Raw genomic sequence first — 70,812 nt, 5'->3', positions numbered from 1 at the left:
TGGATTGAATGCCCCAACCAAAAGGCAAAGACTGGCCGATTGGATACAAAAACAAGAACCCTCTATATGCTGCTTACAAGAGACCCACCTCAAAACAAGGGACACATACAGACTGAAAGTGAAGGGTTGGAAAAAGATATTCCATGCAAATAGAGACCAAAAGAAAGCAGGAGTGGCAATACTCATATCCGATAAAATAGACTTTAAAACAAAGGCTGTGAAAAGAGACAAAGAAGGCCACTACATAATGATCAAAGGATCAATCCAAGAAGAAGATATAACAATTATAAATATATATGCACCCAATATAGGAGCACCGCAATATGTAGGACAAATGCTAACAAGTATGAAAGGGGAAATTAACAACAACACAATAATAGTGGGAGACTTTAATACCCCACTCACACATATGGACAGATCAACTAAACAGAAAATTAACAAAGAAACGCAAACTTTAAATGATACATTAGACCAGTTAGACCTAATTGATATCTATAGGACATTTCACCCCAAAACAATGAATTTCACCTTTTTCTCAAGTGCTCATGGAACTTTCTCCAGGATAGATCACATCCTGGGCCATAAATATAACCTTGATAAATTCAAAAAAATCGAAATCATTCCAAGCATCTTTTCTGACCATAATGCACTAAGATTAGATCTCAATTACAGGAGGAAACCTATTAAAAATTCCAACATATGGAGGCTGAACAACACGCTTCTGAATAACCAACAAATCACAGAAGAAATCAAAAAAGAAATCAAAATATGCATAGAAACGAATGAAAATGAAAACACAACAACCCAAAACCTGTGGGACACTATAAAAGCAGTGCTAAGAGGAAAGTTCATAGCAATACAGGCATACCTCAAGAAACAAGAAAAAAGTCAAATAAATAACCTAACTCTACACCTTAAAGCAACTAGAAAAGGAAGAATTAGAGAACCCCAGAGTTAGCAGAAGGAAAGAAATCTTAAAAATTAGGACAGAAATAAATGCAAAAGAAACAAAAGAGACCATAGCAAAAATCAACAAAGCCAAAAGCTGGTTCTTTGAAAGGATAAATAAAATTGACAGACCATTAGCCAGACTCATCAAGAAGCAAAGAGAGAAAAATCAAATCAATAAAATTAGAAATGAAAATGGAGAGATCACAACAGACAACACAGAAATACAAAGGATCATAAGAGACTACTATCAGCAATTATATGCCAATAAAATGGACAACCTGGAAGAAATGGACAAATTCTTAGAAAAATACAATTTTCCAAAACTAAACCAGGAAGAAATAGACAATCTTAACAGACCCATCACAAGCACGGAAATTGAAACTGTAATCAGAAATCTTCCAGCAAACAAAAGCCCAGGTCCAGACAGCTTCACAGCTGAATTCTACCAAAAATTTCGAGAAGAGTTAACACCTATCCTACTCAAACTCTTCCAGAAAATTGCAGAGGAAGGGAAACTTCCAAACTCATTCTATGAGGCCACCATCACCCTAATACCAAAACCTGACAAAGATACTACAAAAAAGGAAAACTACAGGCCAATATCACTGATGAACATAGATGCAAAAATCCTCAACAAAATTCTAGCAATCAGAATCCAACAACACATTAAAAAGATCGTACACCATGACCAAGTGGGCTTTATCCCAGGGATGCAAGGATTCTTCAACATCCGCAAATCAATCAATGTAATTCACCACATTAACAAATTGAAAAATAAAAACCATATGATTATCTCAATAGATGCAGAGAAGGCCTTTGACAAAATTCAACATCCATTTATGATAAAAACTCTCCAGAAAGCAGGAATAGAAGGAACATACCTCAATATAATAAAAGCTATATATGACAAACCTACAGCAAACATTATCCTCAATGGTGAAAAATTGAAAGCATTTCCCCTTAAGTCAGGAACAAGACAAGGGTGCCCACTTTCACCACTACTATTCAACATAGTTCTGGAAGTTTTAGCCACAGCAATCAGAGCAGAAAAAGAAATAAAAGGAATCCAAATTGGAAAAGAAGAAGTAAAACTCTCACTGTTTGCAGATGACATGATCCTCTACATAGAAAACACTAAAGACTCTACCAGAAAATTACTAGAGCTAATTAATGAATATAGTAAAGTTGCAGGATATAAAATCAACACACAGAAATCCCTTGCATTCCTATACACTAATAATGAGAAAGTAGAAGAAGAAATTAAGGAAACAATTCCATTCACCATTGCAACAAAAAGAATAAAATACTTAGGAATATATCTACCTAAAGAAACTAAAGACCTATATACAGAAAACTATAAAACACTGATGAAAGAAATCAAAGAGGACACTAATAGATGGAGAAATATACCATGCTCATGGATCGGAAGAATCAATATAGTGAAAATGAGTATATTACCCAAAGCAATTTACAAATTCAATGCAATCCCTATCAAGATACCGGCGATATTTTTCACAGAACTAGAACAAATAATTTCAAGATTTGTATGGAAATACAAAAAACCACGAATAGCCAAAGCAATCTTGAGAAAGAAGAATGGAACTGGAGGAATCAATTTGCCTGACTTCAGGCTCTACTACAAAGCCACAGTCATCAAGACAGTATGGTATTGGCACAAAGACAGACATATAGATCAATGGAACAAAATAGAAAGCCCAGAGATAAATCCACATACATATGGACACCTTATCTTTGACAAAGGAGGCAAGAATATACAATGGAGTAAAGACAATCTCTTTAACAAGTGGTGCTGGGAAAACTGGTCAACCACTTGTAAAAGAATGAAACTAGATCACTTTCTAACACCACACACAAAGATAAACTCAAAATGGATTAAAGATCTAAATGTAAGACCAGAAACTATAAAACTCTTAGAGGAGAACATAGGCAAAACACTCTCTGACATAAACCACAGCAGGATCCTCTATGATCCACCTCCCAGAATTCTGGAAATAAAAGCAAAAATAAACAAATGGGATCTAATTAAAATTAAAAGCTTCTGCACAACAAAGGAAAACATAAGCAAAGTGAAAAGACAGCCTTCCGAATGGGAGAAAATAATAGCAAATGAAGCAACTGACAAACAACTAATCTCAAAAATATACAAGCAACTCCTGCAGCTCAATTCCAGAAAAATAAACGACCCAATAAAAAAATGGGCCAAAGAACTAAATAGACATTTCTCCAAAGAAGACATACGGATGGCCAACAAACACATGAAAAGATGCTCAACATCACTCATTATTAGAGAAATGCAAATCAAAACCACAATGAGGTACCACTTCACACCAGTCAGAATGTCTGCGATCCAAAAATCTGCAAGCAATAAATGCTGGAGAGGATGTGGAGAGAAGGGAACCCTCCTACACTGTTGGTGGGAATGCAAACTAGTACAGCCACTATGGAGAACAGTGTGGAGATTCCTTAAAAAATTGCAAATAGAAATGCCTTATGACCCAGCAATCCCACTGTTGGGCATACACACAGAGGAAACCAGAATTGAAAGAGACACATGTACCCCAATGTTCATTGCAGCACTGTTTATAATAGCCAGGACATGGAAACAACCTAGATGTCCATCAGTAGATGAATGGATAAGAAAGCTGTGGTACATACACACAATGGAGTATTACTCAGCCATTAAAAAGAATACATTTGAATCAGTTCTGCTGAGATGGATGAAACTGGAGCCGATTATACAGAGTGAAGTGAGCCAGAAAGAAAAACACCAATACAGTATACTAACACATATATATGGAATTTAGGAAGATGGCAATGATGACCCTGTATGCAGGACAGCAAAAAAGACACAGATGTGTATAGCGGACTTTTGGACTCAGAGGGAGAGGGAGAGGGTGTGATGATTTGGGAGAATGGCATTGAAACATGTATAATATCATGTAAGAATCGAAATGCCAGTCTATGTCTGATGCAGGATATGACACGCTTGGGGCTGACGCGCGGGGATGACTCAGAGAGATGTTGTGGGGAGGGGGGCGGGAGGGGGGCTCATGTTTGGGAACGCATGTACACCTGTGGTGGATTCATGTCAATCTATGCCAAAACCAATACAGAATTGTAAAGTAAAAGTTAAAAATAAATAAATAAATTAAAAAAAAATAAAGAAGATTACAAGAGATATGGCAAGACAGTACATAATGATCAAGGGGTCAATCCAAGAGAGGGACATAACAATTGTAAATATCTATGAACCCAACATAGGAGCACCTTAATACATAAGACAAACACTCACAGATATAAAAGGAGAAATTGATAGTAATGAAATAACAGTAGGAGACTTTAACACCTCACTCACACCAATGGACAGATCATCAAAACAGAAAATTAATAAGGAAACACAAGGCTTAAATGATACACTAGATGAGATGGATTTCATTTATATCTTCAGGACATTCTGTCCAAATGCAGAAGAATAGTGCCTCTTCTGAAGGGCACATGGAACATTATCCAGGATAGACCACATTTTGGGTCACAAATCAAACCTCAGTAAATTTAAGAAAATTGAAATTGTATCAAGCACCTTCTCCAACCACAATGCTATGAGACTAGATATCAATTACAAGAGAAAAAAAAAAAACCTGTAGAAACACAAACACATGGAGGTTAAACAACACAATTCTAAATAGCCGACAGGTTACTGAAGAAATCAAAAGGGAAATCAAAAAATTTCTAGAAACAAATGACAATGAAAACATGACAATTCAAAACCTATGGGAAGCAGTAAATGCAGTTCTAAGAGGGAAGTTGCTAGCAATACCATCCTACCTCGAGAAACAAGGAAAACATCTAATAGACAACCCAACTTTATACCTAAAGCAACTGGAAAAGCCAAAACAAAAAACCCCAAAATTAGTAGAAGGAAAGAAATCATAAAGATCCAAGCAGAAATAAATGAAAAAAATGAAAGAAAGAATATTAAAGATGAATAAAACTAAAAGCTGGTTCTTTAAGAAGATAAACAAAGCTGACAAACCTTTAGCCAGACTCATCAAGACAAAAAGAGAGAAGAATCAAATCAACAAAATTAGAAATGAAAAAGGAGAGGTTACAACAGACAGTGCAGAAATACAAAGGATTATAAGAGACTATTATGAATGACTATATGGCAATAAATGGATAAAATTTTATTTTATCCATTATCTAGAAGAAATGGACAGATTCTTAGAAAAGCTCAATCTCCAAGACTGAACCAGGAAGAAATAGAAATTATGAACAACCCAGTTATAAGCACTTAAATTGAAGCTATGATCAAAAATCTTCCAAAAAAACAAAAGCCCAGGACCAGACAGCTTCATGGGAGAATTCTATCAAACATTTAGAGAAAAGCTAATGCCTATCCTTCTAAAACTCTTTCAAAAAATCACAGAAGAAGGAACACTTCCAAACTCATTCTATGAGGCCACCATCACCCTAATACCAAAACCAAAGACAACATACAAAAAAAGAAAACTATAGGCCAATATCACTGATGAACATAGATGCAAAAACCCTCGACAAAATTTTAGCAAACAAATTCAGCAACACATAAAAAAGCTCATACACCATGATCAACTTGGGTTTATTCCAAGAATGCAAGGATTCTTCAATATATGCAAATCAATCAATGTGATATACCACATTAACAAATTGAAATATAAAAACCATATGATAATCTCAATAGATGCAGAAAAAGCTTTTGACAAAATTCAGCACCCATTTATGATTAAAACTCTTCAAAAAATGGGCATAGAAGGAATCTACCTTAACACAGTAACATAAAGCCATATATAAGTCTGCAGCAAACATTATTCTCAATGGTGAAAAACGAAAGCATTCTCCCTACGATCAGGAACAAGACAAGGGTGTGCACTTTCACCACTATTATTCAACATAGTCCTGGAAGTCCTCGCTTCAGCAATCAGAGAAGAAAAAGAAATAAAAGGAATCCAGATTGGAAAAGAAGAAGTAAAGCTCTCACTGTTTGCAGATGACATGATACTGTACATAGAAAACCCTAGATAGTATCAGAAAATTACTAAAGCTAATCAGTGAATTTAGCAAAGTTGCAGGATACAAAAGCAATACACAGAAGTCACTTGCATTTCTCTATACTAACAATGAAAAATCAGAAAGAGAAATTAAGGAATCAATCCCATTCACAATTGCAACAAAAAGAATTAAATGTCTAGGAATAAACTTACCTAAGGAGACAAAAGAACTGTACACAGAAAATTATAAGACACTGATGAAAGAAATCAAAGATGACACAAACAGATGGAGAGATATTCCATGTTCCTGGGTAGGAAGAATCAATATTGTGAAAATGACTGTACAACCAAATGCAATCTACAGATTCAGTGCAATCCCTATCAAATTACCAATAGCATTTTTTCACAGAAATAGAACAAAAATTTTCACAATTCATATGGAAACACAAAGACCCCAAATAGCCAAGAAAGTCTTGAGAAAGAAGAATGGAGCTAGAGGAATCAACCTTCCTGACTTCAGATTATACTACAAAGCTACAGTCATCAAGACAGTATGGTACTGGCACAAAAACAGAAATATAGACCAATGGAACAAGACAGAAAGCCCAGAAATAAACCCATGCACCTTTGGGTACCTTATTTTTTACAAAGGAGGCAAGAATATACAATGGGGCAAAGACAGCCTCTTCATTAAATGGTGCTGGGAAAACTGGACAACCACATGTAAAAGAATGAAATTAGAACACTTCCTAACACCATACACAAAGATAAACTCAAAATGGATTAAAGACCTAAATGTTAAGACCAGAAACTATAAAACCCTTAGAGGAAAACATAGGCAAAACTCAATGACATAAATCAAAGCAAGATCCTCTATGACCCACCTCCTAGAGTAACAGAAATAAAAACAAAAGTAAACAAGTGGGACCTGATTAAACTTGAAAGCTTTTGCACAGCAAAGGAAACTAAGCAAAGTGAAAAGACAATCTTCAGAATGGGAGAAAAGAATAGCAAATGAAACAACTGACCAAGGATTTACATCCAAAATGTACAAGTAGCATATACAACTCAATGCCAGAAAAACAAACAACCCAATCAAAAAGTAGGAAAAATATCTAAACAGACATTTCTCCTAGGAAGACATACAGATGGCTAACAAACACGTGAAAAGATGCTCAACATTGCTCATTATTAGAGAAATGCAAATCAAAACCACAATGAGATATCACCTCACACTGTTCAGAATGGCCATCATCAAAAAGTCTACAAACAATAAATGCTGGAAAGGGTTTGGAGAAAAGGGAACATTCTTGCATTGTTGGTGGAAATGAAAATTGATACAGCCACTATGGAAGATGGTATGGAGATTCCTTAAAAAACTAGGAATAAAACCACTGTGTGACCCAGCAATCCCCCTCCTAGGCACATACCCTAAGGAAGCCAAAATTGAAAAAGACACATGTATCCCATTGTTCACTGCAGCCCTATTTACAACAGCTAGAATATGGAAGCAACCTAGTCGTCCATCGATAGATGAATGGATAAAGTAATTGTGGTACATATACAGAATGGAATATTACTCAGCCATGAAAAGGAATGCATTTGAGTCAGTTCTGAAGAGGTGCATGAACCTAGAACCTATTACACAGAGTGAAGTAAGTCAGAAAGAGAAAAATAAATACCGTATTCTAATTCACATATATGGAATCTAGAAAATTTCTAGATTTTTAGAATAAAAATTTCTTCAGTAAAAAAGAAGAAATTATTTACAAGGCAGCAATGAAGAAACAGACATAGAGAATAGATTATGGACATGGGGAGAGGGGAGGAGAGGGTGAGATGTATGGATAGAGTAACATGGAAACTTACATTACCATATGTAAAATAGATAGCCAACAGGAATTTGCTATATGGCTCAGGAAACTCAAACAGGGGTCTGTATCAACCTAGAGGGATGGGATGGGGAGGGAGGTGGGAGGGAGGTTCAAAAAGGAGGGGATATATGTATACCTATGGCTGATCCAGGTTAAGGCTTGACAGAGAACAACAAAATTCTGTAAAGCAATTATCCTTCAATTAAAACATAAATTAAAAAGAAAAAAAAAGAAAGTGAGAAGGTAACTAGAGTACAAGCACTATGCTAAGCAGTTTACATGCAACATGTGTGAAAGTTGTATGGGAACTACTGAAGTCTGGAAATCATCACTTGGCATTCTTCTTATATTCCTGCTACTGCTTTGGATGAGTGAAGAATCATCACACTGCAGCCAGACAGGTCTCAAGGGGTTTTGTTGGGAATTTGCTTTTCTTCCTAGATAACTGTCCTTAACTTGGAACCTTCATTCTTTCCCATCCCAATAGAAGGAATTCAAGTCAAAAAGCCCAGGGTACACCATACAGAGACCTCTAGGACACAGCAGCACACAAGCCAATTATTGTGCAAACTCTTCTCTAGAATGTGTTTTTTGTATGGGTTAAGATCCTTGATGAAGATTGGGGGGAAGTTTCAGGGATGATATAGAAAAATATAATACCCAATACCTCATTGTGGAGGTATCAAAAATGGAAGATAATTAAATATGATGAGAAGATACCCCATTTTTCATTCTGGATCTGGTTCTCCTCTTACTCCTTAGCATTTCTTGATTTCTAGGAATTAGTGACTGGTAGCTTCCTGCCTTGTGTACAATGTACTCAGTGGGTATGAGTTCAATTAAGGACAATATAGGCACTTTCCATGGCTGCATCCTTAGGAGCTGCTCTGCTATATTTTACCTCCATTGACACTTTTGGTCATAACTAGAGGAAGACTAGTGCTACTTGTAACTTTAAGCCAGGGATGTTGATGAATATCCTACAATGTGCAGGCTAACACCCCACAGCAATTATCTGGCTCACACTATCAACAGTGCCAGAGTGGAGAAACTGCATTCTACTCGTTATCTTCATATCAGAAAACTTTCAAATGAAAAAGACACAGAACCTACTTTAGGAGTGACAATTTGCTAAAGAAGAAACAGCATCCTAGGATGCCATCCAGATGCATTGTATAGGTGCAGACTCTTGCTATAATCTAGCTAGAGGTTCATTCTCACTTAGATTCACCTCTCCTGGGTACTCTGCTGTGTCACATTTATTATGACAATTCTTGCTCCAAGAATCCATTTCTTGGATATTTCAGAATTTCCTATGCTCCTTGTAATCATCCCTTAATTTGGTAGAATTCAGAGTTCTCTCCTATGGAGAAAAATTCAATGAGCAATCAAATTAAGGGGGGGAAAGGGGGATTTTACACAACCCAAGCTGAGGATTACAACCAGTGAGACAGACTGTAAGAAGCTTTGAAGACTGTTCCGCCTGTTAGACATCAAAAGCACAGATATATACATTTTCGAGTCCCAGGATCATACACTGAAATGACATGGTGATAGCTTACGTAAAGTTTACCAAGGATACACAGTCCAGGTAAGCATGTACAAAGCAAGAAGCAAGACATCGTGACCCCTACAGAGCTGGGAAAAAACAAAACTTTTAAGAAGTTATATTGCTACCTTCAGAAGAAATGGAAAAAAAGAACTTTACTGTCTTGCAACCACTCCATTTTTGAGGAGCTATGAAAAGCAGAAGCACACTGCACATTAGGAGGAAAGGAAGAAGTGCAAAGTGACACAAAGAGAATGTTAAATTGTTTAATTTTTGCTGTCCTGCCTTAAAGTACGTTATTTCATCATTCCTCTGTTATGTGTATGGCATTATGTGGAAAGCATGGGCTCTGAGGTGAGGCTTGCTGTGTTTGAATCCTGTATGGATCACCTCACAGAACTGAAAATTTGTGGAAAAAATCTTAGCTTCTCTAAGTACAACTTCTCCATCTATAAAAATGGCAAAACTTAGAGCACAGCACTCACAAAGTTGTTTGTAAGGACTGAATGAGCTGATCCGGTCCACAGTGTTTGATACATTATAAGCACTCAATAAAGTCCCATTGTCTTTTCACTGGCCAAGAATTCTGTAACATTTCAGCCTCCAGATTTTGGTGAACTGACTAGGGAAGTGTTACATAGTGGTTGAGAGCATAGACACTGAAGCCAGATTTCCAAGGCTGGAATCCTGACTCTACCATGGACTTGCCTTGTGATTTTAGCATGGTCCCTTGTGTTTTTGTGAGCCTTCAGTTTTCTCATCTGTGACATAGGAATCATAAGAGGGATCTTATAGGTTTGTCTAGAGATTTACTGATTTGACATAGGCTAAGTATTTAGAATATACCTATTAAACAGTAAGCTCAGATAAGTATAAATTGGGCTCACTTTCTCTTTTCTATTTTGAACTATTGTGGTTTTGAATAAAATTTTTGTTCTTTTCTTAGGGCAACAAGTGTTCCTATTAATAACAAAACATTAACACGGGTATACAAGGCCATTGCTACCACAAGACAGATGATATAATTGTGAAACAGGCAATATTAATTAAACATCAAGGGTGTAGCTCTCAAGATAGTCCTCAGGGTAAAAGTTCACACTTGAGACAACCGAGGACCTAAATTTTTTGTCTGGGAATCAAGCCACCTGTAGCCCTGTTGTGTGATCTTTCCCCAACTTACTTTTTATTTAGGGGAGCAGCGTCCACCAGGTGGACTCATTTCTTCCATTCCCATAACCTTCTGGAAAAGTGGACACAGGCGGATGTTTAATTTGGATGCTGACTTATCTTCAGTGTGGCATGGAATTGAATTCTAAATTTGGATTTGTGATTTTCCAGGGAAATCACATTTCTGGCACCTGTGGCCATGGGTGTCAATGAAAAACCTGGACATATAACTAGCTGTGGATGGAAACCCTGCAACCTAGTCCCTAGTCCAGAACCGTTGAGCAACCATGAAGACCTTCGTCTTTCTGGCTCTCTTGGGAGCCGCTGGTGAGTCTTAACAAATAAGTGATCAGCAGGGGTCTATGACTTTTTTAAGGTTGTATTTTGTACTCTGGAAGCCAATAGTGAATGCCAAATATAATCTCTGTACTCAAGAGGCTTAAGATGTTGAAACAACAGTGTATAGTACACATATCTGTAGACAACTAAATCGCATTTGTTGGAGATTACGGAGAGTTGGGGTGATCAGTGTAGAAAGCATCAGGAGGAAGAATCTGCCCTGAATTTCAGGTACAGTCTACGAAGAGTGAAAAAGAAAAGATAGTCAACATTAAGGAAATGTTTTGATCTTTCAAAGAATTTGTAGCTAACAATTGGAACAAACGACTACTCGAGCACCTTGAGGCTGTGAGTATCTCACCTGAGTCTCCTCTATACTAAAAAGCTTCTTAAGAGGGGGCTTAACAGGCAAAGACACTCTATTTCTTATGAATAAAATCTTTAGGCTGGGTTTTACCACATCTTCACTAATGAAATTTTGGAGTAATGCAAAAACTATTCAGTTTTTATACTATTCAATACAGTTGTATTCTTCAAACTTATTACAAAGTTTCCTCAAATTTGATTATTATAAATGAATTCAATAGGCCTACTTATATATCAAAATTGTCTATCTCAAAGTTAGTTCAGAAAATATGAACAATGGGGCATATAGCATATGATCCCAGATATTTAAAGTCTTTAGGAATCATAGTAAGTCAGTGGTCCAAAATTTACAGTGCTGAATAAATTTAAAATGTTGGAAACATGATTGGGATGAGGAGAAAGATTGGAGAGAGAAACTTTATAATGTTCTATGAGATTATTTAGTGAATATTTTAGGTGAGAACCAAGAAGAAATTGGGGGAACAAAAGTACAAAACTCCTTATTCTTTTACAGGTCAGAACAACTCAGGTGGCATTTAAGAGTTTCCTTTCTGTTACCTCTTGTGGTATTTATGCTGTACTGAACTCTACAAATAAACACAATGACGGTGACGGCAAAGCTTCACTGAACACATACTTAAATGTCTCCTTTGTGCCAAAAATATTCTTTATATTCTCAGGTAGTGGGCTTCAAGGTGTATATTGTGTAAGGAGTCTCTGCTATGAGTGTGTGTATCACATACATTAAAAAAAAGAAATCCATATATTGATCAAATGTAAAGCATGCATTAAACATTAATAGTTATAATAGCATAAATATTTAGCCTATGTGTCAAGTGTATAGAACAATAAGATTTTGAAAATAATAATGCTAAAATCACAGTTTCTTGATTATGCCTGATAAGAAAATAGGACCTATTTTTTTATCTGGTTCATCTGCAAAACCTTGCTATTGAGTAGAAATTCCACAGTGGGTCAGCTCTTCAGATAGTTTCCAACTTTCCTCTGTCAGTTGCTTTCCCCGTGGACGATGATGACAAGATCGTGGGCGGCTACACCTGTGGGGCAAATACTGTCCCCTACCAAGTGTCCCTGAACTCTGGCTATCACTTTTGCGGGGGCTCCCTCATCAACAGCCGGTGGGTGGTGTCTGCGGCTCACTGCTACAAGTCGTAAGTAACCAATACTCGCAGCCCTGTTCTCTGAGGTCAGGGCATCCTCAACCATGCCACAGACAATCAGGGTGAACAGAGTCATGCTTGAGGGGGAGCATTCAGATTCCAAGACCTCATTATACACCCCCACCAGACATTGTATGCATTGAGGCCTTCCAAATGAAGGCAGTAAAGACACAGGAAGGAAAATAGTGAGTGGTTGAATATATCTAGAGTATTCTAACATAGCTCTTTCCCAGGAGGCTCAGTGGTAAAGAATCACTCTACCGATGCAGGGGACGCAGGAGATGAGTGTCTGTGTGTGCGTGTGTGTGTGTGTGCGCGTGTGCGTGCACATGCGTGCACCGCAAGGGCCCTCTGTCTGTGCTTATGCTCAAGACTGGGCTCCACGGGGAGGGCGAGGCCCTCACACTGGAGACTTAGAGAACTTGTCATCTTTTGACCCAGCGGAATCCAGGTGCGTCTGGGGGAAGACAACATTAACGTCGCTGAGGGCAATGAGCAGTTCATCAGCGCATCCAAGACCATCGTCCATCCCAGCTACAACTCAAACACCTTAAACAACGACATCATGCTGATTAAACTGAAGTCAGCTGCCAGTCTCAACAGCCGAGTAGCCTCTGTCTCTCTGCCAACATCCTGCGCCTCTGCTGGCACCCAGTGTCTCATCTCTGGCTGGGGCAACACCAAGAGCAGTGGCAGTAAGTCTCACGAGAACGCGGTCACCAGGTCTGAGAATCCTGGAGGTGAAAACCATGCTCAGGGTCAGGTAGCCCTCTGTCACCCAAGGCAGCGTTCCCAGAGGAGACTGGCATTCTGTGGAATCTTGGGGTATATAACGGAAGTATGTAGGCTCCCTCTGCTTGACAACACAGAAAGAAAGGACTATGCTAACGCTGCCAGGCATGCAGCTAAAATATGAATGGTGATTTGCAGAGAAGCCAAGAATGAGGAGGTACACAGAATAGAGGCTGAGGTTAGAGCTGCTCAAAGTATAGCCCTGCTTCAGAAATAAAGTCTCCAGGTTGAAGATATGTGGTCACTGACACCAGTATTAGGGAGAGAACAGTTTGCTGACTAAACCATTTGGAAGACCCTCCAGATAATGGTTGTTCTTCCAAAATAGAAGCTACCTGCAATTGGAGGGAAGGAATGGGAATATTGGGAAGATGGGGAGAGGTACTGAGAAAGCTATTTCCCAGAATGTATGGGTAATCCTCTTCTCTTTTCAATCTTGTCCCCAACAGCCAGCTACCCTGATGTCCTGCAGTGTCTGAAGGCCCCCATCCTATCTGACAGCTCTTGCAAAAGTGCCTACCCAGGCCAGATCACCAGCAACATGTTCTGTGCGGGCTACCTGGAGGGCGGAAAGGACTCCTGCCAGGTGAGCTGCTTCGCGCTTCTTGTTCTTCAGCTCAGCCTCACGTATCTCCACTGCATTCCCCAGTTCCTGAAACTCAGAACATTGAAAAGCGGTCTCTGGGACTGATCATGAGGGCTCAGGATAGGCTGGGGAAAAATAACAAGTTTTTTTTAAAAAAATTTTTTATTTTTACTTTATCTTACTTTACAATACTGTATTCATTTTGCCATACATTGACATGAATCCACCACAGGTGTACATGTATTCCCAAACATGAACCCCCCTCCCGCCTCCCTCCCATAACATCTCTCTGGGTCCTCCCCGTGCACCAGCCCCAAGCATCCTGTATCCTGCATCAGATAGACTGGCGATTTGTTTCTTACATGATAGTATACATGTTTCAATGCCATTCTCCCAAATCATCCCATCCTCTCCCTCTCCCTCAGAGTCCAAAAGTCTGCTCTACACATCTGTGTCTCTTTTGCTGTCTCGCATACAGGGTCATCATTGCCATCTTTCTAAATTCCATATATATGTGTTAGTATACTGTATTGGTGTTTTTTCTTCTGGCTTACTTCACTCTGTATAATTGGCTCCAGTTTCATCCATCTCATTAGAACTGATTCAAATGTATTATTTTTAATGGCTGAGTAATACTCTATTGTGTATATGTACCACAGCTTTCTTATCCATTCATCTGCTGATGGGCATCTAGGTTGTTTCCATGTCCTAGCTATTATAAACAGTGCTGCGATGAACATTGGGGTACATGTGTCTCTTTCAATTCTGGTTTCCTCGGTGTGTAGGCCCAGCAGTGGAATTGCTGGGTCATAAGGCAGTTCTATTTGCAATTTTTTAAGGACTCTCCACACTGTTCTCCATAGTGGCTGTACCAGTACAAGTTTTCTTTTTGCCGTATTAATGGTTAAGTTTCAGGCGAAAAGATACACAGATCGTGTGCAAGCAGTACATCCAGGTGCCCTTCTGAGGAAGTATATAGTGGTGGTGAACTCTGAAAAGAGCCTGGCTGGGCGGGCAGCACTGAACTACCCATTCCTTTCTGGCCTTACAGACCTGCAGCTGAGGAAAGAAGGGATCTAGATGGAAGGAGGAGAAGAAAAGGGGCATGGCTTGGAGAACGAGGGTGGGCTTTCCAGGGAAAGAGACGGGCTTCGTGGAGGATCAGCACTTGGAAACATGGTCCTCGGGGAAAGGAGGAACACCTTTGAGCCTTTCTCCCCTCTGGGCAGAGCTGTGGATTCTAACTGGCTCTTCCTTCTCGCCCAGGGTGACTCTGGCGGCCCTGTGGTCTGCAGTGGAAAGCTCCAGGGCATTGTCTCCTGGGGTTATGGCTGCGCTCAGAAAAACAAGCCTGGTGTCTACACCAAGGTCTGCAACTACGTGAGCTGGATTCAGCAGACCATCGCTTCCAACTAAACAGCTTCATCTCTTCATGACCCTCCCTGTTAGCCAGCTTCACCTTCCTCCCATCCTGAGAACACTACTGAAATAAAATCATTTATAAAACCAAATATGTTCAAGTGAAATAAGTTGTTTTTTATGTACTTTCTCTTCAGTCTGGCTGCTGAGAAAGCAGTGGACATAGAGTTGAACTATTATGTGAAGATGGAATGTAGATAAGTTTGTGGAAAATTGATCTATTACCCTGAGGTCATAAAAGTCTAGGCTACAAGGGTGGTGTTCTCTGTTCTTTTCAGTCTTATCCCAAGAGGAAGCACAGACACCTCCTTTAGCCCTTTAACACTGTTCCCTGGATCATTTAGAGAATGACTAGGAGTACAGGTCCCAACACATGATTCCTATGTGTATTTGATATGAATCAAGAAAAAAGGTGCCTCCCAGGTAGCGCTAGTGGTAAAGAATCTGCCTGCCAATGCAGGAGACATAAGAAATGTGGGTTGGATCTCTGGGTCAGGAAGATCCCCTGGAGGAGGGCATGGCAACCACTCCAGTGCTCTTGCCTTGAGCTCTCATGGACAGAGGAGCTTGGGAGGCTACGGTCCCTAGGATCGCAAAGAGTTGGGCCAGACAGAAGCAACTTAGCACACACACACAGGAAAAAAGATACAATATGGTGTAAACATAAAAGCATTGGAACAGGAGGAGGTGGTCTGAAAGGTAAAAATGTTTGTAATCCCCAGTAGGATCACACGATGGGTGGGTGATGGATGGGTGTTATCTTAGTTGGTGTCCATAACCAGAAAACCACAGATTGGGTGGCTTAAGTAACAGACATTAATTACAGTGTTTGAGGCTGGAAAGTCCAAGATCAAGGTGACAGAGGAGGGGGCCCAGTTTCTGGCTTGTAGATAGCTGCCTTTTTGTATCCTCACATACGTGAGAGAGCTGACTCTGGTATTTTAATAGGGGCGAGTGAAGTGCAACCAATAGCACACAGCTGTTACCCTGTTACCAAGCAACCGTTACTACCAGATCATTAGAAGGAGACCTTTCACCTGGTGGGTGGAAGTTGCCCTTGGCCGATGGTTGGCTGTGTTGTGGTCCTCCCAGAGGAGAGTATAGTAAGGGGTAAGTGGAGGCCTTCTCCTCGAGCCCCTGCAAGGCCTTCCCACCTTGAGCAGGCAGGTAAGCTGGGTGGGCTGGGGGGACAGACTGGGGGCTGTGTCCTGCAGAGTGCCAAGTCCTCACTGCGGCCACCCCCTGGCTGAAAGAGTCTGTCTCCCATCACTTCCTCTGCAACCTAATGGCTGGGCTGTCTGCATGGGTCCATGGTACACACCCCAACCCCCAACTTTGGGTGGCCTGAGGAGCCTGGGGGCCAGCTGGGTCCTGGGCACCTGACACCCTCAGTGATGTCAGCTGGGCAGCGTCTGGGGACCTGATCCTGAGGGAGCCAGGTGGGATCTGTCTCATCAGCTGGGCCTAGGCACTAGCGGGGAGATGCAGATTGGATGCTGGTTGAATGCTGCAGGTAACCGACCTGGGCAGACACCCCTTTCTCTTAGCCAGGGCCTGGATCTTGGCAGGCAAAAGTAGAGCCTTGGGACCTTTCCCTTTCTTGTCAGAACAGAGAATAACATTTGTTTTGGTGGAGATTTACGGCAACGTGGTGACTGGCCATGATCCTACCTTAAGAACAAAGGCTCTGACACCAAGATGTTTGTAACAACTAACCACACCTCATCCCTCACCTTTCTTATAAAAGGGCTTTGCTGACAGCTTTCAGGGAGCTTGGGGTTTAAGCCAAACTCCATGTCTAAGCCACCTGTTTCCTTGCATGGCCCTGCAATAAACTTTTCTCTTCTCCAAACTCCAATGTTTTGGTATTGTTCGGCTTCATTGTGTGTTGGGCATAGGGACTTGTGTTCGGTGACAGTATCGCCTTCTTGTAAGACCACTAATTCCATGATGGGGGCTCCACCTTTATGACCTCATCTAAGCCTTCCTTCCCTCTTAAAGAGATGGGAATACCAATTCACCTTACCTGCCTCCTGAGACATCTGTATGCAGGTCAAGAAGCAACAATTATAACTGGACATGGAACACAGACTGGTGCAAAATTGGGAAAGTACATCAAGTCTGTATGTTGTCACCCTGCTTATTTAACTTATATGCAGAGTACATCATGCAAAATGCCAGGCTGCATGAAGCACAAGCTGGAATCATGATTGCTGGGAGAAATATCAATAACTTCAGATATGCAGATGGCACCACCCTAATGGTAGAAAGTGAAGAGGAACTGAAGAGTCTCTTGATGAAGGTGAAAGAGGAGAGTGAAATAGCTGGCCTAAAACTCAACATTCAAAAAACTAAGATCATGGCATCTGGTCCCATCACTTTGTGGCAAATAAATGGGGAAACAATAGAAACAGTGACAGACTTTATTTTCTTGGGCTTCAAAATCACTGTGGACAGTGACTGCAGCCATGAAATTAAAGGATGCTCCTTGGAAGAAGAGCAATGACAAACCTAGACAGCATATCAAAAAGCAGAGACATTACTTTGCCTACAAAGGTCCCTATGGTCAAAGCTATGGTTTTTCCAGTAGTCAGGTACAGATGTGAGAGCTGGATGATAAAATAGGCTGAGTGCCAAAGAATTGATGCTTTTGAACTGTGGTGCTGGAGAAGACTCTTAAGAGTCCCTTGGACAGCAAGGAGGTCAAACCAGTCAGTCCTATAGAAAATCAACCCTGAAATTTCAGTGGAAGGACTGATGTTGAAGCTGAAACTCCAAAACTTTGGCCACCTGATGTGAAGAGCCAACTCACTGAAAAAGACCCTGATGCTGGGAAAGATCGAAGGCGGGAAGAGAAGGGGGCGACAGAGGATGAGATGGTTGGATGGCATCACTGACTCAATGCACATGAGTCTGAGCAAACTCCAGGAGATGCTGATGGACAGGGAAGCCTGGCATGCTGCAGTCCATGGGGTCACAAAGAGTCAGACAGGACTGAGCAACTGAACAATAACAAAGCCAAAGGCTCTACCTTCTTGCTCCTTGGGCGTTAGACTTTGAATATATGAATTTTGGTGGTGAGGAATACAAATATGCAGTCCTTAACAGGTATCTTAGAAGAGGAAGGTATGGCAAGATACATATTACTTTTACCAATTTTCTATGCCTTTGTGTACCTCTGGATGGAAACTTTGTACCAAGAAGTCCTGAAGTCTTAATATTGCCTTATCATGCCTCTAGGATGGAGCCCTTATAACTAACCTGCCTCCTGTGTTTCCTTAGTTGTTATTGAATTGCCTTTATGTTTACTTATGGCCTAAAATAATGACACATGTAACTTTTTTTTAATGCTACCTTATGTCTTATATAAAGATATCAGGCTTCCCTACAGAAACAAATGAATTTCAAGATTCTCTTGTACTCTGTGAAATGTCTTTCTATCCCACCCATCACCACCACCAGTATACACCTATTCATCTAATCATCTCAGCCCCCTTGCCTGTATCTAGGGAGAAAGCAGCTTTTTCCTCAGAAGTCCCTGTCAAATATTGTATGTGTCTCCTTATGTAAATTTGGTCACTTGCACATAATTGAGCCAATCACTGAAGGAGATTATACTGTTGAAACTTATAATCAAGTTACATGGCACACCATCCAAGCAAGGAGTAGACTTTTCATTTGTCAATAAACATGGTCTACTTGGTATATATTTGGTTAGGGCCTCTTGATGAAAGCGAAAGAGGAGAGTGGAAAAGTTGGCTTAAAGCTCAACATTCAGAAAACCAAGATCATGGCATCCGGTCCCATCACTTCATGGCAAATCGATGGCAAAACAGTGGCAGAATTTATTTTGGGGGGCTTTAAAATCACTGCAGATGGTGACTGCAGCTATGAAATTAAAAGATGCTTGCTCCTTAGAAGAAAAGTTATGACCAACCTAGACAGCATACTTTGCCAACAAAGATCTGTCTAGTCAAAGCTATGGTCTTTCCAGTAGTCGTGTATGGATGTGAGAGTAGGACTATAAACTCAATGGACATGAGTTTGAGTAAACTCCAGGAGTTGGCGATGGACAGAGAGGCCTGGTGTCCTGCAGTCCATGGGGTTGCAAAGAGTCAGACATGACTGAGCATCTGAACTGAACTGAGTAATTCTAAGGTTAGCTCTCAAAAAAGTGGAGGAGTGGATGTTAAGGAGGCAGCCATAATCTCCGCTGGAGTAACCACGGATGCTTATTGATGTATTTTTCTACATAACCCTGAAAATCTGGAAATAACTCAAATACTCATTAATAGAAGATTAAATAAACTTGGTATGTTGTACAGTGGAGACAATATATCTTCATTTATCTAACCACTTAACTTATTGAGGGTCTATTACGTGCCTAACAGTGTATTATCCACTAAAGATACATACAGCAGGAACAAAAGTTAAAACCCTGCCTTCACGGTGTATTCATTCTCACTGGGTAAACAACAAATAGAGACTACAGAATATAATGCTAATCAATGCAAATGCCACAGGGAAGGAGCACTGGATCAAAGAATGGACAGATGGAAAACAAAGGTCTGCTTCCAAAGTGTAATAATAATAAAAAAAAAAACCATCAAAAGGCCTATGAAAGGATACTACAATTTAAAATAAAAATCCATATTGTAGGGTCAGAAGAGGTATCTCTCACCCAGCTATGTTTACAACAAACAGATACCTAATTCACGATTCAATAAAATCCAGAAAGACATGATATTTCATAGCAAAACTAAGGCAATGTACAACAACAAAGAGGTAACCGTCTGAGATTAGGAAAAGTTTTTTTGCTTGCTGTGTCTCATTACAGTAACAGATACATTTATTTTACTTATCACTTGCTCTGAAAACTAAGTTGGCTCTCAACTGCCAACTTCATGGTTAGGACCTTCAATAGCTATGTAAAAGTAATCTTTGCACTTGAAAGTTTAGCTTCTTAATGTAAATGTATTTCATATGGGATATATAAGCAGGGTAAAAGTAAATTCGCTCCAAATTGGCACACTCCATAAGCTATTGGTTTTCCCATTAACAAGCAAATAATTTCAAGGGATACTCAAGATGAATTTATCTAAGAATATTTGTTTTAATAAAATAAATAGAAGCCTCTTTTCCCCTAGAAGTTTAATTCTTTATTTAAATGAAAATGATTATAATTATTTTATTTTATGGCAAGTAACTTTAGTTTCAAAATCAATTTTTAAATGACCTTTAAAAATATATGATATTTACTATCTTGGTTATGATATTAGTCTTCTCTTTAAAAGTCAAGAAAGAATGTCTACCTTGTTGAAAAAATGCAAATACAAAAGTATTTAGTCTCAAAAATACTCATTGAGTCTTAAAAATACTCATTTATTAAAAGCCTAATCACTTTTTAAAATTTGTACTCCATCTAAGCTGTGGAAACCTTCTAAACATATTTTTATCATATGATCCAGTGATCACACTCCTTGCTATTCACTCAAAGGAGTTGAAAATGTGTCCCCACACAAAAACCTGCCCATGGATGTATATAGCAGCTTTATTTATAACCACTAAAGCTTGGGAGCAACCAAGATGCCCATCCTATGATGTACGTACTAATATTCCTCCTGTTTTATAGATCAGAACACTGAGGCTTAAAGAGGCTGGATGCTTTTATCATGACAAGACAGCTGCTGCTGCTGCTAAGTAGCTTCAGTCGTGTCTGACTCTGTGAGACCCCATAGACGGCAGCCCACCAGGTTCCCCCGTCCCTGGGATTCTCCAGGCAAGAACACTGGATTGGATTGCCATTTCCTTCTCCAATGCATGAAAGTGAAAGTGAAATTGAAGTCGCTCAGTTGTGTCCGACTCCTAGCAACCCCATGGACTGCAGCCCACCAGGCTCCTCTGTCCATGGATTTTCCAGGCAAGAGTATTGGAGTGGGGCCATTGCCTTCTCCAGAAAAGACAGCTAAAAAGTCCTAAAGCCAGGAAGTGAAGACTGAGCTAACTCCTGAGTCTATGCTCTTCACTAATAATACATATAGAAATTTTACAAAGCTTTAAGGACTTAACAGCAATATTTGGACATTAAGAGCAAAAGGTGTCCCCAGAAAAACATGGGGATCCTAAGGTTATTATTTAACAAGTGTTTATATAGCATTACTATTTACCATTAGAACTCACTGTTCTGAGCACTTTATAAATAGAAAATCTGAACAGCCCAATAATGAGTAAAGAGATAATTCAGTAATCAAAACCTCTCAACACAGAAAACAAGATAGGACCAGAGAGCTTCACTGGAGAATTCTGCCAAACATTCCGATAATGAGCACCAACCCTTCTCAAACTCCTCTAAAAACTGGAGAGAGAACACTTCCAAGCTCATTCCACAAAGCCAGCACTATCCTGATACCCAAGCCAAAAACAACACAAGAAAACTACAGGCCAATATTCATGATTGAACCCATTATTAGTTACACATCTCAAGGTGGGGGGAAGGCAGTCAGAAAGTTAAGGCTAACTTATAAAAAGGAGTGGGATAGCATTAAAAAGAGTAGTGAGTGTCCAACACAAAAACTGAACAGGTAAGGAGATTCATTTTATTCAGATTACTGCAATAAGAGGCATTTGAAGATCAGAGTGTCTTGGCAGAATGATTTTACCTTAAGACTTTTGTAGAGAGATATATACAAGTCACAGCTGGAGAGGTGAACAGTTGAGGTTGTTTTACAATCAAGGAATTCTCAGTCAGCTGAACAGGAATTGTTTCTCCCTAGTTGTAGTTAGATTTGTTGTGGGTTGGGGGTAACAGTTGCAAGCTCAGCTAATCATTAATGAGAGACAAATTGGGGAATTGGAGGGCCCATGTCTGGCCATGTCAGTGAGTTCAGGTAAAAAATGGAAAAGGGCCTGTGATTGACCTTGTCACAGGTCAACAAAGAAGTCATCCAAAGTCCTATGGGAGCCCTGAGAAAGAGTGGGCAGAGTCTCTTCAAACTAACGTGGGGAAGGGCCATTCTTTGTGGTAAGCCAAAACTTCTTCACCCACCAGTGTCTTCTGGGAGCACAGGACTCAGGTACAATTCAACACATCAGAGGAAATCTGGAGACTCAGTTTCAAGTCCTAACTTTGCTGCTGACTTCCACTAAGACCACAGCATCCTCAACACTAAAATGGGGAGGGGAGGATGCCTTGTTAACTTTATTTCATCCCCCAATGTTTGAGGAGTCTCTGAGAAGAGAAGAGGGACTCCTGGGGAAACGGAGATGACAAGTGAGGGCAGGGAATAAGGTTCACCATCACAAAGGGAGGAGGGGACAACAAAGAATGATTATGTCACAGAAAGGGGAGGGGAACGTCAGAAGGTGCATCATGACTCCTGAGACCTTTAGGGTCAGAGAAGAGGCACCAGGGGCGGGACTTGTCTGCCCCTTCCTCTTTCACCCACATCAGAGCCAGCTCCCAGCTGTGCCTTATATAACTGGATTTTGATAAGAGCTAGTTTGGAGATTGCTCTAGCATCCTTGCTCCTTCCCTACCCCCACAAAGTAATATTTCTCCCTCAACTGTTCTTGCCAAGGCTACTTGGACTAAAGATTGAGACAGCTGAGAGCTTGATCTGACTTTGCTGCTGGTGAGATCCCAGACTGTCATGAAGTGCTGTGTCTTCTTCATGCTCATGAGCACGGCTGGTGAGTCTAGGTCTTGTTGCTGCTTAGGGAGTGATGTGGTGATGTGCGGGAGGATGGGGCTTCCCAAGTGGTGTTAGTGGTAAAGAACTCACCTGCTAATGCAGGAGACATAACAGACGTGGGTTCGATCCCTGGGTTTGGAAGATCCCCTGGAGGAGGGCACTGCAACCCACTCCAGTATTCTTGCCTGGAGAATCCCATGGACAGAGGAGCCTGGTGGGATGTGGTTCATAGGGTCTCAAAGAGTCAGACACGACTGAAGCAACTGAGCATATACGCACGCACATGGATCAGAGAAGTAAGTAGCTGGCCAAAACTGAAGAGAGAGGAGGTGGTGGGCATATCCTTCAATTAACTGTTAATGGAAGTGAAAGGTATCACTCTTGATGCATGGCTCACCCCATCAATGGTCTCTCTAAGCTTCTTCTGCACCTGCGAGCAAGTTAGCATATGTCTTTATAAGTGCCCTGCACTCTCCCAGGACTCCTGGACAGAGAGCAGAAAAGTACATCTTCCCTTTCTCTGGGCAGATGGACTCTGGAGGAGTAAGTGTAGGTTGGGAAGAGGGGTGAGTCAGGGGCTATGAGAGCCTCAGGTCCCTCTCCCAAGCTCTTCCACTCCTTTCAGCACCAAAGTCAGGTAGGATTTAACTTTTTTACTTTCATTCCTGGCAAAAGTGAATTTAGAATAATATTTTTGAAGTAGTAATTCTTTTTTTTTTTCATTTTTATTATACACAGCACTGCCAATCAGGGTTTATGATCAGCCTCAGATATGCCTTTGCGTTAGCTTCACAGAACTTCAGAATACCTCCATCTCAAGCAAAGACACGTATCAGTTTTCTTAATGTGTAGAGCTTGGGTGGCATGCATGATTTCCCTTAGAAAAATGGGACAGATGAACCTATTTGCAGGTCAGGCAAAGAGAGGCAAACACAGAGAAAGGAGCTGTGGACACAGCAGGAGAAGGAGAGTTTGGGGCGAATTGAGAGCGTAGCATTGGCATACACGCACTGCTGTGTGTGAATATTAGTAGACAGCTGGTGGGAAGCCACTGAATGGCACAGGGAGCGTGGCTCAGGGCTCTGCTGTGGCCTGGAAGGGCAGGATGGAGGTGGGAGGGGGAGGGAAGGTCAAAAGGGAGGGGACATGTTTTCCTATAGCTGCTTCTAGTTGTTGTACAGCAGAAACAAACACAACACTGTAAGGCAATTATCCTTCAACTAAAATAAAATAGGGAAAATGGCACCCCACTCCAGTACTCTCGCCTGGAAAATCCCATGCATGCAGGAGCCTGGTGGGCTGCAGTCCATGGGGTCGCTAAGAGTCAGACACGACTGAGCAACTTCACTTTTCACTTTCATGCATTGGAGAAGGAAATGGCAACCCACTCCAATGTTCTTGCCTGGAGGATCCCAGGGACGGGGAGCCTGGTGGGCTGCCGTCTATGGGGTCGCACAGAGTCAGATACGACTGAAGTGACTCAGCAGCAGCGGAAGACTATTTTAGCTTGAAAACCTTAGGGTGGGAAAAACTATCGTAGCCAACTCTCACCTCTTGCCCTATCTCTCTACCTGTGACCCCACTGATTCTTTAGGAGTCATTCTGGCAGAAGATTCTAACCCTGAGAAGACAAATGAAGTAGATTTTACTATCCCTTATATGGTCTACCTCCAGTCCTTCCCAGAACCCTGTGTGGGCACACTCATTCACCCACAGTGGGTACTGACCGCTGCTCACTGCCCCTCTCCGTAAGTATTTCTCTGCTCTTGGGAGCCAGGGGGGAATCTATTTAAACAAAAGCAGGTCTGATGACAGTATGGAGATTCCTTAAAAAACTAGGAATAAAACTACAATATGACTCAGCAATCCCGCTACTAAAACATACCCTGAGGAAACCAAAATTAAAAAACACACATGTACCCTAATGTTCATTGCAGCATTATTTACAACAGCTAGGACACAGAAGCAACCTAGATGTCCATCAACAGATGAATGAAGAAGCTGTGGTACATATATACAATGGAATATTACTCAGCCATAAAAAGGAACACGTTTGAGTCAATTCTAATGAGGTGGATGAACCACAAGCCTATTACACAGAGTAAAGGAAGTCAGAAAGAGCACAACAAATACCATATATAAATGGATGTTTATTGGATCTAGAAAGACAGTACTGAGGAAACTATTTGCAGGGCAGCAATGGAGAGGCAGACATAGAGAACAGATTTATGGACACAGGGCTGAGGGGAGGGGAGGAAGGAGAGTGTGAGACAAATACAGAGAGTAACATCGAAGCATACACACTACCATGTGTAAGCTAGATCACCAGTGGGAATTCGTTATATGACTCAGGGACCTCAACCCGGTTGAGTTTGGATGAGACATGGGAAATGGGAGGAAGGTTCAAGAAGGAGGGGACATAGGTATACCTATGGTTGATTCATGTTGATGTATGGCAGAAACCAACACAGTATTGTAAAACAATTATCCTTCACTTAAAAATAAATAAATAAAATTTAAAAGCAGGTCTTGTGAGGCATCCTAGCAAGTTCTAATGGCATCCCAGGGAATCAGAAGACCCAGGAAGAGAGAGAATCATCTTCCCAATGGGGAAAGAGATACATTTGCGCAGTTTAGGAGGAGATGAAGAGGAATGTCAGAAGTCTCTTTCTCATGGAAAATAAATAATAGACAGCCATCCAACCTACTTGAGGGCTTCCCTGGTGGCTCAGATGGTAAAGAATCTGCCTGCAATGCAGGAGACCTGGGTTTGATCCCTGGGTCGGGAAGATCTCCTGGAGAAGGGAATAGCCACCCACTCCAGTATTCTGGCCTGGAGGACAGAGGAGCCTGGCAGGCTACATACAGTCCAAGGGGTCACAAAGAGTCAGGCACAACTGAATGACTAACGCTTTCAACTTTCATCCAACATACTTCTGGAACATTTACCATATTCCAGGGACTGCTTAATGAAAGGAAAAAGCAGCAAGGGAACAAGATGGTAATTAGTCTTTCCTCATGGAGCTCACATTCTGGTAGAGGAAATATGCCAAAGCAAATAAAAGTCCCAAAATAAAACACTGAAAGGAGTGCCAAGCAGCAATATACAGGAATAAAACAAGATACCAACTTTAGTTAGGGTGATCATATCAGGTCTGTTTGAAGAGATGAGACCTACACGAAGAGGAGGATGCAACCAGGTTGAATAAATTCTGGGGGAAATTCCAGGCAGAGGGAAGAATGTACAGAGAATCTCATGAGTAGGGGTGGGTGTTCACAGGCTGAGGTTAAAGTATTAGGCAGAAGCCATGTGGTACAGGTAAGAGAAGAAGAGTGAAGGAGCTCGGCATCAGATGATGCTGTCCTTTACAAACCTGTGTCTCTGTTGTGTGTGACAAAGTGCTCGATAATTGGAACCTAGTCACAGTTTCAGGAAGGTATAAGGGTCACTTCTAACTCAGGGTTTTCAGCCATTTGGTTGTTCAAGACAGTTCATTCAAACACAGATCGAACCCCTGCTTTGTGTCAGTGAGAAATACAAAGGAAATATAGGCAGGAAATATAGTCCATCCACTCCAGGAACTGGCATTGGAAAATTGGATTTTCTTCTCTCAGCCAGACCTAATGCACAAACTGTCTTTGGCAGGCAGTGGTTCCTGTGTCTGTTACATGACTGGACTCCTGGCAATAGAAATGGGTGGGTTTGAATTTGTCCAGGAAATATCACAGAAAGTGGTCAGTGGGAGTCCTGTTAGACTGCTAAGAGTCTTTAGAATCTATAATCAGTATAGGCAAATTGCAGTAAATACAAAGATATGGGCCCGAAAGGAGCTGGAAAGGGCCTAAGACTATCCAGAAACAGCAGGTACATATACTTGCTCCAGAGTTGTTTCAGACAGTGGAGGGCAGGCAAAGATCTCTGGAATAATGGGTTCTGGTGCCATATCTGTTACCTACTCATTCAGACTATCCAGGTTGTCGTTATGATCATTAACATCATTGACGACAACTAGATTCCACTGAGTACGTTCTAGGTGGCAGATACCATGTCAGATTTTATGTATATACATTGACTCTAATACAACAATCCTACAAACTATTGTTACTACTATTTTACAGGCCAAGGCAGGTCACTCTGGTTCTCAGGTCTAAGAAATAAAATGAAGATGATTAGATGATTAAAGAAAGTCACCTATGACACTTCTTGCAGTTCTGACATTCTGTAAACCCTGTTTCTTTTTTTTTTTTTTTAATCTCCCTGTCTTCCTTCTTCCATAGTATTAAAATCCGATTGGGAATTTATCAACCCAACATCAAAAATAAGCACGAGCAGACCCAGAGTTACTCAATGACTGTGCCCTACCCTGACTTCAACTCAGATTATCTGAACGATGACCTGATGATGATAAAACTGTCTGAGGCTGCTGAAATCACCACCCAGGTGGGAACCATAGCCATAGCTATGGAACCCTTATCACTTAATGAGTCCTGCTTTATCCCAACCTGGACCTGGAGTAAATATAAAAACTGTAAGTGTTTGACTCTGTGTTCTTCATCCTGAGAAGGCTTTGGCACTGGGGAAAATGAAGAGGGATATACCTGAAGCGCTTCTCAGGTGCAGCTCAGTGGTAGAGAATCTGCCCGCAGTGCACGAGATGCAAGAGATGAGGGTTCGGTCCCTGGGTTGGGAAGATCCCTTGGAGGAGGGCATGACCATCCACTCCAGTGTTCTTGCCTGGAGAATCCCATGAACAGAGGAGCCTGGAGGGTTCATGGGGGTCACAAAGAGTCGCACATGACTGAGCACACAGCACCCACATACATGAAGGACGTAGCTTATACTACCATTATCCTCCCTTTCATTAACAGAGGATACCGGAACCACCACTTGATATCTGAAATGAAAAAGCTGAACTTATTGCTTATTACAGAAGAGCAATGCTGAGCAGGCACAGTCTCAGTGAGCAGTACAGAGTACTAAGCGGTACTCATATGGGGTTTGTGGGAAGCTTTCCATTGAGAGTCTGGAGGACTTTCAGAGGCTGAAGAGAGGTGATGTCATCTATAGAGGCTTGATTACTGGGTGAGATTGTTGTTGACTGGGTGGCACTCCGTTGTTTATTGGAGGAGTCTAACATGCTGACTTTAAAGAGTGACATTGACGGATTGGCTTGTTAAAGCCTACTCACTAAGGCAAGTTGTGGATAGTGATCAGGTTTAAACCTTTCTCCTGTGGTTGCAGAACAAGTCATACATTCTATAAAAACAAATAAAAAGCAGGAGACTGCTTTGGTCTATCAGTCTGATTTGTAAAGGTAACAAATGAGCACTTTGGTATTCTCAATGCCAGTGAAATCTGGCAACTTCAACTTAGAAGCCACCTTTTAGAGAATCTAAGTGAATATATTTTCTGAACAAATTGAAGCTTTTAAATCTTATTCAAAGTAACTGCTTCACATTTTACAAAGTAATTTACGACATAACACTTGACAACAAAATAAAACTACAGAAAGTTTCATCACATAGAATGCATGTCATGTCAGAATCACTGTGACAAATCAATTCTGTAAGCTCTCTCGGGCCAGCCTCCCAATATTTATTAAGAATTCACTATTACAAGTAAGTAGGTTACTTTCACCTAACTTGTTCTAAGTACTTCAATTCAGTTCAGTTCAGTTCATTTCAGTCACTCAGTCGTGTCCGACTCTTTGTGACCCCATGAATCACAGCATGCCAGGCCTCCCTGTTCATCACCATCTCCCGGAGTTCAGATTCACATCCATTGAGTCCGTGATGCCATTCAGCCATCTCATCCTCTGTCGTCCCCTTCTCCTCCTGCCCCCAATCCCTCCCAGCATCAGAGTCTTTTCCAATGAGTCAACTCTTCGCATGAGGTGGCCAAAGTACTGGAGTTTCAGCTTTAGCATCATTCCTTCCAAAGATATCCCAGGGCTGATCTCCTTCACAATGGACTGGTTGGATCTCCTTGCAGTCCAAGGGACTCTCAAGAGTCTTCTCCAACACCATAGTTCAAAAGCATCAATTCTTCAGCGCTCAGCCTTCTTCACAGTCCAACTCTCACATCCATACATGACCACAGGAAAAACCATAGCCTTGACTAGACGGACCTTAGTCGGCAAAGTAATGTCTCTGCTTTTGAATATACTATCTAGGTTGGTCATAACTTTTCTTCCAAGGAGTAAGCGTCTTTTAATTTCATGGCTGCAGTCACCATCTGCAGTGATTTTGGAGCCCCCCAAAATAAAGTCTGACACTGTTTCCACTGTTTCCCCATCTATCTCCCATGAAGTGATGGGACCGGATGCCATGATCTTTGTTTTCTGAATGTTGAGCTTTAAGCCAACTTTTTCACTCTCCACTTTCACTTTCATCAAGAGGCTTTTTAGTTCCTCTTCACTTTCTTCCATAAGGGTGGTGTCATCTGCATATCTGAGGTTATTGATATTTCTCCCAGCAATCTTGATTCCAGCTTGTGTTTCTTCCAGTCCAGCGTTTCTCATGATGTACTCTGCACAGAAGTTAAATAAGCAAGGTGACAATATACAGCCTTGACGCCCTCCTTTTCCTATTTGGAACCAGTCTGTTGTTCCATGTCCAGTTCTAATTGTTGCTTCCTGACCTGCATACAGATTTCTCAAGAGGCAAGTCAGGTGGTCTGGTATTCCCATCTCTTTCAGAATTTTCCACAGTTTATTGTGATCCACAGTCAAAGGCTTTGGCATACTCAATAAAGCAGAAATAGATGTTTTTCTGGAACTCTCTTGCTTTTTCCATGATCCAGCAGATGTTGGCAATTTGATCTCTGGTTCCTCTGCCTTTTCTAAAACCAGCTGGAACGTCAGGGAGTTCACGGTTCACGTATTGCTGAAGCCTGGCTTGGAGAATTTTGAGCATTACTTTACTAGTGTGTGAGATGAATACAATTGTGTGGTAGTTTGAGCATTCTTTGGCATTGCCTTTCTTTGGGATTGGAATGAAAACTGACCTTTTCCAGTCCTGTGGCCACTGCTGAGTTTTCCACATTTGCTGGCATATTGAGTGCAGCACTTTCACAGCATCATCTTTCAGGATTTGAAATAGCTCAACTGGAATTCCATCACCTCCACTAGCTTTGTTCATAGTGATGCTTTCCAAGGCCCACCTGACTTCACTTTTCAAGATGTCTGGCTCTAGATGAGTGATCACATCATCATGATTATCTGGGTCGTGAAGATCTTTTTTGTACAGTTCTTCTGTGTATTCTTGCCACCTCTTCTTAATATCTTCTGCTTCTGTTAGGTCCAGACCATTTCTGTCCTTTATCAAGCCCATCTTTGCATGAAATGTTCCCTTGGTATCTATAATTTTCTTGAAGAGATCTCTAGTCTTTCCCATTTTGTTCTTTTCCTCTATTTCTTTGCATTGATCGCTGAAGAAGTCTTTCTTATCTCTTCTTGCTATTCTTTGGAACTCTGCATTCAGATGCTTGTATCTTTCCTTTTCTCCTTTGCTTTTTGCCTCTCTTCTTTTCACAGATATTTCTAAGGCCTTCCCAGACAGCCATTTTGCTTTTTTGCATTTCTTTTCCATGGGGATGGTCTTGATCCCTGTCTCCTGTACAATGTCACGAACCTCCAGCCATAGTTCATCGGGCACTCTGTCTATCAGATCTAGTCCCTTAAATCTATTTCTCACCTCCACTGTATAATCATAAGGGATTTTATTTAGGTCATACCTGAATGGTCTAGCGGTTTTCCCTACTTTCTTCAATTTAAGTCTGAATTTGGCAATAAGGAGTTCATGATCTGAGCCACAGTCAGCTCCTGGTCTTGTTTTTGTTGACTGTATAGAGCTTCTCCATCTTTGGCTGCATAGAATATAATCAGTCTGATTTTGGTGTTGACCATCTGTAGAGTCTTCTCTTGTGTTGTTGGAAGAGGGTGTTTGCTATGACCAGTACATTTTCTTGGCAAAACTCTATTAGTCTTTGCCCTGCTTCATTCTGCAAAGTTAAAACTGAACATAACTCTTCTTGTCCTTTTCTGACCTGACACTTCCTGGTCTGATTTGATTTAAAACATTAGATTGGAAATGTATCCAAAATATTCTGCTTTATAAGTAATGCTAGGTTTAACTTGAGAGATCTCTAGTCGATTTTTTGCTTCCTTCCTCCTTATGACTCTCCACCAGAGATTAAAATTACATAATGTGTTGATTAGACTCCTTACATCCTGAGGTTAACAGTATAGTAACAACTGCAATAAGTAAGATGAGCAATGTTACTTCTTAGGGGAAATTATATATGTATATTTATACATATACATATGTACTTATAAATAATCCATTTATAAATGATCTCACTATAAAAAAACACAGTTTAAAACACATTAAAAATCATTTTCTCCCTTTATGATTAAATGTAAAGATGATGAAGTAAGTCCCCAAAAGGAAGGCTTCTTACAGACAACAGCTTTCTGTCTCTCTCCTCATAATCATTCATAATTTTCCTGTGGGATTTTTAAGCTTTCCAAGTTATGCACAGTACAGAGAGAATTATAGATCTGATGATATCTGATGTAAGACTCATGTAATGCTTTGAATCCACTGCTCAGACACAGAGATACTGATCAAGGGGCTCTAAGAAGGATGGAATGTCTGATACCTACTATAAGTATATACAGTGTATTCACAGAACAGAGGCTGATCACAAGAGTATATGGTATAAGGAGAGTCACCCTGGACTTTTCTCTTTCCCACAGTTAGTGACCCTGACATCCTGACTTGGATAAACCAATATACTCGTCCCTACTATGAGTGCCAGAATATGTACGACGAAAGAACGGCAGTAAACACCATGTGTGTGGGGCAGCCTCTAAAGACCCTATCTGATACTAAGGTATTTTTGCTATCTCCAGACAAGCACATGGCAAGGGGTCCATGGGGAAAGGTGCTTGTAGGAGACCAAACGGTATCCAAGCAGAAGGCCTGCAGTCTTTCTCTGCCTCCTCAGTCTGTGGATTGGTCATCCATTCCCCTGCCTTCCTTTAGAGCGGGAGAGAGTCAGGGGAGAGTCATTTGTCCTTTCTCCTCCTACTTGCACTCAGGTTGGTCAAATTCAAACCTAGAGAGGTGAGACCTGCATGGATGTGAAGAGAGGGTTCTCCCCTCTCAAGAAAAATTATTCCAGTCTGATAGAAGCTACTGCTATCACAATGTGCCACTGCTTAGAATAAATCCTTGTTGGATGAGGAGCAAAGCAACACTGACCCCCTGTTCCCTCTCTCTGGCAGGAAGTCTCGGCAGCTCCGGCCATCTGCAGTGGGAGGGTACATGGAATCTTGAGTTGGTCAAGAGGAAGTGTCACCCTTGGAAATGAAGGATTCTTCACAGAAATCAGTTCTTATTCAAGATGGATTATGGGCGTCATTGAAAGCTACTGAGGCTCCCTGCTCCTCCATCCCCTCAGTGCAGTATCTCCATGATTTCCACCCTGGATCTACAACTCTCTTTATTATGTTTCTTGTTCTTGAGCAGAATTTATTATAAAGAAATGACACTAAAACGCTGTGACACTAAAAACGTATTCCTTTATCATATAAACTGTAAACATGATGAGAAATCCAACAACATTCCCAACCATTTGTTCATTCAAAAGTTGTTGAAATGTCTGCTATTTGAAATGTCCCCAGGCATACGCCTGGGGCTTTCAGGTGGCTTAGTGGCAAAGAATCCACCTACAATGCAGGAGACAAAAGAGACGTGGGTTCAGTCCCTGAGTCGGGAAGATCCCCTGGGGGAGGAAATGGCTAACCATTCCAGTATTCTTGCTGGGATATTCCTATGGACAGAGCTTGGAGGACTACAGTCCATGGGGTCATAAAGAGCTGGACATAACTGAGCAACTGAGCATGCATGCACATATGCTAGGGGTACACGAGTAGATATAATGCAGACTTTGCCATCAATCAGCTAGTTCTATTACCTGCTGATAATTACTACAGTGGAGATGAGCAATAAGTTCCATGAGGATATAGGAAAAAATCAGGGGGTCAGAGGCACAGGAGGTACCACCCAAGAGGCCAACAAATTATAGAACTGAAGTATAGTTAGGTAAAAGTCCGAAAAGCATAAAAGCCATTATGTTCTGGAAAATACATGTAAATAAGTAATACTGAAGGGTGTAAAATAAATTGTTCATAGAAGGGAAGAGAGGATGTGATAGAAATGTATTATTTATGCAGGTAAGGGTTAGATAGCAAAAGGCCTGATCTGATTGGTAAAGGAATTTAGATTTTTTTTTAATCTTGTAGGCATCAGAGGCTTTGTCATTAAAGCCACCATGGTAAATAGAATGTCAAATGTCTGAATTGGGAGATGTAAGAACATAAGAGTCTGTAAGCTTTAAACACAGTGACTGTGAGTGGAAACAGAAGGGGCAAAGTCAGGGATCACCCCTGCTTCTAACTTGAACAACAAGGTAGATGGTGGTTTTGCTGCTGCTGCTGCTAAGACATGTTAGTTGTGTCCGACTCTGTGCGACCCCGTAGACGGCAGCCCACCAGGCTCCCCCATCCCTGGGATTCTCCAGGCAAGAATACTAGATGGTAATATAAAGAGAAGTACTGTTTCCATCTGTAATGGATCAGGAGCAAGGTGGGGCATGTTATATTTGAGATCCTTGAAGGAAATAGAGGTGGCCATTTCTAGCAAAGATCTGGATCTCCGATGATACTGAAACAATGAGGCAGTTTCTGTGTTTATAGGTAGTAGGTGCAGACTTAAGTAAAGTCCTGTGCTATTGGGAGGAGCTGTGATCCACAATCAGTGAGTCTCTCACACTAGCGTAAAGTGGCAATGTTCAGCATCCCAAACCCATTGACAAGGACATCTAAAATTACAGCATCGAGAAGATGTCAAATGACCCAAAAATAGGGGATTGAGTGATATATGAGAGGCTATGGAGTCACATGTAGGGGAGGGACAGCATGACATGGGATTATCTGTTAAAAGGGGAAAAAGGAACAGCGAGATGAGCAGAGAGACTCACCCCAGAGGAGAAAAAGACTGCAAAGGGTGAAGAGATTTGGAGTTCATCTCATGAGGGACATGGTGAACCTGTCTGCAGAGATTGCTGAGGGGGTTTGGTTTTTTTATATTGATACCCTCTGAGTGTGGATGCATTTCTTTCCTATCAAAGCAAAGCAAAACAAAATAAAACAACAGAACAGAAAAAAAAATGGCTGGGTTATGATGAATGCCACAGCTTATCCTGGCACATACAGGAAAGCCAAACTCTCAAATTTGGACACTAAGCCCATTTAAATCAACACCGCTTCTTTTTCTTGTAATCTTTGGTCCATCTAAACCACAAGCCCCCCTGTTTGCTTGTCTTCTCCAGTGGGCTTGTCTCTAGTTACGCCCTGCTTCCTGTCTCTGACTCACTGACCAGTGCCCCCAGAGCTCTTTATTGAATCACATCTATATTTGTTCCAGAGTTTTTAATAAAATGCTCATCTGATCACTTCTTTTACTTTTTTCTAGTATTCTTGGCCTGGAGAATCCCAGGGACAGGGAGCCTGATGGGCTGGCATCTATGCAGTCGCACAGAGTCGGACACGACTGAAGCGACTTAGCAGCAGCAGCAGCATACTTGATTTACTACATGGTGTTAGTTTCAGGCATACAGCAAAGCGATTCAGCTAACTTCATGTAACTTTCAGTCAGGGCCTTTCCAGGTGGCTCAGCAGTAAAGTATCAACCTTCCAATGCAGGAGACACGGGTTTGGTCCCTCGGTTGGGAAGATCCCCTGGAGGAGGAAATGGCATCTCACTTGCCTGGGAAATCCCAGGAACAGAGGAGCCAAGAGGCCTATAGTCCATGAGGCTGCAAAAAGTCAGACAAGACCCCATGAGCAGCTCACTCTTTGAGCAACTGAGCATTATTACTGCTACTCTGCTTATAGACAGAGGAAAGATCATATGATAATAAGGCGAGAGGCTGCTGGCCACAAACTGGAATGAGAGCTTTCACCAGGAACTGAACGTGTTAGTACCTTGATCATGTATGTTGAATTATTAAAATTAGTTCCATCATTTTCTTCATGTTTTACAACAAAGTAACAGATAATAAAAGTCTGTTGTTGAAGCCACCCGGTCTGTGGTGTTTTGTTACAGCGGCTTGGGCAGACTAAGGCATTTGGTAAACTGTTCAGACCTTTGGCCCACTTTTTAACCTGGTTGTTTTACATATTGTTGAATTTTCAGACTCCATAGTATGTTTTGGATGCAAATCATTTAACAGATACATGTTTTGCAAATATTTCTCCCTAGAGAGGGGTATGTCTAGATTTTTAGCTCTGAATATTTTGTTTCACAATTGCCTGTTTATAGACCTGCTGGTCCCACTAGTCTATAACTCTTTGCAGTTGGGGCAGTGTCTTCACATCTGGGTACCTCTTGCATCAGCATACAGCCTGGCACACATCAGACATATAGTGTAAATCACTGGCTGGCTGAGAGAATGAATGGATGAGCAGTGACATGGAAGAAAGGGCTCACATATCTCAATGAGGAGTTTAGTGTCAGGCAAATGGGTCAAGATCAGCCCCCGAGGGTGGGGTTATGGTCCCTGGAAATAAACGTCAGCGTCACACAGTTGAGGGTTAGCATCACAAAGGTAGGAGGGATCAGTCTGTAGTTCAGAGAGAGACATGGGGTCTGAGACTTACGCAGCAGGGAGCGCTGCGAGCTTTAGCACCTCTCAAATTAGGCGCATCTTTCCCTGAAGAGGGGGTGAGAAATGCTGGATTCCACACCCGTTCGCCACTGTGTCGAGGACCAAGCCATCCGGCCTCTGTCAATGCACCTCTAATATCTGGCACCACGTCCTACTCTTTTGAAACTCAATCCTGCAGTTGAAAGAATTCAGATGACAGTTGTGCCAACTCTAGAAACCCTTCCTGCTTCATCTTAGTGTTCTTCTCTCCTTCCCTGGCATCCTTTTCAAGGCACTGAACCTCATCTTTTGAAAAGGCTTTCAACATGATTATGAATTTAATCCTTCTATGGGCTCTCTTGAACCTGCCTGGTGAGTATTTGCATATCTTTCTCCTTAATTGCCCAAGAGAAATCCTGAGGGAATCACGAAAGATGGGTGGAGACAGGAGCAAGGTTCCAGACTGCAAGTGCAGGACTGACTCCTTCAGCACTTCCCACCAGCTTTCTTCCTGTGTCTTTGCCTCAGGGTGATTGCCTGAGTGCTTTTGGGGGAGGCATGGACCCTGAAACCTGACCCTAGAGTCTCTAAGGAAGACAGGGGCCTGACTCTGGGCCTGTGGAGAACAGGACTGATGCTTGGTATGCACGAATGAAAAGTGGAGTCCAGGGTGGAAAACAGGGGTCCAGCTAATGAACATAGCAGAACATTCAGGGGTTTAGGTCTTGTCCAGACATGGCTCCAGTCATTCAAGCAAAAACCCTGGAGGTATGCATGAATCCCCTCTTTTACCCTACATTCAATCTGATCGGAACCTGTTGCTGTCTCTGTCTTCTAAACATTTTCTAAATCCAATCACATGTCACCACCTCCAGAGATCGCTATGGCTCAAGACACCCTCTTCTGTCTTTATTACCAAATCATTCTCCTAACAGGGCTCTTTGCTTTATATACCTACACGCCACACTTCTCTGTAAGAAAATTATCATCACTCCTTTACACAACACCCTGAAGCGATTCCCTGTGTCACTTAGGAGACAAGTTCATGTCCTTACAACACCCTACAAAATCTCGTATCACCTCTTTGGCCTCTTGTCCCTTCCTGCCTTTCTCCCTGTCCCCCACCCTGGCCTCTGTGATGTGCCTTAAACAGGCCTTAGGACTCTTGCTCCAGACATATTCTCTCACTGGGATTCCTTTCCCTAGACACCCGATTAACTCCCACGTCTTCATTACATTGCTCATCTCTCACATTGGCCCTGAGGTCTTCCCAACTGCTGATGCAATACTGCACCATGACCCCCACATACCCACGTGCATGCACACCTCTGATACTTCCCCTCCCTTGCTCCCTGCACTAATCACCACCATTGATAACATCCTATACCATTGATGTATTCCTGTATTTACTATTACTGAATGTCTCCACTCATTAGAATGTATGACAGCAGGGGGCATATCCCTGTTTTGTTCACAAGTAGCTAAGCCTTTAGAGCCTGCCGCATACTAGATGCTCAATATTTATTTGTTGAATGAATGGTTACCTCCCTTGTCAGACTCTGTTAGCATTTGCTTTGTTCTTTAAATGACACATATCATCCAGCCTTGCATTGTCAGGAGAAAGGGATAATATTGGCTAAAGCATTCTAAACGTGGCAAAGATAGGAAGTTCTCCATGAGCTGATTTGTCATATATCTACTGAATCTTGGAAGGTATTTAAGGAAGGTTGTGTTTGATCAATACTTTGAAGAACACATAACGACAACTAAAAGGGAAAACCCCTTTCATCTTATGAAATATATATGTTTTTATCATTTTATTCATGTTTTACAACAAAGTGATCCAGTTTACATATTCACCTTACAGATAAAAATCCTGGAGAGAAGGGTGGGGCAACGTGCCTATTGAGTTCTCTTCCTTTGTTTTTTTAAATAATACCTGAAAAACAGTCTCAGAATTTGTGCTCTATGTGTCTCTGTCCAGTTGCTTTGACCTTTGATCCAGACTACAAAGACGCCATCACTCCCCCTTACCTGATCTACTTGAAGTCTGATTACTTGCCTTGTGTTGGAGTCCTGATCCACCCTCTTTGGGTGATCACAGCTGCACACTGTAACTTACCGTGAGTAATAAGCCTCCAACACCACCCTATGCTTTGAGTTCTCAGGTTGGGCACAGATCAGAATCCTCCCTGGGGTCCACTCAGTTAAATGGGATTTGAGAGACGTTCCAGGGATGTTCAGTAGTAGAGAAAAGGCTTTGGGGAAGAGCTCATCAAGGCTTATAGTGTGTTAATTGCTCAGTCATATATCTGATTCTTTGTGACCTCGTGGAGCTTGGATTACCAGGCTCCTCTGTCCATGGAATTCTCCAGGCAAGAAAACTGGAGTGGGTTGCCATTTCCTTCTGTAGGGGATCTTTCCAACCCAGAGACTGAACCCAAGTCTCCCGCATTGCAGGCAGATTCTTTACCATCTGAGCCACCAGGGAAACCCCATAAAGGTCCAGAAGGATGGATAATCCATGTCTGTTCAGTCTTCTCACAAACATCTCTATTGTTCCAGGAGGCTTCAGTTAGCACTGGGGGTTACAAAACCATCCAATATATATGAAGAAAAATATATACAAGTGGTTGGTTATGAGAAGATGATTCATCACCCACAATTTTCCATCACCTCTATTGAGCACAACCTCATGTTAATCAAGCTGCAAACCCATATTGTACTCAATGACTACGTGAGAATGGTCAGCCTGCCCAGAGAGCCTGCTGCTGAAGACGACATGTGCACCGTCTCTACCTGGGCCTACAACCTGTGTGATCTCTGTGGGTGGCTCTCAGAACCAGACATGCACCTCTCCTACCTACACTCTTCCTTAGCTCCTGCCATTTCTCCCACCGAACTTTCTTCTAAACTTTCCACTCATCCTTTCATCTCCTTTCCCTTCTCCAGAGTCTCACTGTAGGAGTCCTGAAATCTTTTCTGTATCTTTCTACATCTTTGCTTTCATACCTGACAGATGTGTTAGTGGAAAGAAGACATTTGTATTCTGGGCTTCATTTGCTGTATGACAGCTCACTGGTCACTTTACCTTTGAAGACTTAATTTTCTTAATTCTGAAAGGAGGCATAAAAACTACATTAGATGGTTTCAAACCATTGCAGGCATTAAAGAAACTTAAAGCCCTGAAACAGAGCAAAATTATGTTTATGTAGTAAATACACAATAAATACACAATATTATGCTCAATCATGCAGAACTTCTTTATGCAAAATTGTGATACAGATCAACAAAAGCTTAAGACTTTTAACTGGTAACATTTTAAAAATGAATATTCACTCACTTCATCAGAAAATTGGAAGGGATAAATTGGGAGATTGGAATTGACATATACACCACTAAACATGAAATAGATAACTAATAAGGACCTATATATATAGCGCAGGTAAGTCTACTCAATACTGTGTATTGAGATGGGAACCTATATGGGAAAAGAACCTTAAAAAGAAAGGATATATGTATAACTGATTCACTTTGCTGTATGCCTGAAACTAACACAACATTATAAGTAACTGTATTCTAGTGGGGGAAAAAAGTTGAAATTCCTTGTCCTTTGAGAGACAACTTGAGTTTTGGAAATAGGCAAATGCTTTTCTGTTAAGCAGTATGTTTGATTTATCTGTGTTATGTCATTTTAATCAAAAAGAGACGTAACTTACAAAAAAATGCAGTTTATTTTGATCTGGCTCATGAAGTAGTTAAGTAAGCATTTCTTAAAAAGGCCTTTCCAAAAGGAAAGTTGAGCTATACAGTTACTGCTAGACTAGAAAATAAGGCAAAGAATCTCAATCATTTTCTTTTAAAAAATTAATATATTATTTTCAAATAAAGATACTGAAATAAACACACCCCTAAAAAGCAAAATCTCAAAATAATATACTTCCTCCCAAAGAAGAATCCTTGGCAAGTTCCCAACATGTGTATGGAAACTTCTTTGTTCTTATTTCTCTCATTTTGTTGCAGGTTGGAAAAATTCTCTTACAGATCTTCAGAATTCACAATATGTGTGAACCATTGATATAAAGGAAATGATTTGAATTAGAAATGAGAAGACCTAGTTTCAAATCCAAGTTTTATGGGTTTAAGAGAAACCACTTTTTGTGTGTGTGTTTTTAGCAGATACAGGATACTTTTGATCTGATGCATGAAAAACTAGGCTTAGATCTCTCTAAATTCCTTCAGACTCTGAAAATATTAATAAGAGAGACATTGTCTAATGGTACAAACTTACAGCTAGTAGATACATAAGTTCTGGAAATCTAATACACAGTATAGGATGAACCCCTGAAGGAGGGCAGGACAACCCACTCCACTATTCTTGCCTGGAGAATTCCCATGGACAGAGGAGCCTGGCAGGCTATAGTCCATGAGATTGCAAAGAGCTGGACAAGACTGAGCGACTAAGCACACAAAGTGAATATAGATAGCGATGCTGTATTATAATCAAACTTGCTGAGGGATTGGATCTTAATTTTTCCCTCCAAAAAAAAAAAAAAAGAAAGAAAGAAATGATAGTTCTGTGCGGTGGTAGAGGCGGACTGTGGCTGATCATATTGATCGCTAGTGGTCTTGACCTCCAGTGGCTTGACATGGGGCTTGAGTTCCCAGCCAGAGACTGAGGCCAGCTTGCAGCAGTGAGAACACCAAATTCTAGCCCCTAGACCAGTGGTCAGTGACAAGGACCGTGGCTCTTCAGTTTTCCAGAAAAGAATTCCCACAAAGACAGAAAGTAGTGAAACAAGTAAAGTATTTATTAGGAGGAAAAAGAGTACAGTTTGTGTTCATAGCCACACGGGCAGACTCAGATGGAGGAAGAGAGAGTTGAGACCTCACGGCAGGTTAAGCCACTTGCATGGGGCACTTCTTCCAGGTTCCCTTAGGCCAGCCGTTTAGATTTGCCAGGTTCACAGCCCAGATCTGGCCTATCTCAGGATCCTCCTACGTGTGCACATGCATCTCTTAACCAAGAGGGATCCTACCGCAAAGGCCTATGGGTAGAGCCTCCCTTGACATCACTGCACTTTGACCTCTAAGGAAACTTTCTATGCATATGTGCTCAGGGAGGCCTCTTGACTTCGAGAATGAGAAATATGTAGTCTGGGCAGGGCCCAGCCTCCTCCCTTAATTGTCCTACTATTCTCCTCTTGGAGTTTTTGGTCCACAGAGAATGAATCTCCTATCACTTTACCACTGCAGGGCGGGGCAGGGGGACCTCTACCTCTGACTCAATACTACAATATTCAAATGTGTCAAATCAATATACTGTATACCTCATATTTATGCAATGTTTCATGTCAGTGTGTTTCAACTGAAAAGTTAGAAAGGAATAGGTGATGAATATAACCTGTGGGGCAAATTATAAACCTGAAAGCTCAAAAAGTAAAATAAAATTAAACTGAATAAATAAAAATTCCAACTTAAAGGACTCTTTTAAAATGTCTGACCTGCCAGGAAAAAATTGTAATTTGTTTCACTTCATTGCAGAAATGTCTTGTATTTCCATCTAACTTCCAAGAATTTAACCTCTTTTATAAATAGACGCTTTGTATCATGAGAAATTGTTAATCTGATCACTTCCCACTGTCTTAGTGGCTGCGGTTTTGATTTCTGTGTTTGAACTCTTTTTGTTTCTACCAGGAAAGGAACTATGTTGAAAACGAAGGAAAGGAAAGAAGGAAGTTTGGTATCTCATAACTCCTAAGGAAGTTCTATTTCTTTCTTTCTTCCAGACAAGGACCCTGACTCACTGCAGAATGTGAATATCTCTATAATCTCCAAAGGTGAGTGCCGCAGAGCCTATAAAAACATCCGCATCAGAGACAATATGATGTGCGTGGGCATCGTGCCAGGAAGGAGGCTGCCCTGCAAGGTAACGTGCTCTCCGTGCCTTAATGTCCCCATTTGATTGTGTCCTTTGCCAGAAAAATAACTCAGTATCCTTTTCCCTGGCAGGAAGTCACAGCTGCCCCAGCGGTGTGCAATGGGATACTTCAAGGAATCTTGACATTTGCGGATGGGTGTGTTTTGAGAGCCGATGTGGGCATCTATACCAGGATCATTAACTACATACCCTGGATTGAAAATACCATCCGGAACAACTGAGTTCTCATGGCAGGAATTCTAGACCCTGTGACACCACCTGTTCCTAAGTCCAGCCTCAGAATTAAATCTAATCAGGTGTCCTGAGTTGCATCCCACACGTCTGTCTCACTCCTGCCCCACAGGGTGGGTGGCTGGTACCTCCCTGTATGTGACTATACATGGCAGCCCTTCCTCCTCCCCTATTGACGATAACGGCAAACTCCATACCTCTTGGAATTTATGAAGTGGCGACTGTGTTCTCGCTAATGAACTGATCATTGCCTTACTGAATAATGAAAAAAAAGTCACTCGATTGCCATCTTGGGTGACAAAACGCCTACTACTTGCACTGGATTCAATCACATGTGCTTTAGGCAAGTTATACATGCCAGCCGGAAGCCTGAGAAGGATCAAACGAAACAGAATTCCCATGGAGGAGAGAGGGTTTAAGGGGGGACACCATAGGAGGAATGATGGCACTTGGTTTCTCCTTGCCCACACAACTCTCAGCACCAGACATGGATTCTGGACATTCATTTTGCAGCATTCTCAGCAGGGACTTAGCTCTGAGAGTCTAATACCAAAGGTAACTGGGGATTAGGACACAGCAGATGAACAGAGAGTACCGGATGGATTTTCCCAATGTGCTCTTTCTGTGATGTCAGCTGCCCCAGGAGCTTCATTCTCCCCCGGTTAAACACTCTTACCTTTTTCTTTCTTCCTTCTTCTCTTTTCATCTCACCCCTGCAGCTCCAGTTACCACCTGAGAGCTTTACTTGATAGACTTCCATGGGGAGTGGCCTTTGACCAGTATTATATTAAGGGCGAGATTGGTCAGGACATTTTTGCAAATTAGGTCTTTGCAAGAAGTCTCTGAACATGCTCCATTTGGTTCTATTGCTCACTTTTCTTGTTCTCATTTAAAAACAATGAGAACAATGAAGAAGGACTTTAGAACAGACCAGCATGTCTATCTGCTCATTCAAGTCTTCTGCAGTGAGAGCATTTTGGTGAGAAGTCTCAGGGACACCATATTTTCCTCCTCCAAACTGACCTTGAAAAATTCTAGTACATTAATTCTTCCTCAAATAGCTTATCCCCATGTCCCCATTCTGCTCCTTCCAAGTGTCTACCAGGGCAGAGCATCAGCCACTCTCAAGAAATTCACATTGATCTTGACCTCAGGAATGAGAACTAGATAATGTTGATTGATCTTCTGGCTCCTGAGAAGAATTCAATTCTCCTTCTTCCTTCATGGCATCCCTCCGAGGGGTTTTAATATCACAAGAGGAAGAGGGCATGGCAACCCACTCCAGTATTCTTGCCTGGAGAATCCCATGGATAGAGGAGCCTGGTGGGCTGCAGTCCATGGGGTCACAACAAGTCAGACACGACTGAAGCTACCTAGCATGCCTAAGTCACCAAGTAAATAGGGGCTCTTCTTTTATAGGCTTAAAAGAAGACTCAGTCTTAGCACAGGATGCATTCTCTAGGGCAGTGGTTCCTGACCTTTTTGGCACCAGGGACTGGTTTCATGAAAGACAATTTTTCCACAGACCAGGGCCCAGGGATGGTGGGATGATTCAAGGGCATCACATTTACTGTGCACATTGTTTCAGTTATTATTACATCAGTTCCACCTCAGATCATCAAGCTGTAGATCCAGAGACTGGGGACCCCTGCTCTAGGGCACCCAGGCTCTCTTTGGCTCAAAGAATTAAATCAGTTAATATAACTAACAAGTTTGCAAGCAAAGAAGGAGGCTGGAATACTTTAGCTTATTAACACACATCACTCCACTGCTATCAAATCTGTGGGGGTTGTTTTGGCTTACTTTGGGCTCTATAAATCAAATAACTTGACCTGTCAGTTTCACTCCTGGATCCCATTTTAGTGGCGAGTCCTTGAAAGAATCCTCTTAAAGGCTCCAAAACTTTACCGTGTTGTGTCATTCATTTCCATTTTAGGAGTTGGAGAAGCAGGTGAAATGAGTAACTTGACGTTGTCTATTTTCCTTTAGCAAGTTATTACACTTTAAAATGCAAAAAGTTCTTTAGCAGGAGCTAAATGATACTGAAAGAGAAGAAAATGTGATCCCTGCAAAGTTCTTCTTTGAACAGGCTTCTCTGTTCATTTGCATGTTGGATTTTTAAGAGAAAATAGGACGGCATCTATGACTCAGCATCCTGAAGGGTGGGATAAGTCTAATTTTAAGTCACAGCCTTAGGAAGCCTGCTGTTGTCACGTGTCTGAGCCGTATTCTCTATCAACTCTGTAAGTCACGTTGCTAGAAATTTCCCTCTTCATCTGCCTCCTCCTTTATCTCTCTCACTTTGTTCAGAATTTCTGTAAAGAAAATAGGGGTGTCACTTATTAGCCTCCTCAGATCCTAATAGGACATTAGGATTTGGAGAGCATGCTGATTGAGTAAGGGGATACTTCCTCAAAACACCATTCTCCAGGCTGAAAAGCTCTGATTCCCCAAAGCTGTGACTGGATGGGCCAGGATCATACAAAAACCAGGCTAGAGCTTGCGCCTGTGCATAGAAATAAACACCAGCTACTGCAATGATGAGGCTTTCAAAGACTTCGTAGAATTTAGAGTTTCTTTCCTCTGGGTATTTCCTTCAAGGATGGGAGGGTTTGAGAAACCATAAAATGAGTTCTGCTCAGTAGGGAACCAGGGTGGGAAAAAAGCCCTGGTTTAAAGTCATCAGCTATAACAACTGGAATAGAATAAAATTGCCTATTGGGGGCTTCCCTGGAGGTCCAGTGGTTAAGATTCCATGCTTCCAATGCAGGGGCGTGGGTTTGATCCCTGATCCAGGAACTAAGTGTCTACACGCCATCCCAGTGTGACCAAACGAAAACAAAGCTGTGGTTCTGGATGAAATTGAATAAGACAATAATAAAAATTTAAAATTAAGAAAGAAATCACCTCCTGGAAGCTAAAGACGGGGAGGCAGGGGTTGAGGAATCCCAAGGCCATCACTCCCAGACCCTCTGAAAACTCAGTGCAGCAGTAGGCACCTTGATGATCTCACTTTGGGATTTCTGGCAACTGCTCTGACCAAAATTCAACCAAAATGCCAAAGAGAGAGGACTCAGGTATCCAAATGCCAGGCTGTCGGTCTCCTCCTCCTCGTCGTCCTTGTGTTCTGGAGCCAGGCAGGTGTTCATCACCACACCTGAGAGGGACTGAGAGAAAACCAACACTATGGCTGCCATCATGACCTCTGTGCAGATTATGGAGATCCGCGGGCAGATGGCGCCCCCTGGTGGAGAAAGAGTCTCTCTCCCCACAAGCGCAGAGAAAAGAGCAGGTAGGTGCTGGTGGTTCTGCCTGGCAAACCAGAGATGGGGCTGCCTTTGAAATGCCTACATTCACTCACACCCACCCGACACCCCAGTCACCTGCTCGTGTGGACCACACCGTCTGGGATGGAGAATCTTCGAGCTGGAAGCGGGGTGGGTCAGCGGCAGTCCAGTCTCCCTTCTCTGCAGGGGTCTCAGGACTGGCGTTTCTCATAACACCCCTCCCTGTGGTTCTCGGCCATTTATCTGGGGCTGAGCCTACTGTTCTGCCTGGAGTCCACATGTACCCTTCCTCAGGCTGCAGATCCATTTCTGAGCCATGACTTTAGGTCAATATTTGGTGAGCCCTCCACCCTGGAACCCAGACCTTGGTCCTTCCTAGGTCAGGCCCTCTCTGGATCTTGCTTTTAAAACGGTCAGCTGGAGATGGAGGCGTGAGAAGTTCAGGAGGTGCTGAGGGCAGAGAATGTGGATCTAATTGGGAAAACGTGTGCTTGTTTACGCAAGCAGTGTTTGTGGTGGAGCGGGGCAGTGTCATACATTGAGATATTCACTCTACCTCTTTTCTGAGCTCCCAGGATCTCTTTGGGTGTCCTTCTTTCCTCTGGACATTGATACTGGTCTTAAAATGCAATATGCTTTTTATACATATGGAGAAAATAGTTGACAATGATTAAGTCTTCCCAGGTGGTACTAGAGGTAAAGAACCCACCTGCCAATGCAAGAGACATTGAGACACAGGTTCGATCCCTGGGTCAGGAAGATCCCTGGAAGGGGGCATGGCAACCCGCTCCAGTATTCTTGCCTGGAGAATCCCATGGACACAGGAGCCTGGAGGGCTATGGTCCTTGGGGTTGCAAAGAGCCGGACATGCGTGAAGCAATTTAGCACAATACCACCACTGTGGAGAGAATAGCCAACAGTGATTAAGTCCTTCCTACATGACTCTGTATTTTCCTAAAGGCTTCACCCGAACTGGGTTGTTTAATCCAAGAAGCAACGTTCTGAGTTGGGGAGTTAGTGTCAGTACTTTGCAAACACAGAACCTAAGCTTCAAGGAGAAGTCTTCCCCAGAGTCATAAGTGGCTGCTGGGGCCACGGATCAAGCCTTGAACTCACTGGGCTGAGTGTTTTCCGAAGTGCAGGGAGAGTCTGCTTGTAGTAAAGAGGTCAGGTCGGGAAGGGCCATCAGGGCAAAGGGGGAAGAGGAGGAGGAGGTTGGGTCTGTGGTTGGGACCCAGAGGGTGGTTTTTATTCATTTTCCCAGTTAGGGTGTCTCACTGTGTCTTTACTGCAGGTGCAGAACAGCGTTCTGTCCTGGGTCACATTGGCCACGTGTAGGCTCAGCTCGCTCTCACTGACCCGTGTGGCCCGGTAATTTACTCCAGGGAGGTTTATGACTTCCTCATCCCCTTTACTCCGCAGACTGGCCAGCACCTGTAGTTGCCCCCGGAGATCCTGCTGGTACCAGCTCATCCAGGGGAACTGGGAATCCTTCAGGATGCACCGCAGAGTTTCAGCCTGTCCGCGAGGTACCAGGACCCACCTGGGCTTCTGCTCCACCAAGCTTGTGGCTGCATCTGAAACACACAGGCCGGCCAGGCTGAAGCTCCTGGGGGTAGTGGTCACCACCAGATCTCTAGCTGCAGCCAAAACCTGAAGAGGGATCCCATGAGTAGTGCTGGAGGAGGCTGTTGCAGAAGGGGTCCTTTCACTGGGTGAGGGGACCGCAGGGCAGTCTCGGCAAGGCTGGGGTCAGGGAGCAGAACTTTCTGTGCCTACAGGCACCCCTGTGACCCAGCCCGTCTTTTCCTCCCTCAGTCCACCAAGTGGTTGTCTCTGCCAGGCCCCTGACCTGTACTCACGGCAGCCAGGAGCACCCAGCCCCACAGGACGGGAAACAGGGCCATTCCCTCGCCTCTCCAGCAGGGCAGGGGTATGGGGCCACCAGGCAGGAGAGCAGATGCTGATCTGGGAGGCCTGATTAGAGGCTGAGACTCTCCGGGCCTGACACTCAAAAGGGAGTGGCTTTTCCAGGAAACTCAGTATCTTGTCTCATCTGCTCACTAAAGCTCCAACCTCAAACTGGAGTTTCCTGTTTCAGCACACCAATGCACACTCACACACACACACATACACGCTCCCCACACTCACCCCGGCGGCCTCGGTGAGTGTACCTGGACCTGCACCCTCTCAGCTGCTTTGCAGAGAGATTCGTAGAAACGTGACTCTGAATCTGTGTCTCAAATCTTCACAAGGAATTAAAATAACTCAATGAAACCAAGTCACAGGGCTTCCCTGGTGGCTCAGTGGTAAGTAATCCTCCTGCCAACACAGGAGACACAGGTTCAGTCCCTGGGTCAGGAAGATTCCCTGGAGGAGGGCATGGCAACCCACTCCAATATTCTGGCCTGGGAAATCCATGGAGGGCTATCGTCCATAGGGTTTACAAAAGAGTCGGCAGGACTGAGCAACTAGACAGCAACCAAGTCAGACTTGTAGACTGAACAGACGTTTTCCTGCATGCACAGAGGCTCCTGCAGGGCGACTTAGGTAAGGAACACTCATCTCTGATGACCCGCGTTTTCCTCTGTAAAAGCAAATACAAACAAAACAGAATAAGGGAAGAGACTTCCAACCCCTCCATTTTCTTAGAGCATTTAGTTCAATGTATGGCAAAACCAATACAGCATTGTAAAGTAAAATAAAAATAAATAAATAAAAATTTTTAAAAAGAAAACGTCTAAGTTCTTTCTCTGCCTCTTTGAAATGTACATACCATACTCTCCTTAGAAGCTATATCACCTCTTGCCAGTATTAAGACCAAGGCATGTCTTTCTCAAGGACCTGCTACCATTTCTTTGGAATAAAATCATCAAAGAAGATAAGCCTAACATGGTCTAGAGCAGATGCCTGGCACCACGTTGCAGAATGATTTCATCATAAAGATATGATACAGGGACTTCTCTGGCTGTCCAGTGGTTAAGACACTGCACTTCCACTACAGGGGACCCAGGTTTGATCCCTGGTCGGGGAACTAAGATCCCACATGCCACAGGGGGCGGCCAGAAAAATACAGATAGACACCCCAGTTCCCAAGGGACTTCGGCATGGACTGCGGATTACCGAAATGGACTGCCAAATCCTCTCATTTGAGGACTAGTTATTGCTTCTCTTAGGGCTTCCCTTGTGGCTCAGCTGGTAAAGAATCCGCCTGCAATGCGAGACACCTGGGTTCTATCCCTGGGTTGGGAAGATCCCCTGGAGAAGGAAAAGGCTACCCACTCCAGTATTCTGGCCTGGAGAATCCCATGGACTGTATATTCCACAGGGTCACAAAGAGCTGAACACAACTGACTTTAACTTTCACTTTTATTTTTGATTGTATCTTCCCAACAACTCACAGTGCTGCCACTTCCTGGCAGTGTGACCTTGGATTTCAGTTCATTTCTCTGAAAGATAGAGATAATACTGGAAGCTAGTTCATAGGAGTAAGTGGACTAATACATGAAAATTTCTCAAAATAGAGCTCCTACTAAGACTCACTTAGTAGGAGTTGACCTCTAATGTTGCAGTTGTAAACTTCCAATTCAATTAAAATATGACAATTATAGTCACTTTTACTGGTCTTTGTGGGCTTCCCTCATGGCTCAGACAGTAAAGAAGCTGCCTGTAATGTGGGAAACCTAGGTTCAGTCCCTAGGTTGGGAAGATCCCCTGGAGAAGGGCATGGCAACCCACTCCAGTATTTTTGCCTGCAGATTCCCCATGAACAGAAGAGCCTGGTGAGCTACAGTCCATGGGGTCGCAAAGAGTTGGACACAACTGAGCAATTAAGCACACACCCATATTGGTCTTTAATCTCCTGGCATGCTGCAGTCTCCTTATTACCAAATTCAGACTTAAATTGAAGAAAGTAGGGAAAACCGCTAGACCATTCAGGTATGACCTAAATCAAATCCCTTATGATTATACAGTAGAGGTGAGAAATAGATTTAAGGGCCTAGATCTGATAGATAGAGTGCCTGATGAACTATGGAATGAAGTTTGTGACATTGTACAGGAGACAGGGATCAAGACCATCCTCATGGAAAAGAAATGCAAAAAAGCAAAATGGCTGTCTGGGAAGGCCTTAGAAATATCTGTGAAAAGAAGAGAGGCAAAAAGCAAAGGAGAAAAGGAAAGATACAAGCATCTGAATGCAGAGTTCCAAAGAATAGCAAGAAGAGATAAGAAAGCCTTCTTCAGCGATCAGTGCAAAGAAATAGAGGAAAAGAACAAAATGGGAAAGACTAGAGATCTCTTCAAGAAAATTATAGATACCAAGGGAACATTTCATGCAAAGATGGGCTCGATAAAGGACAGAAATGGTCTGGACCTAACAGAAGCAGAAGATATGAAGAAGAGGTGGCAAGAATACACAGAAGAACTGTACAAAAAAGATCTTCACGACCCAGATAATCATGATGATGTGATCACTAATCTAGAGCCAGACATCCTGGAATGTGAAGTCACGTGGGCCTTGGAAAGCATCGCTATGAACAAAGCTAGTGGAGGTGATGGAATTCCAGTTGAGCTATTTCAAATCCTGAAAGATGATGCTGTGAAAGTGCTGCACTCAATATGCCAGCCAATTTGGAAAACTCAGCAGTGGCCACAGGACTGGAAAAGGTTGGTTTTCATTCCAATTCCAAAGAAAGAATGCCAAAGAATGCTCAAACTACTGCATAATTGCACTCATCTCACACGCTAGTAAAGTAATGCTCAAAATTCTCCAAGCCAGGCTTCAGCAATACGTGAACCGTGAACTTCCTGATGTTCCAGCTGGTTTTAGAAAAGGCAGAGGAACCAGAGATCAAATTGCCAGCATCCGCTGGATCATGGAAAAAGCAAGAGAGTTCCAGAAAAACATCTATTTCTGCTTTATTGACTATGCCAAAGCCTTTGACTGTGTGGATCACAATAAACTGTGGAAAATTCTGAAAGAGATGGGAATACCAGACCACCTGACTTGCCTCTTGAGAAATCTGTATGCAGGTCAGGAAGCAACAGTTAGAACTGGACATGGAACAACAGACTGGTTCCAAATAGGAAAAGGAGGACGTCAAGGCTGTATATTGTCACCCTGCTTATTTAACTTCTATGCAGAGTACATCATGAGAAACACTGGGCTGGAAGAAGCACAAGCTGGAATCAAGATTGCCAGGAGAAATATCAATAACCTTAGATATGCAGATAATACCACCCTTATGGAAGAAAGTGAGGAGGAACTAAAAAGCCTCTTGATGTAAGTGAAAGTGGAGAGTGAAAAAGGTGGCCTAAAGCTCAACATTCAGAAAACAAAGATCATGGCATCCGGTCCCATCACTTCATGGGAAATAGATGGGGAAACAGTGGAAACAGTGTCAGACTTTATTTTGGGGGGCTCCAAAATCACTGCAGATGGTGGCTGCAGCCATGAAATTAAAAGACCCTTACTTCTTGGAAGAAAAGTTATGATCAACCTAGATAGTATATTCAAAAGCAGAGACATTACTTTGCCGACTAAGGTCCATCTAGTCAAGGCTATGGTTTTTCCTGTGGTCATATATGGATGTGAGAGTTGGACTGTGAAGAAGGCTGAGCGCCAAAGAATTGATGCTTTTGAACTGTGGTGTTGGAGAAGACTCTTGAGAGTCCCTTGGACTGCAAGGAGATCCAACCAGTCCATTCTGAAGGAGATCAGCCCTGGCATTTCTTTGGAAAGAATGATGCTAAAGCTGAAACTCCAGTACTTTGGCCACCTCATGTAGAGTTGACTCACTGGAAAAGACTCTGATGCTGGGAGGGATTGGGGGCAGGAGGAGAAGGGGACGACCGAGGATGAGATGGCTGGATGGCATCACGGACTCGATGGACGTGAGTCTGAGTGAATTCCGGGAGATGGTGATGGACAGGGAGGCCTGGCGTGCTGCGATTCATGGGGTCACAAAGAGTCGGACACGACTGAGCAACTGAACTGAAATGTAGAACTGCACTATATTCTAAGTAGAATGTGCTGACTCTCCCTTTTTTTGTTGTTGTTGGAGGAAGATCTACCCTTTTTATATTTAACTGTTGACTACAAAATTATTCACAACCTAAAAGTTGAGAGTTATGTTTCATTTGATGGGAATTTTTAGGACTTCAAGCCAGGGAGGGTGCATCTCAAGTAACCCTGAGAACTGTTGTGGGGGAAGCAAGGGAGGGAGCCAAGGTATTTAGGAGTTTTGCAACAAAGATCAGGTAGTCTGAGCATCAATAGGTAATTGTTAATGAAAGAAAACCAGTTATCTAGAGTTAAGGAATTGAGCATTTTTCTTTGTATTGGAAAATGCAAGAGTCTGGGCTCACTGAAATCATTCTTTTGATATACACCTCAGCCATCTGGGGCCAGTATCCTGTGTTTTCACTCCCTGAGTTTCTTCAGGGATCACTGTAAGGAGTAGCTATAGTCTGAAGGCTGCTAAATAGAAGGTATTCTTCTTCCTGAGTTGCCTGGAGCTCACCAGCTCACCATCTGGTGGTGGCTGCAATTGCTGATGACCCTGACATCCTTTGTTTACCAACATGGCAGGAAATATCCCATTTCTCAGAAATTTCAGGCCTGAAAGTGTCAGTCACTCAGTCATTTCCAACTCTTTGAGACTCTATGGACTGTAGCCCACCAGGCTGCTCTGACCATGGAGTTCTCCAGGCAAGAATACTGAAGTGGGTTGCCATCCCTTCTCAAGGGGATTTTCCTGACCCAGGGATCGAACGTGGGTCTCCTGCATTGCAGGCAAATTCGTTACCATCTGAGCCACAGCATTATAATGCAACACCTGAACACTCTGCAAAGTGATCACAAGTCTGGTCAGCATCCATCATTGTGCTGTTGATGTCCTTTCTCTCAGGTAACCACTCCTCTGATCTCCTGTTCTGAGTCACTCTTGCCTTCAGCCCCCTTACCTATTCCCAGCATCAGGACTCCAGAGAAGGAGAGAAATGAGCTTAGGGAAGCATTGCCCAGATCACACCTCTTGAATACCAGACCAACGGGCATGCCAAGATATGTGCTCACCCTCACAAGACTCAAGCACCTAATCCTGATGTTTGCTCTCATGAGAGTCACTCTGGGGTTTAGATGATGAGAGGAAAGTGGGCTGGGAGAGGGGAGAAAATGATAACTTGGGGAAAAGGGGAACAAGAGTAGAGAAAAGCCCCACGAAAAGCCAGACAGAGGGGACCCAGGAGCAGGGATCCCCTGTGTTGCAGTGGTTACTGTCTCTCCCCAGGCAAGTGCTCTGGCCAGTGAGCAGATTGCAGGGGAAGAGATCCTGGGCCCATCTCGGTTTACAGGCCTGGCTGTCCTGTCTCCCAGCTCCTTCTCTCTTTTCCCTTCGCCTTAATCCCCAAATGCGATTGGGATCAGCATGTCTCTGACACCCCTGTTATCTCCTCCCCAGGCTCCCGCTCTTCAAGATCGGTGCCTCCCCAAGCTCCTGCTCTGCTCTTGGCCCAGTTCCTATCCAGGGCCAAGGTAAGCCTCTTCCTTCCAGATGGCTGCCTAGCTCCTTACCTTCCCTGCCCTGCTCAGGGTGGGTGGTACGGTTGTCCTCTTGAGAAAGGCGCTTTCTCTCAGCTGCACCCCAGCTACTACTCAGGTGCTCCCAGAAGCTGCAAACAACCTCAGCTAGGTTCTTACCAGCTTTGATGAGCTCAGCAGGTGATGGGAAGACTCATCTGCCCTATATGGAGGCTCAGACAGAGGCTCCAGTGTCTATCCACCCTCATTTAAGCTGAATTCCTGTAGAAATGTGTGGCCCACTCTCTGTGATAGAGGAGGCCCTCCAGGCTAGCCTTGTTTTGTTTTGTTTTTTCAGATCCTCTCCATTGTCTGATGGAAGAAGAACACTGAGGGTCAGGTGTGGATGGGCTCTATCAGATAATGGGAGAAAGAACTCTAGGGTGAGAGACTTTTGTCCCTTTCCTAAGGAGCAACCAGTGAATGACACCAGCTCCCTCCATCAGGACAAGTTATGGTGGAAATGCCTACAGGGGAAGGAGTTCTTGGTGGGTGTTGGTGACTTAAGGGCGTGTTCACTCTCCCGAGCCCTTGTAGACTCATGTTTGCTCTGCCACTGACCAGATGGGAGCTCAGACACTGATCAAGTCACTCCTTGATGATTCCATTTCCTCATACAAAAATTGAATGGGCTGGGGTACTTGGAAAATCAAGTGGATCTGAAGTTCCTTTTCATCCCGGTGTTCCGATGCTATAATATTCCTTCTGGGCTTCTACTGTTTGCATCGCACTGAAAAGCTTGCCAGCTGCCAGCGGGGAAGCTGGCCAAGCCTCTGGTGGAGGGTCCCTGAATATGATTTCTCTGAAAGGCAATTCATGGGAAGAAGGGGAAAGTGCAGAGCACCCCAAAGGCAAATTCATGTTTATTCCCCATTTTCTCTGTCTCATCCTCCTCCTTGCTCCTCCCCAGCAATGTGCAGAAACTCGAAGCTGCCCCAGAGTTGCCCATCTGGAAAGCTGATTATGTCTCCCTCACCTCTACATGTCCTTCCAGGGATTAGTAGTCAAGACTCCTCCAGGAGATGGAAATCAAAGCCTTCCCTCGCCCCCTGCCAGCACCTCTTCTCCTTCCTGTGCTATAGGGAGGCTGGAAGGCAGGGCTATGTGGAGTCCCACCCCCACTCCTGGTCTGTGCATCACTTCTGGGCAGAGACAAAATAGAAAACGCTGGTGAAAACAGGGGTGGGGAACATGTGCCAGAGGGCAGAGGGCTCAGTAAGAACATCCAGGGATACAGGGATCGGGGACAGGAAGGGAAAGAATGGAGGGAGGCAGAGAGAGAGGTAGAGGGAGAGAAGCATTGCAAAAAATAAAAAAAGGAGGGAGAGAAAGTGAGGAAGGAAGAAACAAAACCTCCTTGATTCCACGGAGTCCCCATGGGCAGGACACTTGCCTCAGGTTGGCAGGGGAGAGCCAGAGTGAGTCATTCCTGAGTATTCCATGCCAGGTGCCTACTGCAGGGCAAGAGCACCTTCCCTCTGAGCACCTCACACCTCCTGAGTTATGTAAGTGGCTCCACTCTGAACCCAGAGATAATCAGATCAGAGGGGCCCCAGTCTGCCCCTCCCCTGTGGCACAGTGCCTGGCGCAGATGCAGGAGCATATAAGTCCATACTTCTTGAGTGTCCATCTAAGGAGAGATGCTCCAAACCCCAGAAGCCATGGCCTGTGCCCTTCTCTTCTGGCTTCTATTTACGGCCCTTGCAACTCCCTCCCAAGGCGATCACCTTGGCCCCACGCCGCGTCTGCGTTATTCCAGGTTCCTAGACCCTACTAACGCTGTTTTCCTGCGCTGGGACTTTGACTTTGAGACTGAGATTATCACTTTCGAGCTCCAGGTCCGGACAGCTGGCTGGGTGGGCTTGGGTGTCACAAATCGCTACAGCAGAGCAGGAAGTGACCTGGTTGTCGGAGGTGTCTTGCCTGACGGCAATGTCTATTTCTCGGTGAGTCTGAGGGTGGCTCCCTCCCAAGCATGCTGGGTCTCTTGCTGGGTGGAGGATGACTCTGAATCCAGGAAGGATCCATATTTTCCAAACATATTCGGGCATAGGCCCAGAACACCAGCTGATGGCTGACCTCTCCCTACAGAAATGGTCCATTGGAGAGGTTGAATCTAGGTCTTCCAGACTGAATGTCCCTAAAGTGCCCAGGGAATGGAGGCATTGGACTGAAAGAGAGAGCGTCCTGGGCCACAGTCTCAGTGCAGGTCACTGGGGGAGAATCCAAGCTGTTTAGGATACAGTCACCGTCCTCTGTTACCTTTAGGCTCAGTGAAAGAGACCACAACATTAAATAGGAATGACATCAGTGCCCACAATAATAATAGCTTAAAATTATTATGCACTTTTGGTTAAGCAGGGTTTGGTCCAAATCTTTGCACATTAAACCTCCCAGCATCACCAGGAAGTAGATGATTATTCTCCCACTTTATGGATGAAGAAGCAGCTCACCTGTCTCCCAGTCTCATTCTGAACTGCATTTATATGGGGAAGGGTCAATGTTAAGAGCCCCCTGAAAAGATGAAGAGCATACAGCTTTCAGAGAATAAATGGGTTTTTAAGACTCGGGGATATAGGAATATTAGGATTCGTGGAGATGAGATTTGAAATGGGAGAAGTAAAGCAGGATCAGATGCCTTCCCTCTTCCCCATGAATCTCCCCTTGATGCCATGCTCTGTCCCAGGAGTGAACTACATTGTATAGACCCGGGTTCTGCTAATTTAGTACCTTATTGGGGCTAAAGGGACTCAGACTACTCCAAAGCCGTGAGCACTTAGGGCTCCCGGTTCTCACCCCGTGACCTTCCCTGGGCCCCAGGACCAGCACCTGGTGGATGAAGACACGCTGGAGGAGGATGGGAGCCAGGATGCAGAGCTGCAGGGGCTGACGGAAGATGCCGTCTACACCACCATGCGCTTCTCCAGGCCCTTCCGCTCCTGCGACCCTCACGACCAAGACATCACGGTAAAAGAGAGAGGGGAGAGGAGCATTTGGTTTCAAGCAGCCTTTCCTCCTGGGCGGTGACGGCACCCCAACCGGGAGTGGCCGTGCCCGTCGGGCAGCCAGTCTCGGTTCCCAGGGCCGCCATCTCTCTCAGCATTCTCCAGCATGGCCACCCCCAATCCTGCCGCCTGCGACTCCACCAGCCCTCTACGGGCAGCCTCCCCCGGCAGCCCATGCCCCCTTCACTGGCATCCCCTCTTGGAGAACCTTGCCTGATCTCCTTGAACTGCAGGGCGTCGTGAACCACCTGTGGACACAGGTTCAGAGACGGGCTGAGAGAGGGGGTGTGGCTAGCCCGGCATCTGCAGCAGGTCAGCCTCTAGGAAGAACCAGAACCCAACTAGTTCTGATCCCTAATTTCAAGCCCTGTCCATTCTGAAACTGCAACGTGGCGTTCTGTGGGGGCGGCTCCGAGGAACTCTGGTTCTTTATGTCTCAGCACAGAACAAAATTCAGCAAAAGGCAAAGTGATAGATGAGAAGGGATTTACTAGAAGAGGACACTTGTGGGGCTTACATCGGGTGGGCGAGAGGGTGCTGCCCCTGAGAACCTAGTTCACTACAGGTTTATAATCAAAGGAAAAGTGGGAAGGCGGGGGGAAAGACCACCTTCTGCCTCATTCTTGAGTAGACATCACACTTCCATCCTCAGTTTCTCCTCCGCATCAGGTGGGGGAGTTTGCTTGTCTCTATGTGGTCAAGCCAGGACTGTCATGGTGCTATGGAAAAATTGTTTTGTGTCTCAGTACGAGGGTCTTTCACTTTCACATGTCACCTTTCCACAAATTATTGTTTTTTATGTGTGTAGAGAGTATGTCCTAGGTGGTCATTAACTAACTGAGCTCGCCGGCAGGATGTGTGTTTCACACCACCGTTGTTTTATTGTTTGGGTGAATATCTCCTGTTTCTGCTGCATGGTTTTGTTGCTAAATAAGCCTGTTTGGTTTTGCGTCCCTGATAGCTCAGCTGTTAAAGAATCTGCCTGCAATGCAGGAGACCCTGGTTCGATTCCTGCATTGGGAAGATCCCCTGGAGAAGGAAAAGGCTACCCACTCCAGTATTCTAGCCTGTAGAATTCCACAGACTGTATAGTCCATGGGGTTGCAAAGAGTCGAACACGACTGAGCAATTTTCACTTTCAAACTGCTTTGGTTGGAGTTCCCTGGTGGCGTATAGGGGCTTCCCTGGTGGCTCAGACAGTAAAGAATCTGCCTGCGATACGAGAGGCCCAGGTTCCATCCCAGGGTCCAGAAGATCCCCTAGAGAGATCACTGGCAACCCACTCCCGTGTTCTTGCCTGGAGAATCCCATGGACAGAGAAGCCTGGCAGGTTCTGGTCCATAGGGTTGCAAAGGGTCGAATGTGAATGAAGCGACTTAGCACATGCAAACCTGTTTTCTTGAGTAATCTTCAACTCACAGGGGTCTCTCGTACTTTTAATCCCTTAGTGGGATTAACTATTTAATCACCCACTTTGTCCCTTCACTCTGTCCCTATCAGTTGCACTGTAAGCCAGTGACTTGTGTCGGTGGTTGGGTGTGGGTGTGTGCAAAGCGCTGCTTGTGGGTGGCAGCACCTGGACGCCCTTGACACCCACAGAGCGACACTGTGAGGGTGCTGGCCGCCTACGGCCTGGATGACACCCCAAAGATAGATCGGGAGCGTACTTTTGTGAAGTCCATCTTCCTGCTCCAAATCGTCCACCCTGATGATCTCGATGCCCCCGAGGACACCATCATCCATGACTTGGAGATCACTGATGTAAGACCCCCTCCTTCCTGCCCAGTCACCTCCAGCCCCCTCCCCACCTTCCACTCTATCCAGACCTTCCTCTTGCACCCAATATTCAGTACGTTTCTGGAACCCAGGTTCCTCTGACTCCCCTTGGTCCCCCGAGGATGGTCAAACTGGCCCTCAAGTGGCTGCCCTTCCCTGGCCTGTCCCTTCCCCTGCTTCTCTGGGAGCCTCCCTCCCACCCATTCAGCCTCTGCGTGTCCCCCTCTAGTTCCTCATCCCAGAGGATGACACCACGTACGCCTGCACCTTCCTCCCTCTCCCCATCGTTAGCAGGAAGCACCACATCTACAAGGTACCGTGAACCAGACGACGGGACATTGTCAAGGTTGTTGAGACCGGCAGTGGGCATGGTTGACTCTGGAGAGGTGTAGGAGGAAGGTGTCCAGGAGGACCTGGGGGCCAGGCCAGGTCTGGTGGAGGTGGCAGTTCCAGGATTTCCTGAGCCCAGAACTACATCTCCCAGCACTGTTTCACTCATGCCCCATGGTGCAGCAGTGATTTTGATGATGGTCATTAGTTACCAAGTGCCTGCAAAGACCAAAGGATGAGCCCTGCCCTGGGCCCAGAAATGTGTTCTTTCAGCCCTGGAGGAAGTGCAGGCTGGTGGGGGAGTAGGGACACGTGGCCAAAGGCTGTCAGGTCGGCAAAGTCTGGTCAGAGGAGACTCAGGTAGGTCACCTGATTTCACATTTGAGTGATTACAATTTTGATCGAATAAATGAAAGTGTGACCTTGCTGTGAGTGGCCAAGGTGTGTGAGCCATGGTTTTCTTTAGAGAGCAGCTCCAACAAGGTGTGGCCACATGCTCAGGTATAAGGAACCGATGAGGTTATTAAAGGGAAGTTGGAAGTCTTGGGATATTTCTGGCTAGACCTGTGCTGTTTTAAAAAGGGTTTTAAACAGAATGAGGGCTGAGAGAGGAGTCGGGTGGAGTGCCAGAGAAATGACAGGTTGGGGAAGGAGGAAACAGAAAATGGACGAGGAAGAGAGAAGTGGAGACGTGGGCATAGTTTTATTAATATTTGAGGAAAAGAAACGGAGGTGGGGGTGGGGACTCGAGGGGTAAGGACTTGACCCGGAAGATCTTGACCGTGCTGTGTCTTGCATCCCGTGCCCAGTTCGAGCCCAAGTTGGTCCAGCACAACGAGACAATTGTGCACCACATCCTGGTGTACGCCTGCGGCAATGCCAGCGCTCTCCCCACCGGCATCAGCGACTGCTACGGGGCCGACCCCGCCTTCTCCCTCTGCTCGCAGGTCATCGTGGGCTGGGCTGTCGGGGGCGCAGTGAGTCCGTGTGATGAGGGAAATCGGTGGCTAAGGGGGCACGTGTGGTCAGGCAATGAGGATTGGTGGATGGGTGGAAGATGGAGACAAGGGAGGTCTGGGATAGAGGCGAGAAGACACGGGTGAGTGCCGGGGTGGGGTGGGGTCCCCTGCATCTACTTCCCAGCCATTCTTGTTGCCAAACCTCCCTCCTTCCCCCAGAGTTACCAGTTTCCAGACGACGTGGGCATTTCTATTGGGACGCCCTTGGACCCCCAGTGGATCCGCCTGGAGATTCATTACAGCAATTTTCACAATCTGCCTGGTGAGCCTCTAGAGCGTGTATGGAAGCGCCCGTGGATGGGGCTGGCTGAGTCCTCTAGGCATTGATGCAGGAGGCCCGCTGACTCCTGCTCGCAGCCCCACCCTTGCTTTCCCAGGCCTCTTTCTCCGCAGCCTGTGACCCATTCCCCCGCCTCCTCTGATTGGTCCTGCCTGCCCCAGGTCTGTACGACTCATCGGGGATCCGAGTATACTACACTGCGCACCTGCGCAAGTTTGACATGGGCGTCCTGCAGCTGGGCGTCTTCACTTTCCCCATCCACTTCATCCCCCCCAGCGCCGAGTCCTTCAGGTCCTATGGACTGTGTAAGACGGAGAAGTTTGAAGAGGTGAAGCCGGAAGGTGTCCCCCCGACCCCCTACTTCCCCTGAGATGCCCCGTTCCCAGTCATAGATTTGGTGTGATCCACCAGCACGCAGCCCCAGTCTCCAAGCCGGAGAAGGACCACCGCCTGGTGATTTGGGAAACTGACCCAACCTGGCTGGTGCAGGGGAGGTGGGAGTCATGGCTGGGCCAGAAGGCCCAGCAGGGACTAAAGGGGTGTGTTCCAGTCTTCAGAGGAAGGTGTCAGATAGTAAAGGAGGAAACCAAGAAGCAGGAGAGTTCCTAACGGACCAGGTGGTCTCCTCCCTGCCACAGATGAACCGGGCTCCAGTGCCCGACATCCAAGTCTTTGGCTACCTGCTCCACACCCACTTGGCCGGCCGCGCTCTGCAGGCGGTGCAGTACAGGTAAGGGAGACACAGACTGGAAGCACTCCCTCTGTGTTTGGAAATAAATTTTAGGAACAGTTGTTTATTCTGCAGCATGAGGTTATGCTCAGTTGGAGCAGGAGAAGCTAGAACTGTTCCTGGAGTAGAGATGACGGAGGGTGGAGATTTTTGTTTTACAGGCCATCTGTGCCCACATGCTGCTGCTTTGTTGAAAGATTTCCCCCGCTCACCCTGGCGTCGGCTTCACCTTACTCCTCTCCCCATGTTGTCTCCCTCTAGAAATCGAACTCAACTCCGCGTAATCTGTAAAGATGATGCCTACGACTTCAATCTGCAGGAGACTCGAGATTTACCCTATCGAGTGGTGATCAAGCCGGTGCGAGGCAGGCTGGGGGAGGCATGGCTGGTGTCCGGGGAAGGCAGGATCAGCACTTGTTATTGTTAGCCAAGAAGTCTAAGGCTGGACCAGTCCCTCTGCCTCTTACTTTCAGCGTTTGTTTCTCTCCGCACAGGGGGATGAATTGCTGGTAGAGTGTCGCTACCAGACGCTGGACCGCGACTCCTTGACATTTGTAAGTACCCATCTCCCCACCATAGTGAATGACAATAAGCCTCGGAATAGCTTTACCCCTGGTCTTGGCTATCCCATGACTCAGATGATTCCACTTGAAGCCCCTTTCTTTCTCCAAGGTATTACCGATTCACGTGGGGCTTCATGCTCTCACATCCCATGACTATAAGATGGGTACCAGGATTCCCATTTTCTCAGTCAATGACTCACTAAGATTGTTGCTAGCTCTCTCTTCTTCTCCAGGGGGGTCCCAGCACCATTAACGAGATGTGCCTCATCTTTCTCTTCTACTATCCCCGAAACAACGTCTCCAGCTGCCAGGGGTACCCTGACATCATCTATGTGGCCCACGAGCTGGGGGAGGAGGTATCAGAGTGAGTCATCCTGGAAGATAAGACCAAGACTGACCTCTAGAAGTCAGATCACTTGTGTGCAAAGTATTTGCCTTTTTCTCATGCATTTACCTTATTCGAACACTGTTTGCTTTCAAGGAGTGACCTTTAATTGGGGCTTTCTGAGTGGTGCAGTGGTAAAGATTCTGCCTGCCAATGCAGGAAACACAAGAGATCCGACTTCAGCTCCTGGATTGGGAAGATCCACTGGAGTAGGAAATGGCAACCCATTCTAGTATTCTTGCCTGGACAATCCTATGGACAGAGGAGCCTGGCAGGCTACAGTTCACAGGGTTGCAAACAGTCAGACACAACTGAGAAACTTTCACTTTTCACACTTTAATAATTTTAATGGATAATCATTGACCAATGTAATGCTTTCACCAGGATGCTTACCAAGGCCTATTGAGTTCATGGGGTCACAAAGAGTTGGAAGTGACTCAGCACGTATGCAGTAACCTTTTAATTACTTGGGACTAAGGTCCTCCGTGAGGCTCTGATGAAAATGCTGAAGCTCCTTTCCAAGAAAAATGCACATCTTTGCAAACACATTTCATTTCACAGACAATTTCAGAACATGTATGGGTTCCCAGAAGTCATCCCATCAACCTTCTTGGACTTCATGGTCCCCAGATCAAGAAACACTTCTTTAAAGAATCAGCACTTCCTGTTTTTCACTTAAAAAAAATTCTCATCTCTAATTCTGATGATTTTGCCTTCTGCCATGCTCACAGTTGTCTTACTGAGTTGTAAGACATTCCTTATAGTTTATGCCGACATGGAACTGATGCTAACAAAAGTGAGGCTGCTTTTCATACATTTTGCCAAAGCTTTAAGTCACTCCTGAACTAGTGTCTGCTCTTTCTGCCCACGGCAGTTCCATGGAGGGCATGATGGCCATGAGCAATGTGGAGTGGACCCCAGAGAACATTAAGAAGGCTGAGAATGCCTGCAAGGAGGCCCAGCAGACAGTGATAATAAAGACCATTGATGTAAGTGTCCCAGGAGACACTGCGCTCTCAGGGTTAGGGCTAAAGGAGTGAGGGATGGTTTGGATGAGGCCAGAAAAGAGGAGAAAGGGGGTGTGAATGGCAATGGCAGGAACGCTGGATCAGAGAAGAAGCTGAGTGAGCAGAGGAGGGCTGATGCAGCTCTGGGTGTGGGTGGGTGTCTCCCGGTCAGCCTGTGAGGCCGCAGGGACTGGGGATGGCCAAGGAAGGTCTTAGAAGATGAAAGGAGGTGGGGCACTTCCGCCTTCAGCCTCTTTCCTCCTTCTCCTGCAGGAGCTAGTGGAAAACACAACAGGCTGGATTAGGGACATCAACCCTACTCCCCGGGGCCCTTGTTTGGAGTCCTCTGGAGGCAAAGTGGAGCCCCAGGACAAAACCCCTGCAGGCTTCAGGGCGGCCCCCGGGGTCCTCTCGGGGTCCAGCAGTGCCACCCTGAGGTGCCTCCCCCTGGCCACCCTCTTGTTTGGGCAGGGGGCCCTGTCTTGGCTCCTTGCCACCCTGCAGGCTGGAATCTGATACCGTCTCCTCAGCCACATACTTAGGCCCCTTCCCTGCTCACATCTCCCCTTATCATCACACAAACTGCCCCCTTGGCCCCCAAAGTCCCCGTCTGTGCCCCTTCCCACGACCTCAATCATGACTGCAGGCCTGGGCATGGCACAGAGACCACAGAGCCTGTCCCATGACAAGCTCGACAATCCATCCTTCAAAGCATCCTAGAAGCATCAGCAGGACCACACGTCTTCTACCAAAATCTGGATTCAAGGCTGGGTGAGGGACAGGGTCTCTGAGCAGTCCGGTACCCAGGCTCGTTAGAGGAGATGCTGTGGGGGGAGGAGGGTGCTTGAATGTGTAGAGGGAGCCCTGTAAACCCTCCTCAGCTCATGCTGGCCCTGGACGGGCTCCTGTTTCTCTTTTCTGCTGACAGCTTTGTCCAACCCTCCCTGTGAGGCAGAGGCGGCCACATGTGTGCTTCTTGGGGTGAAGGGAGAGGCTTTGTTTATAAGGGACAAAGTTCAAGTCACCAAATTAAACAGAATTCAACTCGCTTCCCAGTGCCATCTCTTTCCTTTGAGCCTTTGGTCCAGGTGAAGCAGCTGCCACTAAGGTGGTCTCTTAAAGGCTCAGGCTGAGGCATCCAGAGGGCATTTGAGGATCCAGTTGCCCCAAATGCAGCTTCTAATACATCGATCGCTTGCCTCAGTTGTGCCTTGACTACCAGGTGATCTTTAGTTCCTCAATATGTATCACATTCTCAATACTCAGATCACCAGGTGTCAAGAGCCTGCCTGGCCAGGGAGGCTGACCTGGGCTCTGAAAACGGGTCGAGGGCATGCCAGCCTGTGAATTGCCTTGCCCATGGTTCCCCTGTCTTCTGAAAGGGACCCCTACCCTGAATATTCCAGGGTGTTTAGAGGATCTTAATTCCCTGAAGATTAGAGATCTAGCCTCTAAATTTCTTGCCACTGCTGGAGTTCATGTGTGTGCATGCCAAGTCGCTTCAGTCATGTCCAACTCTGTGCAACCCTATGGACCATAGCCAGCCGCACTCCTCTGTCCATGGGGTTCTCCAGACAAGAATACTGGAGTGGGTTGCCAAGCAAAGCAGAAAACATGGCTTACCTGAAGCCAGAGTTCGCTACTGGGCTTCGCTGTGGTCACCATTCAAGGGAAATGGAGGCTTTTCTTTAAGTAATATCTTAAAACATTGTTAAGGCCCTTTGGCAGTAGTTTGAGGTTCACAAATGACTTTCTACAGCATGAAGAAACACACAGATCAAAACTAATCTAGACTGAAACTTAATTAAAACAGACCTTTTGGGCATCTCCCTGGTGGCCCCGTGGCTAAGATTCTGCACTCCCAGTGCAGGGGGCCTGGGTTCAATCCCTCCTCAGGGAACCAGATTCCATCCCACATGACGCAACTGAAGATCCCTAGTACCACAACTAAGACCTGGAGCAAACAAATAGATAAACATCAAACAAAAGCAAAACAGACCTTTTCTCTCCGGTCTGCCCAATTCACAAAAAAGTCTGACCTTTCTGTTCAAAACTGTGTTACTCCAAGTGCCCCCACCCCTGCAAGCAAATTCTTCCACCCTCGATCTTTCAGGTAAAAAACAAAAAGAAAATAGAAGAACCTCCTGGATGGGTTTCTGATGTCAAACCTCAGTCTGTGCTGCAGCCTTATTCTCGGATCTGTCCGATAAGTTCAAGTCAGCTGAGCAACCTCCCCAGAGTTCTGCAGTCAAAATCTTCCAGTGCTCCGCTTCTCCAGCCCAGAGACTGGTGCACGTCCCTCGCACTATTGCACTCCTCTGTACCCACTTTAGTTTTCCTGCTTTCATTTTATTTTCCTTTCCCTCTCCTGATCTCAGCATCTAGCCATCATGTACATATTCACTGAACACCACCTGTAAGCTTGACATTAGGTCAGAATAGGAGCTACTGAAATGAACAGGAAATGGACAGCACCACCTTCCCCGCCCCTTCAACCCGCCCTTGTGGAGCGCTGATCAAAATTCTAGGAGGCCTTGGCTGGCCATTTTTGGGTTCAGGGCACGCTCCTCTAAGCCTTTCCTAGTGGACCATTTCTCCCCACTGACTGCCTCCGGAGAGAAACTATAATTTATACCAATTTATGGATAATGACACGCTTGTATATTTAAAAGAAATGCATTTATCTTATGCATATGTATTAGACCATACATGTGGCTAATATGAGCTTTGTGGCTCAGCTGGTAAAGAATCCACCTGCAATGTGGGAAGCTTGGATTCGGTTCCTGGGTTGGGAAGATCCCCTGGAGAAGGGAAAGGCTACCCACTCCAGTATTCTGGACTGGAAAATCCCATGGACTGTATAATCCGTGGGGTCGCAAAGAGTCTGACACAATGGAGAGACTTTCACTTTTAGATAGTACAGCAAAGCCTGGCGTGCTGCAGTCCATGGGGTTGCAAAGAGTCGGACACGACTGGGTGATGGAAAAACATTAGACGATACTGCTGGGAATTATATGACCTCAAGCTTTTTTTTTCCCAATTTATGTTTTTTGTGACTATTTCCAGAAAGCCTAATGATACACTCCAAATAGATGGGCTGAGTGTTGAGGTAGAAAAGGATGACCCCTACTTCCTTCTAGAACATCTTGGCACTTGGGTGTCTGTCACACCTCACCCCTCAGTTGGTCCCTAAGTTCAGGTCAGCTCTGAGTGACTCTGAGACTGTAACTTTTTTTCCATCTTACCGCCTCTACTCAAAACTCCATCTTAAATGTGGAGGGTAAATAAATAATTTATTCCCTCATTGCTTTTTCATGTGTGAAGACAAGAGGTGCATGCGTGCTAAGTTGCTTCAGTCAGGTCCAACTCTTTGTGACCCTATAGACTGTAGCCCACCAGGCTCCTCTGTCCGTGGGATTCTCCAGTCAAGGATACTAGAGTGGGTTGCCATGCCCTCCTCCAGGGACCCTCCTGACCCAGGGATCAAACCTGCATCTCCTTGTGTCTCCTGCATTGGCAGGCAGGTTCTTTACCACTGGAGCTACCTGGGAAGCCCTGGAAGACAAGAGGACCCATAAAGTTTACGAGGATTCTGGTCTTTCCCATGGAATAAGAATATTTTGATACAATTTCAAATTTATCGTTGCAAGAATTCCCATAAGCCCTTTGAACGAGCTTTATCCATTTACATTTTGCCCTGTTTCTCTCTCCTTCTCTCTCCTCTCTTGCCATCTTTTCTCTTTTTCTCCTCTCCTCACCCCCACCACCCACCACCCACTTCTTCGTCCTTCCCCTGGCTCTCTGTCTTCCTCTCCTTCATGAAGTTGATAACTTAATTTGTTACTCCTGTTTGCTAGAGTTCTCCTCAAGTCTCAATTCATGCTATACTTAGCTGAGATTGAGCAAGAAAGCTTCTCAACTCCACTGCTCCCCCACCCCAATGGCTGCCAACCTTGATGGCATGTTAGAGTCACCTGGGTGATGGGGGCAGCGTCCAGGCATTAGCATCCATCATTACACTCTCCAGGTGTTTCCAATTTGCACCTGAGCTTGAGGACCACTGAACCAGAAGTTCCATTGCTCTTAACCAGTCAACTTCCTGAATGAGCAGGAATCCCACTCTGGCTTCACATGTTGGAGCGACAGCACAAGGGCTGACCAGTCCGAGTGAACACCAGCAATGAGGAGCCCTGGAAGCTCCCTGAATTCCAAGAGCTAGACTTTTAGTTGCTAGATTGTGAGGACGTGTGGGGATCTCAGAGAAGGGGTGCATGTGGGGGACTCAGGGAAGTGGCTACTTACCAAACATCACTCAAAAAATAAATAGCATTGAAACACGTATATTATCATATGTGAAACAGATCACCAGCCCAGGTTTGATGCATGAGGCAGGGTGCTCGGGGCTGGTGCACTGGAATGACCCTGAGGGATGGGATGGAAAGGGAGGTAGGAGGGGGGGTTCAGGATGGGGAACACATATACACCCATGGCTGATTCATGTCAATATATGGCAAAAACCACTACAATGTTGTAATTAGCCTCCAATTAAAATAAATTGATTAATTTAAAAAATAGCAAAGAAAGAAGAGCCCTTATAATGCCAAGTAACAAATACAGAAAAAAATGTGAAGTTAGAAAGTCACCATTTAATAAATTCATCGCAATAATTGAATCCAATAAGAATCATCGATAGATGATGATAAAAACTAGTAGAAGAGGAACTAGATAGCTACATAGCCTCAAATTACCTCCACATAATATAGCTGTTCATTATGATGAGAAAAATTTATAACTTTCCCATGCAGAGGACTGAGAGTCACCACTTCAACCAGGTCAGCCAGTTGGCATCACCAATCATGGACAAACATCACTTACCTCCTGACAGGAGTACCAGGAAGGACATAACATCAACTCTATGTTATATCTGTCCAAGAAATATACAACCTCAATATAATCATGAGAAAGTATTAGACAAACCCCTAATGAGGAATATTCTACAAAGATCTGACTTGTAATCATCAAAATCAAAGGAGAAAAAGAGGGGCTGAGGAATAGTTCCACAGGACAGAAGACTGAAAACAAACAAGAATTCCATTAAGCAAATGCAGCTGTGCTCCTTCTCATTATCCTTGTTTAGGTTTTTTTTTTTTTTTCTTTTTCAAAATGTTTTTGGCTGTGCCACAAGACATGCAGGATCTTAGTTTCCCAACCAGGGATTGAACCCATGTCCAGGTCAGTGGACACCCACTGGACTGCCAGGGAAGTCCGTGTTTAGTGTTCTTTATAAAGAACATTATTGGGATGATTGGCAAAATTTGACGGTGGTACTGTATGAACATCAACTTTCTGACTTGTCTGATTATATTGTGATTATGTGAGAATATGTCCTCGTGTTTTAAGGAAATTTATACTAAAGCATTTTGTGATGTTGAGACATTGTGTCTACAACTCTCAAATTATACACGTGTGTGTGTGTGTGAGAGAGAGAGAGTAAATATGGTACATAATTTACAATTTGTGGATGATATTTGGGAAAATTGGATGAAAAGGATAGTGAAGGTCTTTAGCTATTTTTGCAACTTTTCTCCAAGCTTATTTCAAAGCAAAATGTTAATTTTAAAAAAAGAAATAAGCACGAGATCTATACAAAGAAAGTATGAAAATGGAGCAAAAAATTTTTTTAAAGACACATAAAGAGTTACCTAGAAAAAAATTCAATTTAGAAAAATGTCAGCTTTTCTAAGCAAGAGATTTTGACTACTGTGCGAAAAAGTTTAAATACATATAAGAACACTGAAGGGATTATGTAATCATCATAATAAAATGTTGTATAGTGTTTTATAGAATGAAAATGCGTTTCCAATGTTGACTCCACCTCGTAGATGAGGAAGCTGAGACAAGTAAAAGGGTGTCCACCGGAAGCAGTTGTCCCCGTACCAATCTGTACAGGTGGTGCTTCCAGAACTGGTCCAGTGAAGGCGACCGTGTGTTTTAGATGTAAGCATAGGTGTCATCTTAAGACTATGACGACTAAGGTGTCGTCAAAGCTTAAGACTCAGAAGCAGCAAGCTAATGCTTTCTTTCACCCCTTGCCTCTCCCAGTTTTCTGAACCTGGTTCCTGAACTGCGTCTTGTGCACGGCCTGGAGTTTCAATTCTCGTTTCTTCAAACGTCTGAAGTAAGGCCAGATTGTCTTTTTTTCTGTTTTTGTTGTTGCTGCTTATGCCATCATGATTTTTTATTTTATTAAAAACTGTATTTTTTATTGGAGTCTAGTTGATTAACAGTCGTGTGTTAATTTTCGATATACTGCAAAGTGATTCAATTATACATATGCATGTATCTATTCTTTTAAAAATTCTTTTCCCATTCAGGTTGTTATAATTCTTTTCCCATTCAGGTTGTTAAAGAATATTGAGCAGAGTTCCCTTTGCTGTACAGTAGGACTTGTTGGTTATCTGTTCTAAATATAGCTCTGCATTTGTTGTTTTTGGCTGTTGTTCTTTTCTCAGGGAGCACTTACCTTTTCAAAATTCCATACTTATAATTACAATCCATTTATATACACAAAGGGATTGAAGTTCAGTAACTAGAGAACTATGGTTGTTTGAACAAATTCCTCTTCAGTGTTTCAAGTCCCAAAGGCTTCAGAAAACAAGTGAAGCCTTTGGCCAATGAATCTGCCCCAGGGTGGCAGCCTGGCTACAGGGTCCGTGTGCCACGGGACACAGAGCTCTTTGTCCAGGATCAGGTTTTGTGGTGCCAACAAGAGAAATGCCTTGGAGCTCCCTCAATAAACGTACACGTGAGGGAGCCTGGGAGCAAGTCCGTTGATGTAGTTTAGAATGATGAGTTTTGCTTTGTTCTGTTGGCACACTATATTTGCCCAGGGCCTGACAGTGAAACTAGGGCACTGTCCTGGGGAAGAGATTCTCAAACTTTTGGTCTCAGGACTGCTTTACTTTCAAATTTAGTGAAGACCCTGTGTTTTGTTTGGGTGGATTATATCTCCAAACATTTGCTGCATTAAGAAAAATGGAGTCATTTGTAAAATGTTTTGCGAAATATTTATTTCTTCATTCATTAAAAATAACGATATATCAAATACATGTTGACATAAATAATATATTTTTAATGAAAGGCCACTATATTTTTCAAAGCAAAAACAGTGAGAAGAATGACATTGTTGTATAATTTGTAAATCTATTTAATGTCTGGCTTAATAGAAGACAGCTGGATTCTTGTATCAGTTTCCTTATTCATCTATTGTGACACCACAGAGCACAGTCTCTGGAAAGTGACACTGTATATCAATGAGAGGATGAGTGAAAATGGCAAAAACAACACAGTATTTATATGAAAAGAGGCTTGACCTTGTAGACCCCAGAAAGAGTTCTGGGGTCTCCCCTGGTTCCCCAAACTACATTTTCAAAATACTGTCCTAGGGTTAAGCCTTCAGTAGCACCTAAATGGCAATATTTGGTTATGACCATGAGCCTATTCACAGGGGTGATCTTAGGAAATAATAGATCAGGAATAAATGGTGATTGTGGGTATGAAAGTCCAAGAACATGCTGAAAGTCTTAACACACTGAAGGAGAGTCTAGATAGTAAAACAAGGAGGGAAAACCTGGTAAGTAGAAGACAAAGCAAACAAAACTATGAACTCTGATCCCAGGGTAGAGATTGTCTCCCCTGTATCATATCTTTACATACTCATCTCTGTCTAGGTGATTTCTGGTCTGTAGAAGAGTAAGCACTTCGTAAGTTAATTCAGTCATTAGAGCGAGCAGCAACAATCTAGTATTATCTCATAAATAAGTACTAATAGCAGCAGTACTTGGAGAAGAAAGAGTACTCATCAGAAACAATATTACCATTGCTGGAAGCCCCCATACATACAGAAAGAAAGTAGTCACAGGAGAAGGAGTATTAGTGCAAATGGCATGAGTTTATGAAGGGTAAGTAGTCACTGTAGAAAAAGCATTACTAGTACTATTGTCCCCAGACATTGTAGGGGAAGGATAATTTGTAATCAGAGCATCATTACCAAGGCTAGCAGTTGGGGAAGTGGTTATTGTAAGAGGAGTGGTTACTGTAGCAAAAGTAGTGTTCTTATCATAAATACTTTCGGAGAAACTAGTCACAATAGAAAACTATTGCTAGTAGTATCAGCAGCAGCATCTGTAGGAATACAGTGGTAATGGGTGAGTATTATTAGTGCTAGTAGCAACAGTATTTGTTGAAGAATGAGTAGTGGTAATAAGAACAGTAGTACCAGTGCTAGTATCGGTAGTACTTGTTGGGAAAGAAGTAGCTGTGATAGGAAAAGTAGCACTAGTTCTAGCAGTAGTAGTATTTGCAGGGAAAGGCACAATAGAATTAGGAACATTCATATCAATAACTTCAATAGCACTTGCTGGGAAAGGCATGATTGTGACAGGAAGAATACCATTAGTGCTAGGCAAGAGTAGTGTTTGTAGGGGAAGATATAGTAGTATTAGAGACAGTAGTACTAGTTGAAACTTCAGTACTATTTGTTGGGAAAGGCATGGTTGTGACTGGAAGAGGAACATTAGTGCTATCAGCAGTAGTATTTATTGGGGAAGATACAGTGATATTAGGGACAGTAGCACTAGTTGAAACATCAGTAGTACTTGTTGTGTAAGGCATGGCTGTGACAGGAAGAGTAATATCAGTACTACCAGTGGTAGTAGTAATATCAGTACTACCAGTGGTAGTATTTACAGGGGAAGAGAGAGTGGAATTAAGGACAGTAGTACTAGTTGTAACTTCAGTAGCACTTGTTGGGTAAGACATGGTTGTGACTGGAAGAGGAATATTAGTACTATCAGTAGTAATATTTATTGGGGAAGAAATAGTGGTATTAGGGACAGTAGTACTAGTTGTAACGTCAGTGGCACTTGTTGGGTAAGGCATGGCTGTGACCGGAAGAGTGATATCAGTGCTATCAGTAGTAGTATTAATAGGGAAAGAT

The 70,812-nt window shown here is 43.8% G+C and overlaps 5 protein-coding genes and 1 gene segment (V, D, J or C); 4 read left to right on the top strand and 2 right to left on the bottom strand.

Moving 5' to 3' along the window:
* Positions 1-10,876: 10,876 nt before the first annotated feature.
* LOC120877556 (cationic trypsin) lies at positions 10,877-15,364 on the top strand. The gene is made up of 5 exons (XM_040259904.1): positions 10,877-10,916; positions 12,307-12,466; positions 12,917-13,170; positions 13,717-13,853; positions 15,120-15,364. Exons 1-5 carry the CDS (start codon positions 10,877-10,879, stop codon positions 15,267-15,269), a joined length of 741 nt encoding a protein of 246 aa, XP_040115838.1. The 3' UTR covers positions 15,270-15,364.
* A 7,557-nt stretch (positions 15,365-22,921) lies between these two features.
* Positions 22,922-32,403, top strand: LOC120877681 (serine protease 58-like). The gene is made up of 5 exons (XM_040260033.1): positions 22,922-22,961; positions 24,558-24,711; positions 27,242-27,492; positions 31,723-31,859; positions 32,254-32,403. Exons 1-5 carry the CDS (start codon positions 22,922-22,924, stop codon positions 32,401-32,403), a joined length of 732 nt encoding a protein of 243 aa, XP_040115967.1.
* A 3,607-nt stretch (positions 32,404-36,010) lies between these two features.
* On the top strand, positions 36,011-41,840 carry LOC120877682 (probable inactive serine protease 58). Its single transcript, XM_040260035.1, has 5 exons — positions 36,011-36,050; positions 37,663-37,801; positions 38,244-38,503; positions 41,468-41,607; positions 41,691-41,840. Exons 1-5 carry the CDS (start codon positions 36,011-36,013, stop codon positions 41,838-41,840), a joined length of 729 nt encoding a protein of 242 aa, XP_040115969.1.
* Positions 41,841-46,385: 4,545 nt separating this feature from the next.
* Positions 46,386-47,172, bottom strand: LOC120877555. The segment is given in 2 exon segments: positions 46,386-46,714; positions 46,990-47,172. Coding segments are annotated over 2 exon segments (384 nt in total).
* Positions 47,173-54,380: 7,208 nt separating this feature from the next.
* On the top strand, positions 54,381-62,330 carry LOC120877554 (putative DBH-like monooxygenase protein 2). Its single transcript, XM_040259903.1, has 13 exons — positions 54,381-54,665; positions 55,540-55,686; positions 57,324-57,485; positions 57,730-57,813; positions 58,640-58,807; positions 59,009-59,111; positions 59,291-59,457; positions 59,768-59,859; positions 60,121-60,217; positions 60,354-60,413; positions 60,656-60,786; positions 61,682-61,796; positions 62,088-62,330. The coding sequence occupies exons 1-13, from the start codon at positions 54,381-54,383 to the stop codon at positions 62,328-62,330; spliced, it is 1,854 nt and encodes a 617-aa protein (XP_040115837.1).
* A 6,537-nt stretch (positions 62,331-68,867) lies between these two features.
* LOC120877676 (probable maltase-glucoamylase 2) overlaps positions 68,868-70,812 on the bottom strand; it is an 89,997-nt gene continuing 88,052 nt past the window's right edge. Inside the window, exon 49 of the mRNA XM_040260030.1 lies at positions 68,868-70,812. This exon is cut by the window's right edge and continues 210 nt beyond it. Within this exon, the coding sequence (XP_040115964.1) occupies positions 70,275-70,812 (538 nt within the window). The 3' untranslated portion in view covers positions 68,868-70,274.

Source organism: Oryx dammah, unplaced genomic scaffold, assembly GCF_014754425.2.
Source record: "Oryx dammah isolate SB20612 unplaced genomic scaffold, SCBI_Odam_1.1 HiC_scaffold_18, whole genome shotgun sequence".
NCBI classification, from domain to species: domain Eukaryota; kingdom Metazoa; phylum Chordata; class Mammalia; order Artiodactyla; family Bovidae; genus Oryx; species Oryx dammah.
Note: the sequence above shows the minus strand (reverse complement) of the source record. Positions and strands in the feature narration are given on the sequence as shown.

Excerpts from the sequence above, each read along its gene's own strand:
- LOC120877554 (XM_040259903.1), top strand. The coding sequence starts at position 54,381 with ATGGCCTGTGCCCTTCTCTTCTGGCTTCTATTTACGGCCCTTGCAACT. Across the intron at positions 57,814-58,639 it reads GGAAGCACCACATCTACAAG|TTCGAGCCCAAGTTGGTCCA; the intron begins GTACCGTGAACC and ends TCCCGTGCCCAG. Across the intron at positions 59,112-59,290 it reads CAATTTTCACAATCTGCCTG|GTCTGTACGACTCATCGGGG; the intron begins GTGAGCCTCTAG and ends TGCCTGCCCCAG.
- LOC120877681 (XM_040260033.1), top strand. The coding sequence starts at position 22,922 with ATGAAGTGCTGTGTCTTCTTCATGCTCATGAGCACGGCTG. Across the intron at positions 22,962-24,557 it reads CATGCTCATGAGCACGGCTG|GAGTCATTCTGGCAGAAGAT; the intron begins GTGAGTCTAGGT and ends CTGATTCTTTAG. Across the intron at positions 27,493-31,722 it reads CTGGAGTAAATATAAAAACT|TTAGTGACCCTGACATCCTG; the intron begins GTAAGTGTTTGA and ends TCTTTCCCACAG.
- LOC120877556 (XM_040259904.1), top strand. The coding sequence starts at position 10,877 with ATGAAGACCTTCGTCTTTCTGGCTCTCTTGGGAGCCGCTG. Across the intron at positions 10,917-12,306 it reads GGCTCTCTTGGGAGCCGCTG|TTGCTTTCCCCGTGGACGAT; the intron begins GTGAGTCTTAAC and ends TTCCTCTGTCAG. Across the intron at positions 13,854-15,119 it reads GCGGAAAGGACTCCTGCCAG|GGTGACTCTGGCGGCCCTGT; the intron begins GTGAGCTGCTTC and ends CTTCTCGCCCAG.
- LOC120877682 (XM_040260035.1), top strand. The coding sequence starts at position 36,011 with ATGAATTTAATCCTTCTATGGGCTCTCTTGAACCTGCCTG. Across the intron at positions 36,051-37,662 it reads GGCTCTCTTGAACCTGCCTG|TTGCTTTGACCTTTGATCCA; the intron begins GTGAGTATTTGC and ends GTCTCTGTCCAG. Across the intron at positions 38,504-41,467 it reads CTACAACCTGTGTGATCTCT|ACAAGGACCCTGACTCACTG; the intron begins GTGGGTGGCTCT and ends TCTTTCTTCCAG.